The sequence below is a fragment of the Pygocentrus nattereri genome, chromosome 14, assembly GCF_015220715.1.
Source record: "Pygocentrus nattereri isolate fPygNat1 chromosome 14, fPygNat1.pri, whole genome shotgun sequence".
Taxonomy (NCBI): Eukaryota; Metazoa; Chordata; class Actinopteri; order Characiformes; family Serrasalmidae; genus Pygocentrus; species Pygocentrus nattereri.
Window position 1 is genome coordinate 17,232,097 of NC_051224.1, and position 72,089 is coordinate 17,304,185.

A 72,089-nucleotide genomic window follows, 5' to 3' on the forward strand; every position below is an offset into this window, starting at 1 on the left:
AATAAATGCAAGTTCTCCACCTAAAAGCTGCTCAGGAAGTCATAATTACAAGTGGCTGCTTAAGAAACAATTTTGATACCTGAGTCTCTGACTAACACTGCATTCATGTGGTCTCAGAGTGGAGTTTCCCCTCTTGGAAGCACAGCACGAAAACCCCTGGGAGACAGATGACGAAGTAAAATATAAAAATAATCACTCCATTGTTGGTTTTAACTAGTTTTCTCTCATTGATGTTACTTAAAGGAAATATTTATCAAATTTACACAATTTCCACTTAGACTAGATGCAGTCCATATCTCATGTCTGAATTTAGCTACTTTAGATTAGCACTGGTGCTATGATGCTAATGGTGCTAACAAACACCAGAGGTCAATAGTCACACCCAAACCTTCTCTCAATCTGCTCAAACCACATCTAGACATTTATTAGTTTTACTGATTTGTCAAGGTGGTGCAGGACACTAAATTAGGACATTAATAAACTATAAATGAACAAACTATACAATAAAACTAGAGGAAAAATATTAATATGGTGCAAGTTTAACTATACTTAAAAAATTGTAACACTATAAAAATTAAAGCATCAAAGCTGAACATATAAATAAAAACATCTTATTGAGATAATTAAAAAAAATACAAAGTCAAAGGAGATATTCTGCTTAAACTGTATTCGTCCAACATCGAGAGTGTTCTCATATTATCTATTACAGTGCGGTATGGACCCATAGCAAGAAATTCAAGGCATTGTGAGTAAAGCTTCAAAGATAATTGACGATCAGTTCCTTCACTTGGTTCTGTTTACATTCAGCACACCCTGCAGCAATCGAAGAGAATAATTACAGATTCCTCTCATCCACTGAACTGTCTTTTCCAAACTCTTCCTTCTGGGAGACATAACAGATCCACAGAAACCAAGACAACTTGCTTTAAGAACAGATTTTTTTCTTATCGCTGTAAGGCTATTAACCTCTCCTGAGTACTGTAAATATGGTCTGACTAAGATTCCCAGCCTTGCTGGACAGATGCACAGATGAAATAACTGCAAATTTCCACAATTCGTCTGTGTTCAATCTTGTGTATTATGCACTTCATTGTATGTTGTTCACTGTATATATACTATTGTGCATGTTTGTGTGTATTGGGTTACAATAGAGTTGAATTACATCTTATTGCACAAGATACAAGTACCACCAACATTTCATGCAGCAATAAAAAGAATCCAATCAATCAATGTGACAAATTCCTCCTAAGAAAGCGACATAACCTTTCGCCTTTGATCATAATATAGAAAATGTTTCAGTGGACAGATGAATATATGAACAGAACCAGTACTGTGGAAAATGAACATCGGTATCATTTCAACTTTTCATAATTTATTTATAAAGATATTTTTGACAACACTACAGTACACACTACATGTCCAAAAGATTGTAGACACCTGCTCCTCCAAAGTTTCTTCTAAAATGGGTATTAATAAGGAGAACCCTGCCCCAGCCCCTTTTTGCTGCAGTAACAGCCTCACCTCTTCTGAAGCTTTAGACTAGATAGATTGGAACATTGCTGTGAGGATTTGATTGCTTTCAGCAATTTCAGCATTTACATTTATGGCATTTTGCTGACGCTCTTATCCAGAGCGACTTACAATTTGATCATTTTACACAGGTAGGCCAAGGTGGTGTTAGGAGTCTTGCCCAAGGACCCTTATTGGTATAGTGTAGGGGGCTTGCCCTGGTCAGGGATTGAACCCCAGTCTACAGCATAGAAGGCAGAGGTGTTAACCACTACACTATCCCAACCACCAGCAGCATTAGGGAGGTCAGGTATTGATGTTTGGTGATTAGTTCCTCAGGGCTGCACCTTACAGCAGCTACATTCTCTCATTAGAAGGAGACACATGGGGGAGAGTGAGAGACAAAGATGAAAAGTGTGAGATTGATAGAGAGAGATACTACTACTTACACAAGTATCTATCTCTCTTTCCCTCTTAAGTTTAAGTAGTAGTATCTATCTCTCTCTCTCTCACACAATTTGTACCTCTCAGCCTCTATATTCTTTGAGCAACTACTTCGATCATGCCCAGGCTGCCAGCAAAACAAATGCTTCGGACACACTGCTTTTTCTCTCTTTTCCTCTCTTTTTCTCAGCAGAGAGACCGACACATGAAATCTATAACCAAGAGCGCTCTGCAGATGGGCCAAAAGCAGCACTATTGATTCAGACCCCTCCTCTCTCCCTCCATCTTTCACTTTCTTCTTCCTCTACTTTCTTTGCTGTTCTATCAGTAGTAATAATAGACTTCTGCAAAGAAAAAACAAATCACAGTTGTGGTTCCTTCATATTTCGTGAACTTATCCATGCTCTACCCACAAATACGATCAAGCTCTACAGAATGCTGACAAGAATCTCACTCAACCTAAATAGAAACTGTAGAGCACTGAGATTTTTACCAAAAAACAACAGCTATTTATAAAGAATGACCACAATGTTTGTTCAGAGCCTTATACACTCACTGGCCACTTTATTAGGTACACCTGACTGTTGCCTTTCTATCATCTCGAACCAGTCTGCCCATTCTCCTCTGACCTCTCACATCAGCAATGCATTTCTGTCCACACAACTGCCGCTCAATGGATATTTCCTCTTTTTCGGACCGTTCTCTGTAAACCCTAAAGATGGTTGTGCGTGAAAATCCCAGTAGATCAGCAGTTTCTGAAATACTCAGTCCAGCCCGTCTGGCACCAAAAACCACGCCACATTCAAAGTCTCTTAAATCACCTTTCTTCCCCATTCTGATGCTCGGTTTGCACTTCAGCAAATTGTCTTGACCACCTCTACACGCCTAAATGCACTGAGTTGCAGCCATGTGATTGGCTGATTAGCTATTTGTGTTAACAAGCAATTGAACAGGGGTATCTAATAAAGTGGCCGGTGAGTGTATACTTATATAAGAATAATTACAACAACAGTTATTATCATATTCACTCTCTCTCGCCCTGTGATTTTTCCTTGTTCACCTCTACCATCTAGTGGAGTGAGGTGGTAGCACTTCTGAAGAAGAGATGGAGTTCAACTTTGATAAACTACAATAAATGTGACCTTTCTTGCTTTTCTTCTCTTCCAGCTCTCTGCTCATCCTCCACTCTCGACAATCAATCTGTCTCTCTGTCTCTTCTCTAGATAGCTTTTTCTCTTCCTTCCATTTCACTTCGACTTTTTTCCAAAGCAGCATCACAAAACGGGGTGCACCCTATGAGAGTGAAGGGAGTAAGGAGCAGTGGGGCTTGTGTTATGGACACTCCTACATTCAGAAGATATTGCTTTTATTTATGAAGCTACTAGGGGCTTTTTGAGATTCAGGGACTTGCAGCACTGCTTTTTTTTTTCTTCTGCACATTACTGCCTTAAATTAAACCCAGAACCAGACCTTAAAAATGTGCATGGCTTCATATTTAGGCAAGAAAAGCACTGACTGAAGTCTGAAGTCTTTTCAACAACAAATGATGTTACCACAGCTATGTTGCTAGCCCAGTCTTTTTCACCATTTATCTGTCATCTAAAAAAACAGTGAGGGTGTGATGTTAGCTGCTTGACACCAAATGAGGTAAATTCAGAAATCATGCTAAAGGCTTTATTCCATGTAATTTATCCAAATAGAGTGTAAATCGACCATGAGTTTGATGCTTACTGGCACCCACTGCAGTGCGTTCTATGCAATATAGTTGTGCTTTGTACTGTATGTGTTACGGTTTGATATGCTTCACATGCTAAGTTCCTGGGTGCAGCATGTGCAATGCCTTTAGAGAGTGGCGTAGCAGTGCTATTTGAGCTAAAAATACAATTCTAAGTTTCAGACTGACTTTGCATAACTGTTTTTATTGTGTTTCAAGAAATTTACCACAAAATTGAATCTTGATCTCAGAGATAAAAATAAACCTGAAAAAGTGTATTGTTATGCCAAATACTAAATCCACACAGCAGCAAAAACGCAGGACCACGCAGCCACACAAACCCTGCGGAATGGAGAACTGTATTATTGACCTGTTGTGTCTATTTTTGGCTGTTCAAGTACATTTATGCACTCTGCAAGAGTGTTCATGCCATTTGTCACCTTGCTCATGATTCGTCAATTAGCTATAAGCTGCTTTTAATAAAACCCGTGTTTTGAGTGGAAGCAGTTGAGAGCTAGTTTAACATGCACCAGTATCATTAAGCTTAATGACGCAACGTAATGAGTGTTAATGTCCTGAAGAGGCTCTTTCCATCCACCAGTTTTAAGCAGTAAAAAACAAAAAATGGTGCTTAATCAGAAACTAAATTTGACCACCAGGTGGGGGTAAAGACTGACTGCGTTTAGAAAGAGATTTCAGAAAAAAACAGAACAGAGAAAGAGACTTCATAAATCACAGAACCAACAAAATGATCCTAACTTTGTAAAGTGTTTTTACAAAAAGTCAATGTTTCATTTTTAAAAACAAATTGCAAAAAACATTTCTTTTACTAGGGTTAAGATTAGGTTTAGGATTAGATTCAGGATACCCTTATTACATATAGGTACTTACAGGTACTTATATAATACAGCATGAGACATATTACATATTTATTTAGTCTTTTTTTTTTACAAATATATAATAACAAAGTATATAAAGTATTTAATACATACAATATACATATACATGTTTCATTAAGTCTCATTCAAAGTAGAAGGGTTTTTTCCCCCTTCTTCTGTCACGTGACAATGCTGGAGCTTCGTGCTTTTTTCTTTCGGATGTTGACAGTATACAATACATTTGGGATGCGTTATTATTATTTTTATCTATAGGTATTTATACATATGGGATATATTACTACACTTATATATGTATGTGCTCTTACATAGATGATAAATTTGGCATATAAGTACCTACATATAAGTACCTACATATATATAATACATTTGGGACATATATACAGATACTTATATGCACTATTCTAATGAACTAGTTCAAGATGCAGTCCCACAGTTAAAGTGAAGCTGAAAGATTTAGATTTATCATGAGTTTAATTTTTAAATTAAAAAAAAAAAAAAAAACTCCCATGTTTTCATGTCACTTGTGAAACAAAGTGATCAGTCCATAGGCGGAGCCTTATTTTGACCACACCCTTGCATTTTACAAAATGAGACTGCACCCTTGTCCCTCACGGCCATACAGTGAGCAATTAGGTCCCATAGTTTTGAAGTAAATGAGTTCCAAAGTCTGAAAATAAGTGTGCAACATTAAGAATCGTCACACCTTTTATTCAGTTAAGTAAATTTTGCATAATGAAAAATATTCGGATTTGTGTACAACTGTTCAAACTGTGTTTATGAGTAATACACTGGCTAGTGTTTGAGTTATACTCAAAATTAGCTAAAACTGCCACTAATGAAACAATTGGTGTTAGTAGTGTTAGTACTGTCAGTAGAGTTAGCGTTAAATTTTGTTTTAGTAAAATAAACAAAGCACAGGGTCACTCTGAGCAAAAGCAGTTTAGTCTGAAGTCCAAGTCAGTTAAAATTGACTAAACCAATTCAACTAATTTGGTATAATGATCCATATGCATATGTGAATATAGCTAATGAATGGGAACGTGAGCATATGAATGTGGGTCTTGTGTGTGGGTGTGTTGAAGTGTTTGACAAAGTGAGAAAGTGAAATAGAGTGCGAGAGAGAGAGAGAGAGAGAGAGAGAAAGAGAGAGAGAGAGAGAGAGAGAGAGATTAAGATGTTGTGTGGCTGTATAGTATATTGTAAAAGATAAAAGCGCTACAGGAGAGAGAAGAAAAGATATGAAAAAGAGACATGAAAAGAATTTCAAGACCAGAAAACAATACAGACAGAGATTAATTCTCTCTCCCTCTACAATGAAATGCTCTTTGGGAGATTGTCTGTCTATCTGCTGGATGCCAGTCCAAAACAACTCCTTGACATACAGTGTGACTCAGCGCACCAGCCAGGAGACGGCAAGAGGACATGTCTAGTGTCTGCATCCTCAGGCAGGTGTACACTCTACAGCTTTTCCCCCACCACAATGCCACAGCAGATAAAAACTGTTCAAGAGTAAAAGGAGGTAAAGTAACAGATGTTTTTCAATTCATTTTGAAGGGTTTTTTATGTATCGCATTTGTTAATGAAAAGCAGATGCTTGTCATCATGGCAGTTAAGTGACCTGTAGATGTAACTGATTGACCGCATGATGTCATGTGTGTGATTACAAAATCCAGGGTCAGGATATTAAACCATTTAATGTGTTAAATGTGATGTATTCACAGTGTGACATACGGGAACTTTCTAAGTAGGAGTTAGAAGTTGGGTGACTGAGCATATTTGTCTTATTTGGAAGCACCAAGTTTCTATACAGAATTTAGGACATGGGGGCAGCTCAAGTGCATTTTTCCTATTCGGAAGCACCAACTTTTAAAAGATGAAATGATGAGTTGGGGGGCCATCCAATTGACTTGTAGTTTAATTCTAGTAAATTTTAGTCAGAAACCTCAGAAGGTCAGCCCTATTACACCACAGAGCTAAAATTCCACCTACAAGAGAACAGCATGTGGTGTCAAGCAGGTAACGATGACAGATGACACAAGCAGAGCTTTTTTTTTTTTTCTCTTGCAGGCCAATCGTCAGAAAATTATCATCACAATCTAGGATAAAGCACACAAGTTATAGCATCTGCTACAGAATTTGGCAGAATTTACAGACGTTTCTCCATCTCATACAGTATGTCATGCTGCACATAACGCGTTTGCACAGTTTGCAGCTGGCCTCAGGCTGAGTAAACCCCACATCTAGTGACTATATTCATGACTAAGTCGGAAGCCCTCAAAGCTGTAAATTCCTACTTGGAAGGCTGCCGTTTCTCAAGAGCTGCAATTCTTCAGTATGGCAGCATCACAGAGCTCAGTGCATGTTTTAAGGACTCCTTAGGACTTTCGAGTTTCTATTTGCGTATAATATGCTTTACAATTGCTAAACACATAGCAATACAATGTAAAAACACAGTGAGAGCTTTTTTTTTCTCCATACACTGCAAATGAAAAAAATCCTATTGCTATAGCAATGAGCAAACGAGTATTTCCGCTGTGGCTACTAATATCAGTCAGGTCAGAAAGAATTACATAAAATGTCATGCCGACACATTTCTAAAATTAGCACTTACTACATTTTGAAACTTCAGTGCTGCTATGTGAAGGACTGCCCCTTCAGAAGTCAATGCTGCCAAAAAGACTGGCTGTTTGCAAATGATTGACACCCCTCCCAGTGAGTTACAGCAATCTCTAAGCACTGCTTCATGACAGGGGGGTTATAAATGATTTAAAAAAAATAATAATAAAAAAACACACATAGATAACGGTATACGTAAAATCACTTATTAGGGTACTATGCACATTATTATTAGATTATTTACTCTCTCAGTCTCTTTGTCTGCTCACTCTGCAGATCTGAAAACTTGTGTGTTTCTTTCTCTTGTCCTTGTTTCAACCCTGTCTGGCTGTTTCAGACCATTACAGTCCCCCACTGTCTGACTGCCTCTTTTTTTCAATCTGTCTGGCTCGATTCTGCTTTAATCTGTCTTGCTCCGTTTTCTATGTTTTATATTACTGTCTAATTCAGCCTCTGTTTATTTCGATTTGCTGACCAGACTGTTCCCACATCAGAATGAGTACAAGGACTAAGCAGGCCCAGTCACTGCTTATCCTCATTCTCCTATAGACTGGGGGAACCAGCCATGACTTGAGCTGCAGAGAACTTGCCTCAACAGCTGTGGTGAAGGGGGTTGGGTGTATCTGGTGCTCAAAAGTTGAGGTGGTTTGTCATGATTTTTATAAGTTCGTTGAAAACATTACATCAGCAGTTTATTACTGATGCCATGTTGGTTTAAATGCCTCACATTGACCGTCATTTGAAAAGTTTGAACACCCCTGGCCAAACTGCATATGTTGTTCACTTTTAAAACTGACAAATTTAAACTGAAAATAACACACTCTCTACAGAAAATAAACTTTAAAGTGGCAATATTCTGCAAATTTTAGTCCACAATTTCTATTCCTTGGCTGCGCCAAATATAGAACATATGTATATATAGAATATAGAAAATCTGCCATAACTTTTGCACAGAGCACATTGTTTTATTTTTCCCAGTATATTACATCCAGCAAATAATCAGTAACTGTGCATTATGTACAGAAATGTGTTCTCTGTAGAGGATGTGTTAACCTTTTTTTCTCAACAAAAAATGTCATTTTAGCATGGGAGCTCAAACTTTTACATATGACTCTGTTTTACATTGTTTAATATTAGGTATTTTTAATACATTTTGGTGGGCATGTTTGTCAACTATAGAAGCAACCCTAGCTCTCAGCATTACAAGACAGGAAGACACCTTCAGGAAGCAAAAGGTACTATTAGTCTCGTTCCCCTTTTCTTAAATAAATGCTGCATTTTTTTTTGGGGGGGGGGGGCTTTAGTGTTAGGCAGTTAGCATAGATTAAGGTATTCTTCTCCCATAAAATACCAGCAGCAACACAGAAAACAGGAGACTTACCTGCACAGGTTGAAGAGGACAGGAGGGAGATGTGCCCGGGGACATGCAAAGAGGGTGAGGGTCAGTACAAAGACAGTCACATCCACACATCAGCACACATGCCAGCAGCCAGTACATGGAAAAGAACACATGTAAAAAGGCATGAGAGCTTTAATAATTGGCTGGCAGAAAAAGGACATTTAAACAATGTACAGAGCTCATTTAGACTCTTCCTGAAATGAAATGAAATACTTTCATCAAAGTTCGCTGAAGCAATTCCACTGAAGAGTGTGGCTTTTACCAAAAGGTAGGTCTATGGTATAACTCCAAAGAACCCTGTTTGGTACCTTCATTGTATAAACCTTACACCTGAAAAGTGGACTTTAAAAAAGGATAAATATCTAAAACATACAAGTAAATTCACCAAGGAATGGTTTAAAAAAGAAAAGGAGGGCTAAGGCCTGGTCACAGCCCAGATCAGAAACCACTGAAAGGCTCTGAGGGCTTGACACTGGCTGTACATGCAAGACACTTAAACACTGCAGAGATGAAATAATTCTGTATGAAGAAGTGGGTAAAAACCTCTTCCAGTAGATGCTAGAAACTGGTAGACAGTTATAGCAAATGCTTACATAAGGTTGTATTTGCGCCTTTGAGAGTTGTTTGCTAGTAATGGAACAAACTTCTCCACCTCTGCTCTCACACGTTCACCCGCCTTCAACACACTCATTGTGAGCATGTGCCCAAAAGCGATCAGTGAAAAAACTCAACACTCTGCACACACTTTCTCTTTGCCCCATCCAACGCTCACATTTACAAACGTGTCACCCAACCACCCCATCCCACTGCATGTTGAAACCACGCCAAACATTACAAAATGCTCAGAACAACTCTGTGGGTTAACTACTGTCTTCTTCTTCTTCTTTCGGCTGCTCCCTTTAGGGGTCGCCACAGCGGATCATCTGCCTCCATCTTGCCCTATCCACTGCCTCCTCTACTTTCACACCAACCATCTCCATGTCCACCTTCACTACATCCATAAACCTTCTCTGAGGTCTACCTCTTCTCCTTCTACCCGGCAGCTCCATCACCAACATTCTTTGACCAATATATCCACTATTCCTCCTCAACACATGTCCAAACCATCTCAACCTGGCCTCTCTGGCTTTGTCTCCAAACTACTCCACCTTCACTGTCCCTCTGATCTGCTCATTTCTAATCTTGTCCATCCTTGTCACTCTCAACGGAAATCTCAGCATCTTCATCTCCGCCACCTCCAGCTCAGCCTCCTGTCTTTTAGAAAGAGCCACAGTCTCCAAACCATACATCATAGCAGGACACACTACTGTCTGGTAAACCTTCCCTTTCACTCTTGCTGCTATCCTTCTGTCACACATCAGCCCTGACATCCATCTCCACCCACTCCATCCTGCCTGCACCCTCTTCTTCACCTCTATTATACACTGTCATCCACTTGCTCTGGATGGTTGACCCAAGATATTTCAAGTCATCCACCTTTACAACCTCTACTCCTTGCATCTTCACCTTTCCACCTGCCTCCCTCTCATTCACACACATGTATTCCATCTTTTCTCTACTGACCTTCATTCCTCTCCTCTCCAGTGCAAACCTCCACCTCTTCAGATTCTCTTCCACCTGCTCTCTACTCTCACCACAGATTACAATGTCATCTGCAAACATCATGGTCCATGGAGCCTCCTGCCTGACCTCATCTGTCAACCTTTGCAACCATCACTACTGCAAATAAGAAGGGGCTTAAAAGCTGATCCCTGATGTAACCCTACCTTCACCTTGAAACCATTTGTCACTCCAACTGCACACCTCACCACTGTCTCACTATCCTCATACATGTCCTGCACCACCCTAACATACTTTTCAGCTACACCTGACTCCCTCATACAGTACCACAGTTCCTCTCCTGGCACCCTATCATATGCCTTCTCTAGATCCACAAAGACACAATGCAGCTCCTTCTGACCTTCTCTGTACTTCTCTACCAACACTCTCAATGCAAAAAATTGCATCTGTGGTACTCTTTCTGGGCATGAAACCAAACTGCTCCTCACTGATCTGGACCTCTTGCCTTAGCCTTGCTTCAACAACTCTTTCCCATACCTTCATGGTGTGGCTCATCAACTTTATACCTCTGTAGTTACTGCAGCTCTGCACATCACCCTTGTTCTTAAAAATGGGGACCAGTACACTGCTTCTCCACTCATCAGGCATCCTCTCACTCTCCAGAATTTTGTTTAACAACCTGGTTAAAAAGTCCACTGCCTTCTCTCCTAAACATCTCCATACCTCCACAGGTATGTCATCTGGACCAACTGCCTTTCCATTCTTAATCCTTTTTAAAGCTGCCCTCACTTCCACCTTACTAATTCTCTGCACTTCCTGATTCACTATCTCTCCCCCCGTTGTCCTCCTCTCTCTCTTGTTTTCCTCATTCATTAGTTCTTCAAAGTACTCCTTCCATCTACTCAACACTCTCTGTCCTTTATCAGCCTAACCTGCTGTGCATCCTTTCCAGCTCTATCTCTCTGTTTAGCCAAACGATACAAGTCCTTTACTCCTTCTTTACTGTCCAGCCTCTCATACAGTTCATCATAGGCCTGAGCCTTTGCCTTTGCCACCATTCTTTTCGCTATGCGACTAGCCTCACAGTACTCCTGCCTACTTCCTTCATCTATCTGGTTATCCCACTTTTTCTTAGCTGCCTTCTTCTTCTGAATACTCTCCTGGACCTCCTCATTCCACTACCAACTTTCCTTGTCTTCTTTCCTCTGACCAGACGAAACACCCAACACATTTTTGCCAGTTTCTCTCACCGCCTTAGCTGTAGTTTCCCAGTCCTCAGGTAGCTCCTCACTGCCCCCAAGGGCCTGTTGCAATTTTTCCCTGAACTGCCTGCAACCATCCTCCTCCTTCAGCTTCCACCATCTAATCTTTGGCTCTGTCTTCACTCTCTTCCTCTTCTTTGTTTCTAATCTCATTCTACAGACAACCACCATTTGCTGCCTTGCTACACTTTCCCCTGGCACCACTTTACAATCTCCAATCTCCTTTAGGTGGCATCTCCTGCTAAGGATATAATCCACCTGTGTTCACCTCCCTCCACTCTTGTATGTCACCCTGTGTTCTTCCCTCTTCTGAAAATATGCGTTCACCACAGCCATTTCCATTCTCTTTGCAAAATCTACAATCCGCATTTCTGTCTTTCACACCATACATACCCAGCACCTCTTCATCCCCTCTGTTTCCTTCACCAACATGTCCATTGAAGTCTGCACCAATCGGACTAGGGACACCATCTACCACTTCATTCATCTTATTCAAAAATTCCTCTTTCTCTTCTAACTGACAACCAACCTGTGGTGCATATGAACTGACCACATTCAAAATTACACCATCAACCTCCAACTTCAGGCTCATGATCCTGACTGACACTTTCTTTACATCCAGAACACTTTTCACAAGCTGTTCCTTTAGGATTATCCCTACTCCATTTCTCTTCCTCTCTACACCATGATGTAACAGTTTGAATCCACCTCCAATGTTCCTGGCCTTGCTTCCTTTCCATCTCCTGGACACAGAGAATATCTCTCCATACCTTCTCTCCATCATGTCTGCAAGCTCTCTGCCTTTACCAGTCGTTGTCCCTATGTTCAGAGTCCCTACCCTAACCTCCACACTCCTGCCTTTCCTTCTCTCTCGCTGCCTTCTAACCCACCTTCGTCCTCTCCTCTTTGATGGTCTTCGACCTACAGTAGTCCAATTTCCACCGGCACCCTGCTGGTCAACAGCACCAGAGGTGATCGTTGTTAACCCGGGCCTCAACCGTTCTGGTATGGCAATTGTATTTGTGATCCACATGATAGTTTTGGCACAAGTTTTACGCCGGATGCCCTTCCTGACGCAACCCTCACCATTTATCCGGGCTTGGGACCGGCACCAGAAGTACACAAAATACACCCCTAATGGCTGGTTTGTGGGTTAACTACTGTATGCTTGAGATATAGTGAATATTAAGGCCGTCATTAATGAGGTTACAATGCACAAATGCATATTATACACTCATTGATACACAACTAAGAAACTCTTTGAAGATGACTTTAAATGGAGATTGTAATGTCAAGGTTTTGTGTTCATTATCCTGAAATGTCAGGACAGCACTACACACATGCACACACACAGACACATACACGCACACACAGAGTGAAGGGGACATGCTCCCATAGACTCTATATAATTGTCTCTCACCTATAATAGGTCTCATCGATCACCCCACTCACACACAAAATAATCCATGCAGAGACTAGAGACAGCTGCACCCTTTAAATCTATACGCCCTCTCTGATCCCTCATTTATCTCTGATTTCTCCTCTCGTCCTCCTCTCAGTCTCTGCACGCCCTCTAACTCTCTCCACCTTCCTTTCCTTCCCCACCTGGCTAATTTACACTGTTTGTTGCCTTTTTCCCCCCTTTTCAAACCCAAACTCTCCACCCTCACTGTAGGCACCATAATAAGAAGCCACAACAAAACAAAACAAAAACCAGAGCACATAAAGGCTAATTAAACACAATTCCTTTTACAGATGTCAAGTGTTAATGGTTAAGTATGGGAGTTTTATTCTGTCATTTTATTCATCATATTAAGTTTTGTTTCTATACTACAATTAACCAGGTAAATTGTAGCCTACACTAGGAACTAGCAGAGCTCAATTTAGTTCCTACAAGCTGCAGTAACAGTTGAGCAAGATAATGCTGTTTACAGGCTGGAAACAAAAACAGCACTGTAAGGTGCTTTACTACAAATCAGTGTAAAATAGGAATATTAGCAAATGGCCCATAAGGCCGAAGTTTTGCCATGGTGGCAGTGGTTGCTAAAAAACTGGCGTTCCAGCTTCAGACAGCTCTCTTAATTGTTTACAGTAGAAATAAATGTATGAGGAGTTTTTAGCTCAGTGCCTTTGAGTTCAACGTTATGAGATGGCAAAATGAATTACATTTAGTTTCTTCATCTACTGATGCACAGTTTGTGCTAGTCATCCTCTAGACAAGTGGTTCTCAAACCTGTCCTCAGGGACCCCCAGACAGTCCAAATATTTGAAAAATTTTGATCCATCCTCATCTATTGTGATTTGGGCTAAAGCACAAATGTAGACTGCCTGGGGGTCTCTGAGGACAGGTTTGAGAACCACATGTCCATAGGATGGCGAGCACAAACCATGCATCAATAGGTGAGCTTTAGTCTTTAACTGTAGACTAGCAAAGTAAAGCTACAAGGTAGGGCTTTCTAATAAAGTGGCCAAAGAGTGTGCCTGATTATACCTTGTCATTGTCACTGCTGTGCTGAGAATAGTTAACCACCTATGTAATGTCTGTCCAGAGGTGAACCTACAGTGATCCTTTTCCATTAATGAATGGGTAGTGATAGAGTGGGATAGAGTGTACTATGGGATGTGAATGGGATGGAGTGTACAATAACTGTAAGCCTTACAAATGCATCCTATATAGTTGGTATTTCTGATCAAATGGCCAAGGCTATAGGTATAAAATATGTTTTCTAATACACTGTCTCTAGTAATATCAGAAATGCAGCCGCTTTGAGGTTGAGGTGGAATGAGTTTGTGCACACTTATGTATTTGTCCTCATTTACGACATTCTGTCTAAAATCACAAACATGGCCCATCACATTAGAGCCAGCAGAGTGTGTGCAGCTCAAATAAAAGCCAAGCTCTAACAGGACATGAGTGTTCATTAGACTATAAAGCTCTGGTCTTGTTCCAGAGTACAGCACATTAACAACAGCGGACAGAGAGAACGGATTTAATGAAAGTGTCTTATTAAACCCACTCAGAGAGAGAGTGAGAGAGAGTGAGAGAGAGCGCGCAAGAGAGCGAGAAAGAATCTTTCTCTTTGCTCTCTCTACCTGAATAACCTCTTTCCCCCAACATCTCATTAGTAAGGGTCAGTTTTGTATGGCTGGACGTTTTTTTTTTACTTCAGTAATCCAGACAGTAACTTTGTCCAAAGTACAGATATTGTTTCAAGTAGTTTTATACTGCATACTTTTTTATTGGCAATTTGTTAAGCACCTGACACAAGCTGTTGATAAAGATTGATGTCTCTAAATCGGCACAATTACATTCAACTAAGCCTGTGGAGTAGGGCAATGCAAACATAACATGGTGATGATTGACGAGTAAGCTTATGGCCAAACAGTAATCACCATGTTGGGAAAAATAATAATGATTTCATTTAAAAACAGATTGTGAAAAAAATATTAAATAATATCGACATGTTATGGTTTATTCCCCTTTTACTGTTAGAGAATTATTACAGGGCATTTATAAGACGTTAGGCTACAGTACAGTCATTTTTCTATCTATGTTTCTGCTTGGGAATTACCTGTGTGACATATTGTGTGAGGAAAGTTCTCAGCATTATTTAATGTTACTGGTTTGTAGACAGTAATGATAAGTATAGTACTGTATTTGCCCCTTTTGATGTCGTCTGTTTTTACATATTTGTCACATTTTATATATTCAAATAATGTAAGTATATACATATGATTTAATTTACTAAAGGAAAAGTTATTCAACACCAACTAGCCCCATGTCAAAAAGTTATTGCCCTCTAATTACTTAAATAACTAGTTAACCAAAATAAGCTCAAAATTAGAAACTAAAACTAGAGAAATCCAGGCCTGCTGAATCTAAACACAGGCCGTCATTTACATATAGCTAACCTTTCTACGACGTGAAACAGTGTCTCAACAAGTAGCACACTAGAAAGAAAGTTAATGAAATGTGTAAGGAAAGAGTTACAAAATCACTTCTAAGGCTCTTCACTTATTGACAAATCAGGAAAACTTGGAACAGTGATTAAGTTCTCCAGAAGCAGCAGGCCTAACATAACTCCCTACCATAAGAGCACAGTGACATCTCAGCCTGGAAGTCACAAAAGAACTCAGATGAAGACCTAAGAAACTGCAGAACTCGCTTGCCTCAGATGAGGTCACCATTCATGATTCATGATTAGGAGGAGACTGGGCAAAATAGTATCTAAGGCAGAGTTGCCAGGCAAAAACCAGTGCTAACCAAAAGGGAGTCCACTTATAAGTCCACTTATAAACTACACCATCTGCAAAACAGTCCGCTAACAAGCTCTTCTTCTTCTTTCGGCTGCTCCCTTTAGGGGTCGCCACAGCGGATCATCTGCCTCCATCTTGCCCTATCCACTGCCTCCTCTACTTTCACACCAACCATCTAGTCTAATAAAAGTGACCTGCAAGTGTATGCACTGACCATTAGCGTTAGGGCAATCCAGGGCCAAGTTTTGACCCTAGTCGACACCTACTGATAGGACAGCAGATGTATATCGCTGTTGTTGGAACAAAACCTCTTATCTCCATTTTTGACATTTTTCAGTTTTTGACATAATTTGAAATTACCTGTCACCCATTATACTGTGTGTAAATTTCATGATGACTGGAGCAAAAGAAATGACACAAAATTACTTTGAAAAAAGTCTGGTTACATTGACTTACATTAAAAGTAAAGTAGGTAAAGTAAAAAAGGTTTTTTCCTTCTCCTGTAAAGTTACCATTTTGGAGAGATATTGTTGCTAGCTTCAGTCTGAACATCATCAGTGGGTAATGCACTCTCTACCTTTCTAGTGCCTCTCCGTACCTTCCAAATGAGCTCACTTAAACATTTAGTCTTGGAGACAGCTCCCTGTAGATGCCGCAGGAGCTTAGAAACGCGTGCTTCTTTTCCTTTCTGAGGAAATCTGTAAAGGCTTGAGCAAAGAGACCTTCAAAAACACACATCAGGTTCTGACTCTTGAGTCCCTGCACCTAGAGTTCTGCCTGCGAATGTAAAACTCCAAGTACGTGGCATTCAAATGCTTTTCTTCTAAGGGGAACTTTTCTCTTTGTGTATTTTTATGCTCTATATTTTCACTGTAGGTTGGACATCTTTGAAAGACTTATCTCTGTGGTTCACAAAAGAGGCTTGAAGTCAAAATCTCTGTCTGTCTCTGGAGAGCTGCCTTCAAGGATGGAACAGTACCACATAGTCGCAGAGTCTGCCATGTCTTAACCCTTATAAACAGACTGAGTGTAGAGCTGTGACCAATCAATCAGTGGTGCTGCTTCTTGCACAAAGAAGAATTAGTAGGCCTAATGATTCTGTGAAATAAAAAAAACTTATTAAAGGCACACAATCCTGGAGAAATTTTTTTTATTTAAACTCAAGAGCAAAACACAAACACCCCTCCCTTCAGAAGCTACGATACCCCAAATTCATGGTCACGCATTTCTGAGGCAAATGACACTGGGCTAGCAAACTTTTTTTTTTCATGGCCATAAAACACTTCACAAACACTACAGACAAATACCATGATTACAGAGTGAACAACCATAGAGCAAGTAACGTAACTAATGTTAGCTAGGTTGTGATTAAGCAAACTGTCAGTACAAATACTACTGTCAAGCTAATCAGTTGCTGTCATATACATCAGCACACAGGACAAAACAATACTTGCCAATTGGTTCTGTGAAACAGCAAAAATAAAAGTTAATCTTACCTACTTGTCAAGAAGAAACAGAGCAACCGTTTCATGCCATTCAACTCTCTTAATAAATCTTATGCCAGTTTCTTGCTTTAATTTTCCCATTCCACCTTAAATGGTTACTTTTAGGTGCCTTAGGCACAGAGTGGCACTTCTGCACAATTTAAGGTGGAAAGAAAAAACGCAATTAGGAAACTAATTACATCCTCTTGAATTTCGAAGATGATTCAGTGAAAGAACATTTGAAAGCCTCATCAAGTTTGCGAAAAAATATTTGTACTGTCTCTTGGGGAGGTCAAAACAAAATATGGGGAGTGCTAGCGTTTTCACTGGGCAGGACTAACATGCAGTTGGGCCGAACCAGCAACGAAAATAAAAAAAAAGAGAATCTCAGATTACAAAACACCAAAAGTGCAAGGTTATTCTCTACACAGGATGCCTTTACACCACTATATCTTTACCTACAAAAGATTAGTTTGCTGCTATATTAATGTTTAAAATATTGTATGTAGAACTTGAAAACAAAAGGGTCAAACTCTTGAACTGCCCAACAGAAAACTTTCCAATCAAGCTTTTTCTCTGGAATCTAGGTTGTTACAGTTAAGTAAGCTTCCCCATTGGTTGGGACTTCAGGAGCTGATACACATGAAGGCATAACATACGTCAGATTAACTGATTAACCCCTTTTATAGCCAATAACTGACAGCGAGATCAACCAACAATGTTTTAATTTAGAACAAGAGAGAATTCTGAGGGGGAAAAGTTAACTCTAGGTCATATGTCTCTGGCTCCAGTCCTCACAGGCCAGAACACTACAGACCTTAGCACACTGCCTCATTCAACATGCCTGACTTCAGCTTATCAGATGATTAGGAATGCCTTCATGAACTGATGATCTTAAAAATCTTGCCATCATGTTGTTCTGAATATGATTACATTGTCTTTCTTGAAAAGGGTGTGCAATATGTTATAAATTATTTTAAGTTTAATTCATGTTTTTCTTTTAGCTCCTGTCCTCCTAAAATATCTATGCACAGGCCAGTTTAGAATGTGTTGTTTTTCCCACTCCCATCAAGTTCCCCCTTTAGAGAGAGGAGGACAGTGAGAATGTGTGTGCGTGTGTAACAGTTAGTGTGAGTTCTCACCCACCCCATTACTTATCAGAGTGTCTACTGGTCAGCATCATAACGAATGTCAGCTGGTATAAAATAGTCATGTGTACAGTAGTAATGGGGCCCACATGCAGCAGTCAGACCAAGAAACACATCTAAGTATCTCTCTGTGTCGATTTCAGCACAAGCACAAATCCCACACACACACCCACTCACACACAGGTGACTTAGCCCAGCTCTACAGAGAACTCTGCTTCAGGCACTCTACTGCTACAACAAGAGCTCTCTAGAGACCAGAAAGGTAGAAGAGACGGGAGAGAGAGAGAGAGAGAGAGAGAGAGAGAGAGAGAGAGAGAGAGAGAGAGAGAGAGAGAGAGAGAGAGAGAGAGAGAGAGAGAGAGAGAGAGACGGGAGAGAGAGATGGAGGAGGGGCAGATGGAAAGATTCAAGGAGATGGTAAGACAGAGAAAGAGGAAAAACACTAAAAATAAAATTGTGAGAAAGAAAGACAGACAAAAGAGTGAGAGATGGTAATAACAGAAAAAAAGACATTATGAAAGAGACAAAATATATAAAATATAAAAAATACAATGTAGTTAAATGTTGTTTCATGTTGGTCAGTGTAACTGGCAGCAACAGCAACCCGAATAAGATAAAATTGGGAGATAAATACAGGCCAATTTTCATCAAGTTTACAAGTTTTGCACTGGAGCTACGTGGCTATCATAATAGAAAATTGTGTTTCCCAAAACGATTTTGGAGGACAGACTTCCATTTAGTAAGCTACATAAAGGAGATTCCATCAGAACCCCTGATGGTACATATGTAAATGAGCATAAATGACGTGAACATGAGCAAAACAGACAGGTCCCATCTAGTCTCAGCATGAGACATTCTGCCATCATGGAAAGAGTGCATGTAATATCTTTTACACACAGAGCTGACCACAACTATTGGGATTTTATTAGTTGCTTTCTGATCGGTTATCTGTAGATCCACACACACACACACACACACACACACACACACACTTCTGTGTATCATTTTTATCATTCAAAAGGAAAATAAAGTTTTGCTTCACCAGCTAAATTCTAGTCAGCCAGAGCAAATAGTTTTGTGATGAAAAATGAGCTTTTCGGTGCAAGACCATGACCATGAGATTTTCTTAATCACCCCCCCCCACACACACACACACACTGTGCCAGAACAGCAGGCTAAGATTGAGGTTTTGCATGTTAGTCAAATCGCCTTGTCCTGACAAGGTAGGTGGTTCTTGAGGCTCTCTGGAGCTTTTGCTGTTGCTTTTGTTAGGTTGCCAGCTATTAATGTATCCATGGGTCTCGTGAGCACTGTCCAGTGTGGCCTGCTGAATGTGCTGAAGATTTCACTTCAAAAGCCTCTTAAAATCTGTATTTGACTGAGAAGGCTCCCACTGCAGACTCTATTACAGTAAAATACAGCACATGAGCAGCTGAGCTTCAAATGTGTTTTAGTAATGACAATTACTACGATTGTACACTATTTTTCAGACACAAATGGAAACAATGGGATCTAATGTTCACCATGTGGCCATGAGATGCAGGGATTAAATTAAATTCATGCTTCAAATTAAAATACAGGGGTGTCTGCCTATTTATTTTTTTAGTCCATATACACACATAGAAATGATCAATTCATCAAAAAAAAACTTTTTTTTTGAGAAATGTTATATATGGAAACATAAGGAGAGAGAGCAAACCAGTTAACAACTTTGTGAAATCACTGAATTACTGCTTGGATTTAATGTCTAAAGATCCAGTTAAAAAGATCCTCTTGCAGATGCACTCGATGTCCATATATACTACTGCTAATGATACAACTACAATAAGCCAAACAGAAATGAGATCATAGACTGCAGGAAAAAAAAATTCACAGTGATACGGAACCTAACAGACACAACTGCTTCTAAACTAGCTTCATTATTGCACCATCCAGCCCTGCTCGACCTGTTTTTTCTCCTTAAGAGCCACATCATTGATGTTCTCCATGCCTTCCAGTGGAGCCCACAATGTGTAATGGCAAACTAGTAAAGGCCCTTTCAAAGCGACAACATTTACTGATCCTTTTCTACTACAGGAGAGATTTGGGAGGCTTCCAAGTTCACTTTAATAGCAAGCAAGCTCTGAGAAAGGCCTGAAAGAAAAAAAAAAAAAAGAACTGTTGAAAATGTCAGGAGCACATAGAGTGGCAAAGTCTGTAACAGAAGGCAACAGTGTGGTGTAGTTTGAGTTGCTGGAGGAAAAGGGCAGTGTGAAGTACCACAATGAAGCTGAATGGGAAAATAATGAGAAAGCCCTCTTTCCATTCAGTTCTCCATTCAAAAGAGCCTCTTCTGCCCACAGTCCGCAGGCAGGCAGGAAATGGAAAAACTCTTTCATTTTTAGATTGGGCCGAGCGAAACGGCAGAGAACTGCCATCCAAAAAGCTGAAAAAGAGTGAGATACAGATGTAAAAGTGGAGGCTGGATGGAGAGGTGGGGGAGGGGAGGGGAGGGGAGAGGATGATTTCACTCTGCAAGTTAGGTCAGGGGGGGATCTAGACCAGGCAGATTGTTTTCTCGGTCATTTTCATACAATATTCACCTCCTGCTAAACAATTTAAAAACATTTGCAAGAAACTGATAAGCTCACTGGACAAAAAATTAGTTACCTGTAAGAAACATACCTGATAGTAGGGGTGGGAATCTAGGTACCTCACGATTCTATTCAATTCAGAGGGCTGCGACGCGATTATTGAGGCATCTTTTTTTCTATACAGGATTTCTCTCACTGTGTGACGAATTGGTACATTTAAAGCAAAGTATTTGTAACGATCCATAAGGAATTTACTTCCAAAATCTTTTATTAACAAAACAAATGGAAGTGATGTGGCAAGTGAACTAGAAGACTCTCATTCATTGCTTTTCTTTGGAGTACATGGGCAGTCGTGGGCTGGAGGTTAGGGATCCAGCCTTGTGACCGGAGGGTCGCCGGTCGCCGGTTCGATCCCCAGAGCCGACAGCGCATGGCTGAGGTGTCCTTGAGCGGGACACCTAACCCCCAACTGCTCCCCGGGCGCTGCGGATTGGGCTGCCCACTGCTCTGGGCAAGTGTGCTCACTGCCCCCTAGTGTGTGTGTGTGTGCTCACTAGAGTGTATGTGGTGTTTCACTTCACAGATGGGTTAAATGCGGAGGTGAAATTTCCCCGTTGTGGGACTAATAAGGGTCACTTAATCTTAATGAGACGCTGCTGCCACTCATCTGTGATAAAATGCCCTGTTACGGTGAAACAAGATCATGTGGCAGTGGATTTCCACGCAGCATATATTACAGCCATCCTGCCCGTTTTCTTCAGTGATTTTATAACTTTGGTGTTGGTCTCATTGTGCAGAGTGGGGCGGGGGTCGCTGAGTAAAATATCTTTTAGTGACTGAACATATACTATCATAGCCTTGGTTCTCAATGACTGAGAACTGGCGTGCAAGACTGCAGGTCACATTGCAATGCAGTCTCACCTAGCTAGCAGCTAACGAAAAGGCAAAGAGAGAGATTTAAGACGAACATTTGGAGATAAACTGACTTATTTGCATGTATAAGTACTGCAAATGGTTTCCTGTAGTTCAGCCAGATTTTGTGGACGCCTCTCCTGGTGTTTTACTTGTTGTTCCAGATAGTCCAAAAGAGGATTCAAAAACTGATTCAAAGTCCAGATGTGTGAATGCTGTTGAATGTTCGCATTTGCAGCCCCGTGAACACAAGAATCATCTTGGAATCCAGTGATAGGAATGTTATGTTCCTTGGTAAGATGACTAGCAAAAGCCAAAACCTGGTTGTCTAGCATTTTTTCATAACTAAAACACCCCAGAACATCAGAGTCTCCCAGATCACACATTGCACACAGGGCAACTTTGTTTCCAGAAGTGAGTAAAGGCCTCTTGTGTGCCACTCTGGTTTATATGTTCATAGTATGCAGTTCCCTGCAGTGTGTTCTTTCAGAAATTAGACCTGCATTGACTTCTAGAAGCAATTCCTGCCTGGAAGCAAAAGGATTTTTATTCATAAGCGTGAAACACACCTGCGGTCCTTGCCTGTCAGTTTAGTCTTTCAGCAACAATTCTGACAAAATCTCCTGTAGACTGGGATTTTTGGCACTGCTGGAAGACTTGAATGACCGTATGCTTTGATACACCTGCAAATTCAGCTACTTCCTTCAGACTATGACCTTTGCCACTACTTTGGCAATCACTCCTTTTTGCCAGTCATTAACATCTGCTTTGCGATCCTTTTTCTACACATTGAACAAGACGTTCACTGCACTGTACTATCTCTTCTCAATCTATGAAACCCATCACACACCCTGCAAGTATTTATAGCCTGATCGTCCCTGTGTAACACCATCTGCAGGAGCCTGAATATTTTTGTCCTGGGAGCATATATACATTTTTTTAACATGCAATCTCAACATCTCTGCTACCAACAAAAACATACCTACATAACACCTTAGCTGAAAGCGGCAACACCACTGAATTTTTACATTACATTTACCTGTCTGCTGTCAAAGTTCACAGAAGACGTTGCAAAGGACATAACAAAAGGAAAAACAAAAGGTGATCAACAGCACATTTAGCACACAAAGGGATCTTCAGCAATCTCCATTCTGACCATTTACTATTTAAATTTTGACATTTTTTAATGAAATAGCATTCGACAAGAAAACATTTGAAATAGTTCTAAATAAAACAAAACCAACAGAATAGCTTACCGCATACAGCTTAACACAATCTTGTACAGTCTTAACAATCTTAAATTATGTACAGTACAGAAAGTGTATCTACACAAAAACATTTGCGACATTGTTCAAAAGCATTGTTTGATGAACAAATTAGTTATTTTGAACAGCTTATTGTTCTATTACATCATACTGAGTTACATTATCTTTAGTAGTCTTTTAGTCTAGTGATCATGATCTAATGATGACTATTACTGTCACTGCATGGTAATCATGACTATATCATCAATCACTATATTTACCATGTTTATATTGTTAACTCCTCACCATTCCATGTGTAATATAAGAACAGTACCTCATATGCAAAACTCCATGTGAATTTCAGGCAAAGCATCCCTATAATGTAAATATCTTAGCTTTTTTTATTTATTTATAATTATTTTGTTATTCTTTCTGAAGGATAGGGTATATCTTTTATATTTATCTTATCTTTTATGTTTAGTTTTAATATATATTGTCTACATAGTAGCAAGTCATAAACTGTAAAAAACAAACAAAAAAACTTAAGTACTAAACAAAGTTAATTACTTGCTTGTTAATTCTCTTCTTGTTACTTCTCTTTTTTTCGTTGCTGTCCCTTTGCTGCTGTAACACTGAGAATTTCCCTGTTGTGGGACTAATAAAGGACACTTATGACTGTATCCTGGCAGGCTTCACTCGGCACTTTGGGGAATGATGGGCCATTTTGCGACAGTTTGAGACATAATTTTGTTGAACTCTGTCTCAAAAACTCAGCATGGACCAGGCTTGGACTCACGCAGCCGAATCTCCCCCTATTGATCTGTGCTGACTGGTGCAGGACAAAGAAAGAAATAGCATCACTGTTTCTCATTTCCATAGTCAATCAAATGATTTGTTAAGTGTTAGATTTTGACACTGCTGTTGTATTTAATCTTTTGTTTCTTGACCATTTTCAGCAGAAAAGTTTCAGTGCCTCCCTACTTAATACTGGCTCCATCCACTATGCTGACACATACACACACACACACACACACACACACACACACACACACACACACACGCACACAGCATCACAGACAGGGAGGGGTGTTTACACAGAGTGTGAGTGAGATGAGCAGACGCTCTTTTTAATCTTCTAGCCTTCCGACACTGTCTTTCCTCAGCCGAATGCCATGCACCAAAGAGGATTAGAAGAGCGAGTGAAGAATTTGTGTGTGTGTGACTCACTCAAGCTCAGTTCAGAGGTTTTGGTCCACTAATACACTCTGATTCAGTTCCACACTTTCAAACCGGCTTACTGGACCCTCATAAGTGTGATGTCTGCAGAGGAATCAGCAAAATGATCTGATCCACTGAGACTCACATACTTCTCATCAAAAGTTTCTTCTGAAATTTGCATTCTCTCACTGGCAAAGTTTTTGTTAACATAAAACAGCTGTTTGCTAAGGCTTTGGATATTTATATTTAGCTTCAACACTCCTCAGGGGAGTTTCCAACTAGAGCTCAACTTACTGGACAATAAGACTGCAGTAAAAACCAAACATCTGTTTCTCTAAGAAATTTGATAATTGCTTGATGATAGTCATAGTTCATCTGTTTATGTTTAACAAAATTTACTTAATTCTGTATATTGAGCATGTATGCTATGAAAATGTCTTAACTAGAATCCAGGAGAGGAGAATACAGAAGGGGAGAATACAGTACAATAGAAGGGTTGTAAAAATCCCTGCTGCTTACTTTTTAGTAGTACTGGTGTTTACACAAGCATGTAGACAATTGTTCTAAATAATGGTATTGAAGACACATACACGCCTCCTCTCAACCTTTTCTCCTTGCTTTCCTTCCTCTTTCCCTCTCTCTCCTTCCTAATCTGTCACCTGTATGCATGGCCCAATCTAAAAATGTAACAATATAAACACAATATGATGTTACGTCCAAATTGTTCAGCCCTAACATGTGTACACACCTCCATGGGTGCATGTGGTTTTTATAGAAATGAACAATACAAAATGCAAAAAAGTAAGGCTGCTGTGATCCAAAAAAAAAAAAAAAACCCTTTTCGCTCCTTTTCTTACCACTAGACGGCTTGCTGAAGGGAAGCTCTTCCTCCTCTGCTCTCTGTATTCTAAATGAATGAAGTGCTATTTGCAGTAATGTGATTGGTCACAGCCTCAGTGTGAGCATTTTAGCTGTTAAATGGGCTCTGTTTAAGTGTCATTACTCACACTGTCACCACATCAGTCATCCCACTGAGGACAAGTGTGGAAAATGTTTCTTAATTGGAATTTAGTATTTAAAAAGAAAGAAAATGAAAGAATTAGACTAGCTAATTGAGACAGGGCTAGCGGTGTGACAGAGCTAACAATGTGGCTAAGGACTTGGGGAGAAGCAGTAGAAGAACTTGGGGAGAAGAACTAGAACAAACTAAAGAACACAAAAGCACTGAAATAATGCTCCACTTGCACATGCATATGAGATCAACACAAAATGCATATTCAAAAGGCACAGTCACAGAGCTAATAGTAAATTATTTAACTGCCCCTATTTGTTACCATACTGAGAGAACAGAGTCTGCCACAAAATCATCCTTTGGTTCTCATGCATGAGTTAGTGCTGCATGATAGACACAACACAGTATTTTGATTGTAACTGCTGCATATGTGCATTTGTGATGCACACTGCATCCCATTAAATCCAGATTTGTGAATCAATGATGCAACATGATTGAAAAAAATGGCCTGCATTACTTTTATTAGGACTGCAACAACTGGGTGACCAAGTCAACTACATCAAGCGATATATAAACAAATGTTTATAAGCAAACCTCAGGAAAAAAATTAAAGCGTGCCTTTTAAGCAATATTATAACATTCTCACAACACTTGTCAACATTTCACCTCCATAGTTCTGCACAGTTGCACCACTCAGAAAGCCTGAACTTATTTAAAACCGTGTATCCAGGGGTCCCCCTTCTTGTCTTTTGCCTAGAACCCCAGAATCACTAGGTCCTCCCCCGTATGGAGATTGACAACATTTAAAAAATGTGCATCCACAGAAACATTTAATCTGAAATTTGTAAAGTCTCTTAAAGTGCATCAAACTAGTGACTGTCATGCAGAGCACACGCACACACACACTTACTCCCACTCACCCCAGGCACATCCCAACTCATACCACCACTCAGCATCTCTCACTAACTGCACACACTCACAAATAGACCCCCTCAGACACATCATAGATAAACAGCACCTTAAAAACACAACCAAAAGCTCACCCCCAGACACAGAACTTAAAATGATTCACAGGTTTTCTCCATTAGTAAATTAGAATAATAAATTACTTAACAGAATACACACTAGCAGATTACCTAATTTTTAAAAAAAACAAAAAAAAGGTTAGCTAAAAAGCTGACATAATACACACACACACACACACACACACACACACACACACACATATACACACACACACACACACACACACATATATATACAGCTGAAACCAGAAGTTTACATACACTATATAAGCATTTGCTTAACACATACGCATTTTTTCCTTACTGTCTGACATGAAATCAGAATAAACTTTTCCCGTTTTAGGTCAATTAGGATTACCAAAATTTTTCTATTTGCTAAATGTCTGAATAATGAGAGAGGCCATTTTTTAAGGCAATTTATATTACTTTCTTCAAAGTCAAAAGTTTAAATACACTAAGACTACTGTGCCTTTAAACAATTTGGAACAGCCCATATGATGATGTCATGTCTTTGGAAGCTTCTGATAGGTTTACTGGCAACATCTGAGTTAATTAGAGACACACCTGTGGATGTATTTTAAGGCACACCTGAAACACACTGCTTCTTTGTGTAACATCATGAGAAAGTCGAAAGAAATCAGCCACCATATCAGGAAGAGAAATGTGGACTTGTTCATCTTGTTCATCTGTACAAACAATTATACGCAAGTACAAACAAGATGGGAATGTCCAGCCATCATACCGCTCAGGAAGGAGACAGGTTCTGTGTCCCAGAGATGAACGCGCTTTGGTCCGAAATGTGCATATCAACCCAAGAACAAAAGCAAAAGACCACTCTGCCAGGAAGAAGACATTACTCCAAAAGAAACATAAAAAAGCCAGATTAATGCACACAGGGACAAAGACCTTAATTTTTGGAGACATGTCCTGTGGTCTGATGAAACTAAAATTGAATTGTTTGGTCATAATGACCACTTTTACTTTTGGAGGAAAAAGGGGGAAGCCTGCAAGCCTGAGAACACCACCCCAACTGTGAAACACAGGGGTGGCAGCATCATGTTGTGGGGTTGTTTTGCTGCAGGAGGGACTAGTGCACTTCACAAAATAGATGGCCTCATGAGGAAAGAACATTCTGTGGAAATACTGAAGCAACATCTCAAGATATCAGCCAGGAAGTTAAAGCTTGGGCGCAAATGGGTCTTCCAAATGGACAATGACCCGAAGCACACTGCCAAACTGGTTACAAAGTGGCTTAAGGATAACAAAGTCAATGTTTTGGAGTGGCCATCTCAAAGCCCTGATCTCAATCCTATTGAAAATTTATGGACAAAGCGGAAAAGGCATGTGCGAGCAAGGCGGCCTACAAACATGGCTCAGTTACTCCAGTTCTATCAGAAGGAATGGACCAAAATTCCTGCCAACTATTGTGAGAAGCTTGTGAAAGGATGTCCAAAAGGTTTGACCCAAGTCATACAGTTTAAGGGTAATGGTACCAAATACTCAAGAAATGTATTACAATTTTTGACTTCTCTCTCATTATTCGGGCATTTAGTAAATAGAAATAATTTTGGTAATCCTAATTGACCTAAAATGGGAAAGGTTTATTCTGATTTCATTTCAGACAGTGAGAAAAAAAACATGTCTTTTTATATAGTGTGGGTCACACACACACACACACACACACAGTATCAAGTTATCTATTCAGTGCTTTGGCAACAGTTCTTAATTGCAATGCATGTCAATGAACCTATGGAATTTGAGAGAGAGAGAGAGAGAGAGAGAGAGAGAGAGAGGCAGTAACAGCACAAACTAAATTGCAAATGTCAGACAGGAACACATGTTTAGTGATATAGTGTTTAGACACACACGGATAATCAGCAGTGTGACTGAAATCACCTGCCACCAGAACACAGAGCTGTTCGTGTACTAATGGATCACCCACATACACTCAATCAGAGAGAGAGAGAGAGAGAGAGAGAGAGAGAGAGAGAGAGAGAGAGAGAGAGAGAGAGAGAGAGAGAGAGAGAAGTTAGAGAGAAATAGAGAAAAGGGAAGAAAAACAGAGAGGGGGGGAGAGCGAGAGAAAGCAAGAGAGAGAAAAAGAGCAAGAGAAAGTGGAGGGGAAGAGAAAGAGGTGAAAGAGAAATGGATGGAGGTAGAGACAAAGACAAAAAAATGGACAGAGCGAAAGGAAGGAAGACAGAGTTAGAGAAATTGACTCTGTGATGGATCTATCTGAACAAACACTGGCATTCGCTTTCTCTCATTAAGGTGTTTGTTTTTGGGGCTCAGAGAGGAGGAGCTGCAGGTAAAGCTCACTGCTGAATGATGAACAGCTGTGAGCTGCTGGAGCTGCAGCAGGATGGTGTGGGTGTGACAAGTTTGCTCACTGCACTGTCACTAAGTAAGTGAAGGACTAGACTTAAAAATGACTGATTCCCATATGGATGATCTAATATAAATATACATACTCTCATTTTAAAGCTGATATCATTTAACCTCACAGTCAGAGAGCTGTGTTATTATGCCTTTTAACTCACATTCACATATGTATAATATCCACATTTTCCTATCTTTTAAATGTGAACTGATATTCAAGCACATATTTATGGACTCAGCGTTGTTTATGCCTGTGGAAAATGTTTTGCAAGCTCTAAATTTTATAGCTACTCAAATATATGTGGCTATGTATATGCAGTTTTGTTGCTGCTGCTTTAACTATCTAGGTAGTTTCTTTTAATCCATTTATCCATTATCCATTTCCATCCATTTATCTTTTGAGCCAAACCAACACTGGTTTGTGTAAAGTCCTATGGACACTCATGCACTTCAAGTTTTTAAGTTGTAAAAACAAACACATGCAATGTAATGCTGTCTTTCACATAGTCTGAAACTGCAACACAGTTTTTTTCTAATCAGAGGGAACTATAGATAGATAGATAGATTCAACTTTATTGTCATTACTCAGTACAAGTACATGGCAATGAAATGCAGTTAGCATCTACCAGAAGTGCAAATAGTAGCAATAGTGCAAAAAGAGACTGTGCAAGTGTGCAATAAATAGACATAGTGCAACAAATTACAGTATATAGAATAAATTACTATTATAGATATGCAAAAATAGATTCACTATAGGTGTGTAGATATATACATGAACATGTTGGAGATGTACACTGTATTGAATAACAGTTGCGATGTGTTATTTACATGGCAGTAGAATGTTAAATTTGTGCAATGGTAATAATAATGAATAAAACAACAGCTCTGATTGGTGAGTGTAGTATGAAAGGCAGTGTTCATAGTCCGCTGTGTGCAGTATGAGTGGTAGTGTTATCAGTGAGGTGTGGAGTTCAGCAGAGTGATTGTGGAGGGAAAGAAGCTGGACCTGAGCCGACTGGTTCTGGCCAGGATGCTCCTGTATCTCCTCCCGGATGGAAGTAGGTTGAACAGTTTGTGGTTGGGGTGGGAGTTTTTACACTGTATGGATGAGTTAAATATCACTCTGATCAGAGCTCTGCTGGTACAGACCAAACAAATGTGCATCACTATGTAAGGATGGGGCTAAAAATATTCTTAGATGCTTCACGATGCAGATGTGAATGATTCTGAATCGATTCACAAATGTCAAAAATCGATTTTCTAATTTTGAATTTGAATGTCTCTTTAATGTTCTACTTTTTACGAGGCTGAAGTCAGTTTCTCGCTCTCCAGATTCTCGTTCAAATTTTCCTGTTCCACGTTCAATGGTACCTGCGTTGCCAGAATGTAACTGCTCCACCATTTAAGGTAGAACGTGAGACCTTAATCTTTACCTTAAATCTTTCTCTTTGCCTTTTCATTTGCTACTAGCTAGGTGAACTAGTGGGTATAGGCTACAGTAACTCCAGCATTTAAGATCATCTTTTGTTAAAACTGTGTTAGAACAATCAGCAGAGCTTTATTTTACTGCATAGGAGGATTATTTTATTTTTGCCTCAAAATCTAACTCTGATGTGGAGCTGCAACTGGTCAGTAAAAGAGTCGCAGGTTGGCGACCCTTGAGTGTGCATGTTTCAACTGCACAGATGGATTGAATGCAGAGGTCAATTCCCCTGCTGTGTGTTACATAACTATTTGTAGATCAGAATCTTTTTTCTCTTGCCTTCTGTTCTAAACTGTTGTCACAGTTACTGAAACAGGAGGAGATAAACTGTGTGAGCTTCCTGCAGGGGGCACGCTACCGCACCTCTCCCACTCACTGCTTCCTAACTGTGAACAAAACACCACACACAGACCATAATCTGTCCAGCACATACACTACTGCTGACACTCTCTCTCATATGCACACAAACAGCCAGCCTCAGAGTCACACCAACAAAACTCCTCACTCTCACTCACACCCACAAACACACCTTTTTGCTTCATTTCACACAGATGAGCCATTAGGGACAGAAGGACAGTAATAAGAGCGAGAAAGAGCGAGAGACAGAGAGAGAAAGCGAGACAGAGAGGCATCAGGAAAATATGAGAACGCTGTTGGCAGTGATAACTTTTCACTTCTTTTGCAATAAGCATATGGACTCATGTCTGTTGTCTAAACAGAGTGAGCATAATTTTGTACATATCAACTCAGTAATGTGCTTATTCTCAAAAAAATAAAAATAAATGCAGTTCTTGCCAAACATAACAAATGCATGCTGTTATTTGATATGAATAATTTCTAACTCGTTGCTCACCAACACTAGCAGCGTGATTCTAACCTCTGAATCAATATAACTGTGTGTTTGCAACACAACACTGTGTTTGTAAGCAAGATCTGAATTTGATGAAAAGTTATTGCTCTACAGTCTTGTTTTCCAAAAAAATCCTTAAATCCTTTTACATTGTCGCTTATGTTTTTTGCGCATGTGTTTGTCACATGTGTTTAGGGTGATGGTGATGATTTTCTTTGACCAATCAGCAGTCTCCAGTATTTCAATGACACCTTTTGGTATCAGCTCAGTGCACATGGAACCTTGAGGGAGGTGATACAAAAAAATAGTACCAGGTTTGTTTAATGGAAAACCAAAAAAGGCAAAGTGAGCTAAGCCAAGCCAGCACCACACAGTGGGAAAGTGACTAAGATTTACATGAAGCAACTCTGGGATCTGTTTTTCTTCACTGTATACGTGTGTTATTTTATAGCTTTGGAGCTTTTATTCTAAAAGGTGGGGGAAAAGTCTTTAAGTAGGTGTGCACAAACCTTGGACTAAGATTTCATATTCACAGCTACCACTGGGCTGTGGAGCAGTGGAACTGTGTTCTCAGGAGTGATGGAGCTCCATCCAACCTTGAGATGAGCTGGAGCTATCCAGAACTAATCAACCAACACCAGTACTTAACCTTACTTTAATGCTTTTATGGCTGAATGCAATTGAATCCACAGCAATAATTCAACATCTATTGCAGGGGTCTTTAATTAAAATTCAATAAGGTCCAGTTAAAGAAAATTTCCTCAAGCAAAAGGTCCAAAAAGGTAGAAAAGCTAAGCTGATCAAAATAGGAGCAGCCTGTTGAAATGAAATAATTCTCCATAGTATATCGGTTGTAGGTCCAAGTCCGCATAGGACAGTGTCTGGGTCTGGACTCGGTCCACGGTCCTCCTATCAGTGACCTCTGATCTAGCATAAAGCCTTCCCTGAAGTGTAGAGGCTTATCTCAGCAAATTAAGGACAAACTACCTATTAATACTTTTAGAAGAAGAACTTGAGGAGCAGATGTCTACAAACTGTGCACTCTCTTTTAGAAATGGCAGTGTCCTAGAGGATTTGTTAGAACACTATGAAAGACATTAGCCAATCAGAAGACAGAAAAACAGAAAAATCCTGCAGCCAACTTCGTTCTTTTGCTTCTCTTCTCTTCCAGCACGCCCCTAGGCCCATCATACTTGTGATGTAGCACGCTATAAACGCAGATGTAAGCGGCATTCAGTCTGACATACTCCAAGGAGGAGCTGTCTGAGATCCTGCAGCTGCTTGATACCATATCAAAGGTAGAATCAGTCCAGCCTATGAGCCATGGCTTTTTATAGAGAACACTGATTGATCTTGTACGTCCATGGTGAAGTCCCTTCACTCTGCCGAGTGTGAAAGCAAATGGATATAGCAGCTAAATGGAGACAAATGACCTCTATCCTGCACGTCATCTGTACCACTACAGCACACTGTATTACTTTCTCATGCCTGCCAACCAAGAAATTAGACAAGTATTGGCAGAGCGGCCTATGAATCATCCTCCCATGTATAAAAATACCCCCACATATCTGTCTAATAGGGATGATTCCTTTCAGTAAGTGAAATCTGGTTTCTGTAGCTTGTGTTCATTGATAATGTGAATTCCACACAGGGGATTATTTGCTCTATAGAGTTATGTAATTAAGTGTGGGTAGGTAGTGCTCAGTAGAAAACATTTAACCAGGGGCACCCAAACCTTTGCATATGACTATTAAAACTGTGAACGATACTGATAGCAATTAATCAATACCACCAAATGAAACAATTTAATAGGTTAAAAATATATAGACTCCCCGTTTGTTCAGTTTAATGGCGATTTACTGACTGATTGCCAGTTGTCAAGAGTGGAAATAAAAGCAGAAACTCACCAAGTTTTAATTAATGTGAATACTAGAAAAGGGGGCTTCCAGAATTCACAGTGGATTCATTTGTTTCTGTTCATTAGCTCTGATTTTGTTTTTCAGTTCTTTTCACAGAAATTTGTTTTTTGTGTTATAAAGTTGTCGTCACCCTGAAAGCTAGGTCTGGACACATTTTACATCTCTACTGTAGCCCAATGGCACCGTTTTGCTGCTCCCGAAGTGGCTGCTGCAGTTATGCACCACCGGAACCGAACAGATCGTAAACCCACAGATCACAGCATGTTCAATATCTCTGCTCCTTATTCTCACTACCTCATGTCCAGAAATGAGTGCTGTGTCGGTGCTGCACTGTCCTGTCTGTTTACTGCGTCTACTGTCTGTTTAATTTATCCTATATGTGTCTAGCTTAATGTTTTGTTTGCACACTATGACTGCATGTTTGCAATTTGTACTTTTTATGTCTTTTTGCTCCATGCTGTTCCTGGAGGAACGTAATTTCACTCCACTGTGTACTTGTCTGATGATTTGCCACTTGACTAATAGCTTATTAATGCCTCATAATAATCCATTGTTCTAACAGACAAATAAAAAAATAAGTATATATTACATAATATTATTTAGCTAGCTGTTTAAAGGCAGTTTTCTCTAGTTCTCCACCAGTTCTCTTTCCCAAGACTGCAGCCACCATCGCTGAAGCATTGTTATAGTGTTTTGTTTTCTGATTATATTACTCTACCACACTGGCATAATGCTGATGTTCTTCATTGCTCAGACATTTTGTGTCTAATACGGATTCATTTGCTGCATGAAGAAACCAGTAATTCACAGTGCTGTCAACACAATACATATCTCCAAAAAGTAAGTAAAAGGAGAAGGAAAAATATTCTTAAATTGTAATGTAAGATAATGGAACAACATTATTTACATATATTGTGGACCATTTCTATCCATCCGTTCCTAAATATAATGTAAGTCACATTTGCCATTGTCAAACCATTTGAAACTTTTTTTTAAAAAAACAACAAAAATGGAGTTAGAAAGTTTTGTTCTGGCAGTGATGAAAAGTTGTATGGTCATGTGATTAAAGGAATAGAGTAGACTGAACAACAGAAATAAGCATATTTTGGTGCTTAAAGAGTTCAATCCTCTTGCACAGATGCCTGTTACAGCATAAAACAGGTCATTTTTAAACACAAAACTAGGGCAAATGATGCAGTCATTCACAAAGATTTGCCTCCAGGCTCTCAGTATTTACAGTATAGCACATGTGCACAGACACACAAACAGCAAAATCATCAGCAGTAACATGCAAAAGTGCTGAATATCTACAATCAGATGCACTTAACCATCAAAAGCAACTGAACACATGAAAGCATTCCAAAGCACGCACACACACACACACACACACACACACACACAATAACACCTCACAGTAATGGAGCCTGAAGCAACACGGATGCATCTGCTTGCAACACTCCCACCTATCAGCACCTCATCTCTCTCTCATGCATGCAGTTCAGTTCTTCCCTGAACGAGATTCTGAAGTGCCACAAAATCTCCTGCTGTCATTCAAAAGCCATTGTTCTCCACATAAGTGGTGATTTTGCATTGATGCACTGGTGTCTGGTGTTCAGACACTTATTCTTGTGTGTATGTGCGCACCCACACCATCTTTCTATAAAACTGGGCTCTGGCTGAATTGAAGAGGGCCACCGTGATCGTGGCTTTTTCCCTACTCTGTGCTCTTCACTGTATTTCTCTCTGAACAACTGTCCATTTCTGAGCTGCCAATCAGGTCCCGTCTCTAATATGACATATCAAGGAACAGTCTGGAAGATTTACAGATTTCCACCTCAATGTAGTCCATCAGCCAAATATGGAAGCCTTGAAGGCCTAAAAAAAACCCAAACTTTTAAATCTGAAACATCACAAGTCACAAATCGGGTCATCTGTCTGTCATCAAAACACCTTTCTTTCTTCAGGGGCAGTTGTTTTTTTTTTCTTACCCTTCAGGGTCTGTGTGAGAAATTTGGCTTACAACTAGCATGCTATACCAGAGAGCTAAGTGGCTAACAACTAGCATGTTATACCAGCTTTGCCCACAAGGACAAAACTCAATTCAATTTGAAACTGGTATGGCATGCAAATGTTCACAGTAAAAACACAGCAAAATGTCTTTCACGGAAACAGTTGTGCGATGAACAGTCTGTTGTGTTATGCAAGTGTTATGGCAGCTGAGAAGATCATTCTTGGTGTTCTTTTTGAAAAATGTTTCAGAGTCTGATAAAATGAGTAATACGTGTTCAATACTTCAACATACATCTTCTAACATCTTCAGTTGTGTACTTCAAGCTGCATTTGTAGAAGACTTTACTAGAATCCACTGCACGCACAGTTGTGCGATGAACAGTCTGTTGTGTTATGCGAGTGTTACGACAGCTGAGAAGATCATTCTTGGTGTTCTTTTTGAAAAATGTTTGAGTCTGATAAAATGAGTAATACGTGTTTAATACTTCAACGTATGTCTTCTAACATCTTCTTCAGTTGTGTACTTCAAGCTGCATTTGTAGAAGACTACTAGAATCCACTGCACGCACTGTTTTAGTACATCAAGGTTTATGTAGACATAACACCTCTGACAGCTAACAAAAAAAAAAAAAATCTATCTCGAGCCCCTGGTGTCACATACTAAGTGTTAACCGATTAATTTTTTCATACAGTAGTGGGATAAAAAAAACGAGGAAGAAAAAATATTCTGATGTTTTGATGGCTGGAATTGTACAGATGACGCTAGAAATATTTTAGGCTTCTTTTGGTACGTCACATAAGCAGACAAAAATTAAAAACAAATTCCCTTTATTAATTTTTTTTTTTGTTTTTTGCATTTTACCTTTGAGGGCCTCCACAGCTGGGACATATCTTGGATCTGAATTTTCCTCTTTAGTTTTACACTGGAGATATGAGGCAAATGTAGCTAACCACATCATATTAAGTAATCTTAAAGAGACTTGCTGATGTGGACAGTTATCTACAAACTTGCATAAAGACTGCACATAATGACATACTATGGAAGCCATTTTAACAGTTACACAGTGTCAGAAACCACTTATGCAAGATCATCTGGGATTACTCCACATGGTTTGAGAAGTGTGATGATTTCGTCATGCAGCTAACATAATGCTAAGTTGTTAACCATTACTTGTTAACTACATTGGCCTCATAGCTCTAGTGCAAAATTACAAAAGTAGACTTAATCCGCCATGTATGTCTTGGCTATTGACCACGTTTGAGTTAAGGTTGTTTCAGCAGTTGGCTACATTTGAGAAAAGTTGTGTTGATACACCTTCGCCATGCTACTACTGCAGGCTTTCTAATAAAGGCCACTGAGCTACACTGAAGGAAAGGACATGCAGCTTCCACCCGAGTTTCACCAATAGAACAGTGCTCTGAGCATAGACAGTAGATCATAAGTGGCAGAAAACAAACCATGATCTGACTGGATAAATAATGTGTGTCAAGAAGCAAGGAGAGAGAAAGGTGGAGATGAATAACACTGAACTGTCAAAACAGTGAGAGCAGGAGACACAGCACCTCTCTTGACATCACTCTCTTTTATGAGCACAAAGTTAGCTAAAGCTATAATCTGTGAGGCAAAATGAATGTCTGAGGGTTGAAGTGTGTGAGATTCTTTGATGTACTTGTAATTTTCCTGTCATTTGTGTAATTTCTGTCTGGAAACTGGATTTATTCTAAAGAGGATCCATTCAGTCATTCATTCCTTTCTTCCCAGCTTTTTTCCTTCCCCGCTTTTCACTCTTTATTGTGAAGGTACACAAATAGAGATCAGAAAAACAGGACGCAGCAATATAGAAAAAATATTTCTCTGTCTACCGCCATCTCAATCACTGCCACTATCATTAAATATTGTTTCCTGGGTTTCTGCACCGTCTAATTCCATCAATGCATTTAAATCACCCTAAGTGGGTTCTCTCTAAATAGTCTGCATACGATGTATCTCAGGAAACCATCCTGACTGTACTTTGACTGTGAGAACTCATGAAAATTACCAGATTGATTTTGCCATCAATGCTTCCCATAAAGCAATTAAAAATGAAGGGGTCCCTCTCTGGCTAGAATGAGGAAAGATATTAGCATACACATGAAAGCAAACTAAAAAGTTTTAAATTAATGTCATCTGGCTTTCATTTTAAATCAAATTTATTTATACAGCAACTTTTATTCTTTAAAAGTACCAAAAGGCAGCTTTCTTCTTCTTCTTCTTCTTTTGGCTGCTCCCTTTAGGGGTCACCACAGCGGATCATCTGCCTCCATCTTGCCCTATCCATTGCCTCCTCTAATTTCACACCAACCATCTCCATGTCCACCTTCACTACATCCATAAACCTTCTCTGAGGTCTACTCCTTCTACCCAGCAGCTCCATCTCCAACATTCTTTGCCCAATATATCCACTATTCCTCCTCAACACATGTCCCAACCATCTCAACCTGGCCTCTCTGGCTTTATCTCCAAACTGCTCCACCTTCACTGTCCCTCTGATCTGCTCATTTCTAATCTTGTCCATCCTTGTCACTCCCAACAAAAATGTCAGCATTTTCATCTCCGCCACCTCCAGCTCAGCCTCCTGTCTTTTAGACAAAGCCTCCATGTTGTCTCCAAACCAAACATCATAGCAGGACACACTACTGTCTTGTAAACCTTCCCTTTCACTCTTGCTGCTATCCTTTCTATCACACATCAGCCCTGACACCCGTCTCCACCCACTCCATCCTGCCTGCACCCTCTTCTTCACCTCTCTTCTACACTGTCCATTGCTCTGGATGGTTGACCCAAGATATTTGAAGTCATCCACCTTTACGACCTCTACTCCTTGCATCTTCACCTTTCCACCTGCCTCCCTCTCATTCACACACATGTATTCCGTCTGATCTCTACTGACCTTCATTCCTCTCCTCTCCAGTGCAAACCTCCACCTCTCCAGATTCTCTTCCACCTGCTCTCTACTCTCACCACAGATTACAATGTCATCTGCAAACATCATGGTCCATGGAGCCTCCTGCCTGACCTCATCTGTCAACCTGTCCATCACCATTGCAAACAAGAAGGGGCTCAAAGCTGATCCCTGATGTAACCCTACCTTCACCTTGAATCTAAAAGGCAGCTTTACACTGTACAAAACACTAAACATTATGAAACTGATAGATGAAGAATATGAATACAATATATAGAAAGTTATTATGTTGTTGCTCTTGTAAGAAAAGAGCGCACCAGTGGACAAAGCAAGGTCCATAAAGACATGGATGAGTAAGTTTGGTGTGGAAGAACTTGACTTAGAGCAGAGACTGTGAGCCAGGCCTTCTTGTCCAACTTCAGTGTATGACCTCACAAATACGCTTCTGGAAGAATGGTCAAAAATTCCCATAAACACACTAAACCTTGTGGAAAGCCTTACCAGAAGAGTTGAAGCTGTTATAGCTGCAAAGGGTGGACCGACATCATATTAAACCCTATGGATTAAGAATGGGATGTCACTCAAGTTCACAGGCAGACGAGCAAATACTTTTAGCAATATATTGCGGATGCTGCAGACTACGTTCAAAATGTCTGCTGTTTCTTCTCATACGTAACAGCTAATCTGCGAATCTTGAAAGTTAAGACATATATTTAAAAACAGAAACAAAAGAAAACGCTAACATCTAGCATCGTATACCTGAACATGAAAGGCAGTGAGAATTTGGCATGCTGTGTCCTACATCGCATCAATGGTTATGTATGGTTATGGTCAGACTGCAGGCAAACTGGATTGGTTTCTCATATCAGATCTTTTGAGAGACACTGTTAATCACAAGTGATCTGACTGGATGTGTGTGTCCGGATATCACCAACCTATCTGCATGGGTTGATGTGGTAACAACGTAGGCCTTCAGTAACAATGTAGCCACGCTGGTGACACAAACATGGATTTAGATGAAGATCCATCATCTTGCCCTCCAAACTCTTCAAAATCCTCAGCACTTCTGTCACTCTGGACTTGACTTTGCTGTTTGTTGGGTTTTGAGTGACATAAAAGACACCCTGAAATCTGATTTTATTGGCCAGAATATCCAGGCTGAGACTCATCTGTAAAAATCTAATTGGAATCACATTTCAAACCACCTCCAAATGTGCTTTGGACCCAACTTGCAAAAAATAAGATTGTGTTCTTTTTACTGTTCAAACTACCAAATGGCAAAAAATCTAGTTTTGGCTGGCAGTGTGAACAAGGCTTGTGGCATTAATGAAGAACTGTAATGTATAATATAGTATAATGTATTTAAAGAACACATTTGGGTGACTATTGACTGCTAGTGTTTTGAATTTTGAATATTAACTGGTAGAATTTTGTAAGTTTGGTTTTGATCCCGGCCACCACTCCTGGCCGAGAAGACACACAGAGTGTAAGGCTCTGGAGGCACGCCAAGCCAAAGACACTGCTCAGAGCCAGCCAATAAAATCAATACTCTCCTCTCCAAAAGCTCAGCAATTACTCAGCAACTACAGCTTACTCACTGTCATATGAGGTGATGGAGGACCCTCAGAGAGAGAGAGAGAGAGAGAGAGAGAGAGAGAGAGAGAGAGAGAGAGAGAGAGAGAGAGAGAGAGAGAGAGAGAGAGAGAGAGAGAGAATATTGAAGGAAAACTTTGTTTAAAAGTCAATGAAACTGGCCACATACAATTAAAACAGTCTAAGCCTGTTCTTTTATCCTTTATCTAGATGGGGTTGTTCATAATCTTGTGAAAAGAAAGCTCACTTAGTCTAAGAAAGATTATTTTATTCTTAAAAAGCATCGCCGTTTCCCTCAGACGCCGCTAATCCCTCACGTGATTCTTCTTTTTTGCCCAGTGAGGCTGTGGTTTCTGGACAGCGCTCAATAAGCAAGTTGTCTGCAAAAATAAAAACCCTGAATTTTTTCTGTGCTTTCTCAGCAAAGCAGTAGGTCCAAAGATAAGGCTTGCAGGCCCCATCTGACTTAGTCTTTAAACAGTCAGCCATAAAGAGATAAACAAGTTAACGAGACAAACAAATAACAACTGCTCTGAGTCTAGTGTCTTTATGCTGTGTGAAAGCACACAGCCTGCAGAGAAACATACATCAAGCCCTTCAGAATGAGTTAGTTTTTTATGTGACAAAAGAGAGAAGGTATAAATGCGTATATAAGCATATTCTACAACAGTTCGGGCCACGCAAGCTGATTGGTTGAGAAGCATTCTAACTGTGCTGTTATTTTGCCATAACATCGTAGCTTTTTCACAAACACTGTATCACTCTGCTAAAGCACCACTGCTAAGCTAACAAGTTTGACAGCTGTAGGAGACGCTCAAGCCATTTGAATGTTTTTATTTCTTTGCGCACAAACAGAAAACGGATACTTTTAAGATCACATTTGACCTACAGCTGATTTTGGTCAGACTCTGAAGATGTGACTACATTAACTTCCCAAGCTGTCATTGCCACTGAGCAGCTTTTCAGTCAGCAGCTGTGACAGAAGAACAGCTTAACAACCTGGACTCAGCCAGAAATGAAAGGCAGTGTTTTATTGCAAAATAACATCACGACTGTGATGATCTATGAGCCGAAGGAGAGTGCTGTAGATCCTCACAGCCGTGATATTATTTTGCGATAACGTACTTCCTCTCATGTTATATTGCTTAATAATGACACATAAATCCTTTGATGTTCTGACAGTATCCCTGCTTTCATTCTGGGTGAATTTTTCACAAAAGGCAACCAATCAGATTGCCATGTGGCGCAGTAACCATTTGCATCACACTCACACGCTGAGCTTTAACACTGGAAAACACACATTGTGGGAGGCACAATGGTTGATACAACGTTATTATTTTGTTAGACCATTTTTTAAAAGTTAAAAAACAGCACTGTAACTGTAACCTGCTTTGGGATTTGGAATTGACTTCTATCTCTGCACACACGTTCTCTCATTGCACCTCAACCTGTGTTTGTTTTAGTAATGTGCCCTCAAAGCAACCAGGTGCTGTCGAGTCAATTCAGATACAGCGTTAACCGTATAACCAAAGCAATATTTCAAATATATATAAACATTACATAGATTAAACAAAAAAAACTCTCCACTCTAAAATGATCTAAAATCAAAAGTTCAAAATCACTAAAGCTCCACTCTGAATTAAAACATTGCACTATAACCCCGCATTCCTGTCCGTGTGTGAAATGTTTTGACAATAATTAACACTTGTTTTAGAAATAAATGTTGGCTTGCTTGTTCACCTACAAAGAAAAATATCAAGTTCGCTTCTGGTTTTGTAAATCATAAACATTTTTCTCAAAAATATTCTAGCAACATTACTGAAGAAAGCCCCAGGAACCTCCAAAACAGAAGTACTATTTTATGATTACAGAGCAAATCCTTATGGGAAACAGCATGTTCATGTAATTCAACAGTGGAGGTGTGAATCCCTGAGCTGAATAATTCAGACTCATGAGTCACTGGTTTTCACTTTGATTCAAAAAGTGATTTTTGTAAATTGTTTAAATTTAAATGACTTCAGTAACATTTATTGTAGGTAATTCAGGCTAAATTGCCTGAAACAGGCTTTGCCTAGAATATAAACAAGGTTTGTTTGTGCAACATTTAGAAGTCTGTAGTCTAACGATGATGCCTGCATTCTGGTTATCCAGCGAAACGAGAAATATTGCTTTGCAATAATCCCCAGGATTTAAAAATAAGATACTAGACCTATTACATTAGGCCTAAAACATGAAGCCTAAAACATCTGATTCAAGACATCAGGCCTAAGAGTAGTCATAGCACCCTTTATTACAACCCAAATTCCAATGAAGTTGGGACGTTGTGTAAAACATAAATCAAAACAGAATACGATGATTTGCAAATCCTTTTCAACCTATATTCAATTGAATACACTACAAAGACAAAATATAAACTTTATTGTTTTTTGCAAATATTCACTCATTTTGAATTTGATGCCTGCGACATGTTCCAAAGTAGTTGGGACAGGGGCATGTTTACCACTGTGTTACATCACCTTTCCTTTTAACAACACTCAATAAGCATTTGAGAACTGAGGACACTAATTGTTGAAGCTTTGTAGGTGGAATTCTTTCACATTCTTGCTTGATGTACAACTTCAGTTGCTCAACAGTCCGGAGTCTCCGTTGTCGTATTTTGCGCTTCATAATGCGCCACACATTTTCAATGACAGGTCTGGACTGCAGGCAGGCCAGTATAGTACCCACATTCTTTTAGTACGAAGCCACGCTGTTGTAACACATGCAGAATGTAGCTTGGCATTGTCTTGCTCAAATAAGCAGGACGTCCCTGAAAAAGACGTTGCTTGGATGGCAGCATATGTTGCTCCAAAATCTGTATGTACCTTTCAGCATTAATGGTGCCTTCACATATGTGCAAGTTACCCATGCCATGGGCACTAACACACCCCCACACCATCAGAGATGCTGGCTTTTGATCTTGTGCTGATAACAATGCAGACAGTCCTTTCCTCTTTGGCCCGGAGGACATGACGTCTTTCCCAGTCTTTTATTGCCCCTGTCCCAAATTCTTTGGAACGTGTTGCAGGCATCAAATTCAAAATGAGTGAATATTTGCAAAAAACAATAAAGTTTATCTGTTTGAACATTAAATATCTTGTCTTTGTAGTGCATTCAATTGCATATAGGTTGAAAAGGATTTGCAAATAACCGTATTCTGTTTTTATTTATGTTTTACACAACGTTCAAACTTCATTGGAATTGGGGTTGTACTTTAAATTTGCTCTAAATCAGATGATTTGACTCGTTCAGAAAAGACAGCAGTGCTGGTGGACATGCTGAACCTTTTGTGCTTTTGAATTTCTGTAACTTCTCTTTTGGCTTCATAATTACAAGATATCACTCACATTAATCAACAGAAAACGGCAGATGATGGTAATCCTGTGTGGGACCAGCACACCAATTAAACCTGGAAAAAACATAAAACCTAAATGAGCATACAATAAAAACTGGAAAAGGAACATAACAGCTTATTTAGAGAGTCTCCTCAAGGGAATGTGTGCAAACCATGGAGATATAGGAAAAAATGTCAATGAGCAAATTGTCCAACAATAACAGGGAGATTTTCCATATAAAGACATGCTGTCAATTAAATAAATTACTGTTTTGTAGGCTGCCAACACCACTCATCTTCAGGTTAAAACACTTAAAGTATAGTCAGCAGTAATTTTATGCATGCAATGTGTTAGTTTATCAATTTCCAAATCTCTTCCCAAGGAAGCCAAGTATTACTTGTAATTATTATTACCTGGTTTAGCTAATCTGTGCTTCATTATGAAAATTAGGTGTGCTGATATAATTTATCAAATCTGTGTGTTGGCTGTGGGTGTCTAGGAGAAATCTGGAAAACTAGTTCACACAATATTAACTACTTTTTTTGGAGGGGAAAAAAGTGTTACTTTTTACTGTTTTTATATGTAGCTGCATTTAATACGACATCTGGTATTTTTTTTACAAGCAAAAAACACAGATAATGCTAAGGTAAATAGTTTTAATGTGCTTAGATGCCCATGACTTTTGCACAGTACAGTATATGACAACTAAGGTACACAAACCCTTAACACATTTGATACCCTCCCCTTTTTAGCTTTTAAATGTTTAAACATTGCATAGTTTCCCTTTATGCTAACATGCCACATGATCTTAACAATGAAGTACCAAAAGCCTGCTTATATATAATATATTTACATAAATAATGCCATGTGCATTTGTGGCCAGCAGAGAATCTAAAGGAACTGTTGTCTTCTCTCCATGCACAAAAAAAGCATTAAAATGACAACCTTCGACTTATATTTCATATTTGGTAGGTTCGCTTCACCTGAATCTAATCCTAGTGCATACCAAACTAGCACACCGAGATTCCCAAAGGAGCCTGATCCTAGTCAAATTTCAAGCAAACACTGGTGTAAGTAAATATGTAATAAGGATGACAGACATCTATACAGACTGATAATAGGGCATGATGTCAAAATGTTATTTTAAAGCTACATCAAGTAAGAACCGGATATTTTGTGACTTCTCTGGTAGAAATGTGTAATTGCTGAAAATGTGTGGACGAACATTTTGTAATACTGGTTGTTCTTTAGATTGTTCAAAGAGAAATCATTGAAATTTTTTCAATCTGCAACATCACTGGACAGCTCAACATGCTTGAAGGAGAACGCTAACTACAAATTCGGTTACGTCAGCTAACAGATGCCCACCCTGGCTGGGGAGGACAATCCCAACCACCCAGAGAGAACAAGAACTCTCAACCACAGATGGCTGTGGCATTACCTCATGATCTAATGAGAGCAGGAAAGTGCACTCTGCTCCCTTGCAACTGCTCCTCTTCTTGTCCAGAAGAACAGGGAGGAACTGGGGGAAGGAGAAGAGTGAGAGGAATGGACTGTAGTAGCAGTAACTGAGGAAATAGGACACCTGACCCATTTCAGTGTCATCAGATTATCAGTCAACCACTGGTAAATTAAACCAACTCTGGCTTAATGGCACACTCTGTGAACCTCTGGTAGCCAATCAGTTGCTACACAGGACCAGCCTTTAAAAATTTGGCACTTGTCTCGGGAAGCCTTTTGCAGCATATCCAGGACTTTGTCTCTTCCACTATATGGATGCTTTGTAAGTCACTTTGGATAAAACTGTCTGTTAAATGTCTGAATCTAAAAGCACCCAAACTGTTTCTGGCCAATCATGCCAGGCTGGGTGACCATATTTGAATGTGCACAGAGTTTCTAACCAATCATGTCATCCAGCAAGCCATCTGTGACCTGCTGATGTCCAATCACATAATGTGAAAAGCCATCTATGATTGTGCAGTCGTCCAATCGAATGAAGATCAATCCAGACTGTGCTGACAGGCCATCAGGGAGAGAGAAGCGTGATGTGGAAGTGTGAAGACCCACTCAGACGCGTTTCTTCTTTCTTGCTCAAATACACACAAAACTTCAGAAAGCTCACACTATCTGTCCAAATCACACACTAACAAAATAACACCCAAACAGCACTTGTCACCCACTGTCCCTGCTCCCCTGCAGCTTCGACCCAACACAATGTACTGTCACAGCAAGATATAGTCAGGCAAGCCGGTGAGAAGTGTCTATGCCATAAAAAACACACGCACATGCACACAAACTAGCCTGTCCCCAAGCTCTTAACAGCCTACCCGTCATAAACAATCTCTGTCAAAATGACAAGAATGGAGAAATCACCCTTGGCCTTTGAAGGAAACAGTCGTTGGCATGGCGTCTACATCATACTGTACTCCAAAAGTCAGCTCACCAACTGGCTCATCCTAGCGCTGCACAGTGTGGACAAAGTATTAGTATTGCTCCATATTGCTTTAGCCACATATATAGTCCTATAGTGCTAGGACGAAATCTCAATATGTCTAAAATAGTAACTTTATGGGAGAACCAAAAATGTATAAAAACAAAGATAACAGATTAGAATGACAGAATGATGACTCAGGCAATCAAGATCCTAAAAATGCAGATGACTTCATTGTCAAACAATTACAATTCATTATTTCATTATCTTTTTCTTGTTCATTGTATGCAACGTTTAAAATGTAAGCACAGTTTGGATGAATAGCAACCTCACTTTCTAGCTATGTTTACTTACAGTCAACACTTGTTGTACTGTTAAATCAGTACTGTACACACATGTGCACAAATGTCTACAGGTACACAGAATTATGTGCAAAACTACATTCTACAATAAAATAAAAACATAAGCAAAAACATTTTCCTGCTAGTACACATGCTAAAAACATTAGAACTAGTGACATGACTGAAAAAAACAATAATCACTTCCCTCTAAACATGTCAAAGCATGTGTTTCAATGAATGCATTTATTGTTTTATGCAGTATTTGCAACACCACACTCAAATGCAACATAATATTGATAATGATTGTGGAAAAATCACTCACTCAAGTACCCAGAATGCATGATACAATCATTGAGAATCAAACAGCCCAACCTTATATATCCACCCCAAAGCACATGAAGTTAAAAAAAAAAAAAAAAAAAAAAAAAACACCCTTCAAGCTACATCATCTGAAAGGAATTTTCCTAGGCTTTAAATTGGAAAATCTCATTCGAGAAAACTGAAGCACTGCTGTGGAAGGTTAGTAGGCATCGTAAGAACAGATGAAGTGATGAAGACTGGTGAATCTACACTGATGAGAAAAGGTATTTGTCCCAAATGTTTCATATCAAACCACTTTAAATATTAGACAAATAACACCCGTAAACACAAAATGCTGCTTTTAAATTATTTCATTTACTGGAAAAATTATGTTCAGGCCTACCTGGCCCTGTGTTAAAAAGTAATTACCCCTTAGTTATCAACCAGTTATCCAAATTCAATTGACCATTGGGTTCAATTTCACCAGCTACACCCAGGCATTTCTGCCAGACCTGCTGAATCAAAACGTCACTTAAATGCAATCTGTCTGGCCACGTGAAGCAGGCTAGAAGGTCTCTAAAAGCAGCACATAATGCCACATTTTTTGAAAGATTCAAATACAGGCGCAAAACGAAGTCAGTGAAATCTACCAGTCTGGAAAGGGTTGCAAAGCCATTGAAGAGGCTGTGGAACTCCAGTAAATCATAGTGAAAAACCATTATCCACAAACGCAAACCAACTTGGAACAGCGTTGACCCTTCCCAGGAGTGGCTGGCTTACCAAAATTTAACCAAGAGCACACTGACAATTCCAGGAGGTCACAAAAGAATCCAGACAAATATTTAAAGAACTGTAGGCCTTACTTACTTGCCTCAGTTAAGGTCAATGTACATGATTCTACAATTAAAAAAAAAAAAAAACCACTGGCCAAACTTTCAAAGTGCAAATCACTGCTGACCAAACAGAATACAAAGGCTTGTCTAGCATTTACTTTTTGGAAGAAAAGGGTCCCATTACATCTGGCATAAGGCTCCTTCAACACCTTATTCCATGATAAAAACATCGCACCATTTTGGCCGAAAAAGTTCTTTAAGAATCTGGATCAGCTTATTACCTCCTTTATATGGGATGGGAAGGTTCCTAGAGTGAGAAAATCACTATTAGAGAGATTTAAATTTGATGGGGGGCTGCCCCTTCCTAATTTTTTGTTCTATTACTGGTCAGCACACAATCAAAAGGCCCATTGTTGGCTTCAATCTCCGGAGTTACTGAGGTGTAGATTAGAGACTTCTTGTTCTTGTTCGTTCTTGTTCCCCATCCTCTCCGCTTGCACTTCTCACTTGTTCCTTACTACTGAAACTGACAAATTCTACGTACAATCCATTAGCGCTGTCCACTCTGAAAATCTGGTCTCAATTTAGACGTCATTTTAAGCTCACGTCTCCTTTATCGATGTCTATATTGGAAAATCATCCATTCCCCCTGCTTTGAATGACACAGCTTATATGGCAAGAGAGAGGTATCAGATCTTTTCATGACCTTTATAAGGATGTTACTTTTTACAGTTTTGCTCAATTAGCTGCAGATTTTAATTTACCCCCATCTCATTTGTTTAGATATTTACAACTCAGACACTGTGTCTCTTCCCTTTTTCCAAATTATACATGTCTTCCCACCACACAATCATGGGATGACCTTTTGACTTGGAACCCCTTTCAGAAATCTATTATATCTAAGATTTACTCGCATATCATGGCTTTAGATCAACACTCTCTTACTAAAATGAAGTGCTCGGAAACATGAGCTAGGTACTACTTTCACAGAGCAATTGTTGGACAAAACCATAAACAAAGTATGTTCAAGTTCGTTTTGTGTAAGACTTCAGTTTATTCAGTTCAAGGTATTACACAGAATCCATCTGTCTAAGTGTCAGCTATCCAGATGTTATCTGAATGCTGTCCATGGTCAATGTGATAAATGTGATGCTACTGTAACTTAGGTCACATGTTCTTTTTTTTGTCCTTCTTTACATAAATTTTGGTCTGAATATTTTAAGATTATGACAAAGGTTTTAGGAACCAACATTAATAAGAACCCTTACGTTGCAATTTTTAGATTTTCCACTGATTTACCTTTGCTCAACAGAGCTCAGTCGGATATTCTAGCATTTACATCTCTATTGGCAAGACGCTGCATATTGCTACTATGGAAGTCTTCAAATCCCCCTTCCATTTCAATGTGGATCCGGGATGTCATGCATTTTCTTACTATGGAAAAGATAAGGTCCATCTTGAAAGGCAATACTGCAACATTTTATTCCAAATGGAATGCTTTTTTCTTTGTTTTAATTCACCTCAGGTTGTGCCAGCTGACTGAGGGGATTTATTTCTTTATTTATCTATCTATTTATTATTTTCTTTTAAATCTAATTGTAATATATATTTTTCTGTCACCATGATTATGCAATTTCTTTTTTTGTGTATATAGGTGTGTATGTGTGTGTGTCTTTTTGTGAAAAAAAAATAATTGAGGAGGTTTTTGAATGTGTGGAACTACTGGATATGTCTGTCTTGCTTTTATTCCTCAAAGAGAAGGGAAAAAAACAACGCACCAACAGTCAAACATGGTGGAGGTAGTGTAATAGTCTGGGGCTGCTTTGCTTCTGCAGGAGATGGACGACCTTTCATAATTGATAAAACCATGATTTATGCTTTCTATCAAAGTCCTTGATGAAAATTTCTGCGCGTCAGTTCATAAATGAAAGTTCAAATTCAGCTGGGTTATGCAGCAGGACAATGATTTGAAGCATACAAGCAATCCACCTCTGGTTGGCTCAAAATAAATAAAATTATGTTTTTTGTGGTGGCAGAGTCAAAATACTTGAATCTTATTGAGATACTGTAGCAAGACCTTTAATGGTCAGCTCATGCTTGAAAACCCTCAGATGTAGCTGAATTAGAATAATTCCGCAAACAAGAGTTGGCCAAAAAAATTCTTCCACAGCGATGTATAAGACTATAAGACAATCACAAGTTATTTCAAATGACTGCGGATGCTACTGCCAACTGCAAACCAGTTCTTAGGTTTAGGGAGCAACTGATTTTTCACACAGGTGATATAAGTTTCGGAAAAATCTTTAACTTCAAAAACAGAATGGTCTAAAAGCTGCCTTGAGTTTGTGTTTGTATCTTATATTGGAATTAGCTGGATGATCTGAAACATTCCCAGCACTGTAACATAGTTGTAACAATTTAAAATTGGTCTTTATTATTTCAACCACAGTAATTAGCTCTATTTGGATTACATGAATACCTTGATTCTACAAAACGCCCAAAGAAACACTCGCCTGGAACAGTGTTCAGGATGCTTATGGCACAAAGTACACAACACTGTGACCGGTTAGAAAGCTCGCATTCATGTCTTTGGTGGTATCAGTATCATAAAGACTTATGTTGCATTAACAATTAACAATATATATTACATAGCCAAAAATGGGTCACACTTTATTTGGATGGTCCCCTATAGATGCTCTTAATCATTAACAAGCTTTCTGGTGACGTTCAGTTGATTATCAACAACAGCATGGTTATGGTTAGGGTTAGGAGGAGGTGTAAGTTTTGCCTTGAGGTTAAGGTTAGGTTTAGGGTCAGGAATAGATTTAACAAAATCTTTCATACTGAAGTTGAAGACACACTGAGCATTTACAAAGCATCTACAGTGGACCACCCAAATAAAGTGTTACCCAAAAATGATCTAAACCTGCTTACACTGACCCAAACTATGCTACTTACAGTGCAGGCAGTGTGCAAATGAAACCAAAGGCAGCTGCTTAAATGTATTTTTGCATGTGGAACAACTAATTTCCCTGTTTTTAAGAATAGCATAAATAGAAAGGAAACCCGCTGAGCTCAATAATAATAAAGAATATTGTTGCGTATTTGTTTTGTAACTTAGGTCCTTGAGAAGCTGCATCAAGAGCAGCAGGCTAGCTCATTATCTTATCTCTGCTTCCATTAGTGAATTCTTATCTCTACGAAATGAAGTCTGTCGGGAGTGTGGGGGGAGAATTCTCTCGGTTTCTGCCTCTGGCCATACGTAGTGAACTAGCATTTTACATATCTCTACTGGCTGACTGTGCTAATCAGGCCTTACTCAAATGTTGTGGCATAAGAATGGGTAAATTTTACACTTTAATGGGTGCGTTTTTGTAATGCTGTTTTTGATTCAATGCTGTTGTTACAGTACTAAATAAAGTGCCTTGCAGTTTGAAATACTCCAGACTGGGGCTGTATGAGCTACTGTATTCATTTCATCACTCAATAATGATTTAAATCCATTCTCAGCAGTCAATGAGGCCAAGCGACCCAGACTGATCTAAGCTAATGAGAGCGCTGATTATAGCAATGGGAATCAAACCTGTGCAATTATGAAACTGTGATACAGTGAAGGCTAATTTGCATTCAATGTACATGACTCAGCATGTAAGGCTATAAAGTAATTAGTAGCTAATTCAGTTGCGTGTGTGCATTAGCAGAGGATAAAATGCATTAAAGAAACAGCCCCCACCCCCCCCACCGCCCCCACCCCCCAAAAAAAATGGTCTTTTCACTCCAAGTGCACTCAGTAAGCCAAGATGGGTTTGGTGCAAGGTTAAACCATCTCCCTTGCCTCAAACACCAATCTTGAATAGACATATGTCCATTTCTTGTACATAATCTTTCATTAGTGACTTTAGTCATGGCTGCCAAAACAACAATGGCATGTGAACATTCGACCCACCACTCATCTTTGGGCACATCCAAACTAAGAGGCAGAACCAATTAAAAATCTCAATTTTAGCTGGGGGGACAATCATTTCCCAAACAGTGAAAGCTGCATGTTCAGTGAGAGGACTTGAAACTCACTAATACAGTAAGTGTTTTAACAGTAATTCACAAACTAATGCACACAGTGTATGTTACCACTATGTTATGTGAAATTTACTGAATCACAGTCACAGCTTACCTATTCCTACAGTACTGTGCAGAAGTTCAGAAGTCAGTCAGATTATTAGATTAGATAAGGTAAAAGATAATTAGCATAAGGGAGGAAAAATGCACCAACTGCATTGCAGACACATTTTGGATCACAGCGGAGGGACGTCTTTACCTACCACACCGCCTACTACAAGAGCTGCATCTGCACATCAGCATAGTGGACAACTCCTCTCAATGACTCTCCACCTTGCTGCCATCTGGTAGATCGTGCCAGAGCATCCGTTCCACCACCACAACTCAGCAACAGCTTCTTCCCTGAGGCGGTCCGATTACCGAATGCACTGATGCACCCCAACATCCACCTTTACTAATCTAGACCCTTTCCAATATCCACTAAAGACTGACCACACACCTTTTACCATCACTGCACATCTCCAGTTTAAATGCTTTAAATCTTTAATCTCCATGGGATCCCAACTCATGTATAGCGTGGCGTCCTGTCTAGTTACATCATTTGCATTTGTCATGTATATTTACAGCTCTGAGCATTTGTTGATGTATTTACTGCTCTGTATATTTGTCTTGCAATCATTTCACACTGTTGTGCATCTGCACTGTACGTAGTCCTGTGTAATGCACAGCTGCACCACGGGGCATGAAGAATAACATATATTAATGTTATAAATATTTCACTTGACTCCTGTAAACTGCACAAGACCTGGTAGAACACCAAAACAGCATCAGATAAACAGCATTTGAAGCTTTCATCTTTGAGCAAGAGGAGAAAATCAAGCTTCATTCTTGCTGCAGATCTGAAAACAATTTACAGGTCCCTGCAAAATTTTTATGTAAACTGACAGCAAGTTTCTTCAGAAGAATGGAAGCTGTAATAAATGCACAGGATACAGATATTAAATACTGAAGAACTTGATATTGTATTATTATCATTGAGATTTTCATATAATTTTCTGTTATACCTTGTGTTACTTTTTTTATACGGACACTGAAGTATGAATAACCTGTATTCAATAGAGATGATGACAAAAAATGGTAAGGATGGTAGATTAATTAAAAAGGATGGTCCCTGACTTTTGCTCAGTACTGTACCTTGATATGCAAGAATGTGATATTCTTCAATGATGTGAGCTACCAAAGTTAGCAATCAGAATGATGCACACAGGGTCAAAAAACATTGAAACACATTCACTGGGAGAAGGTATTATATCATAGCTATGTCAGTCAGTCAGTCAGTCAATGACCCTTTGTCTCTCGTCAACGAAAAAAAAGTCAATTAATCAGACACTGTCCCACTTCTGGAGATGTGGTGACACCCTTGATATTAGCCTTGTAGCTGCAGTGTAAAACTAAAGAAGAAAACTTCAGACACCAAATGTGTCCTAACTGACCGATTGTTCACTGATCTATTTCTTCAAGGTTCATTTAACGGTTCATTAAACTAAAGCTAAAACCAACCTGACCAGTGCTGAAGCAGAGTGGAGGGAAATATGAGACAAGTGTAAATAAATACAATGAAGCTTCAAAGGTATTGGAAAACTGGGCACCAAATAAAAGAGAAAATACATTTTTCTACCTTTCTGGAAAGTTGCTGTTGATGTGGAGAGTTTTTAGGGTTGACTGCGCCACTGCAGCTCCCAACATGGGAGCAGTTTGTCAGTGGGCAACATTCAATTATGCCTCGAAATGGCTTTTCCCATGTGATGTGTGACTGTTATATTTCTCCTCAAGCATTTTGTCAAAGCACAAAATAATAAGAAGAGGCGAGGGGGTAAGGGAGAGAGAAGGAGAGAGAGGGGGGAAGGAAGTGAAGATTTCAGCTGTAATAAACACACATTACTGCCCGAAGCATTACTGCCAGAAACACAGAGAGGTAATAACACTACATAATGACTGCATGGCTGTAAGAGTAAAAACAAAGCAACTGGACTAGAGAGAAAGAGAGGGGGGGAAGGGGGGGGGGGCTAAGAGAGAGAAAGAGAAAGGGGGGGTTAGAGAAAAAGAGGCAGAGAAAGGAAGACGGGGTGGAGGGGGGAGAGAGACAGAGAGAGGAAATAGTGAGCATGAAAAAACAAAGGGAAATAAATAAAATAAAGACAGACAAAAGACCAGATGATCTCAGGATTACTGAGGAAAAAACATCTGTAATTCTGTTTTACAGATGAACTGAAGGCTTTTACATAGTTGATTAACTGCTAACATGATTAGGAACTGACGGTGGAAGCCAATCAGGTTTCATGTGGGGTGAGATTTTTGAGAGCTCTGTGCTTTCTTGAAGTCTTAGATACTTCACTGAATACAAGCCATAGTACAACCAAGATCTAGCAGTTCTTTAATAAAGGATTTTTGTACAATTACTACATACAAGATCAAATGCATACTAAAATGTAACAAGTTTTAAATAAAGCATATCCAAATTTTTCTCAATGTTTATGTTGCCCAAAATGTTCATGTGCATGTCATATAATTCCTGTTTTTCAAAGTTGTTTTGTGGGAGCGTAGTTTTTTTGTTTGTTTTAGATGAGAGCAGGGCTAGTCAGTGGGCTCAAGATGCGCAGTTAGAAGCTTCACGTGCTTCAGAGAGAGAGAGAGATAGCACGTCGACAGACTCCAGCAGTACAGCCCTCACTGCAGGGCGAATGGGTGGCATCTCATAGTGGCAAAGGTAAAGCTTTCCCATGTGAGTGCCACTCCTCTCATATGCATGTGTTCGACAAGTTTGCCCCACTCAGCTAGACACCCTTTGAGATGCCCTGGTTATAGGTGATTTCTCCTTTCCGGGTACCAGTAGCAGTGTATACCGGGAGCCAGGGTACCAGACGTTAGAGGTAACCTGAAGCTGCTAGCTAACCGTAGGCATGCTATGATATTCAATTAATTAACGTAGGTACTAACAATGTTCATCTGTGGTAGGCAGAAATAACTAAAGACAGCATTACAGAGATGTGTAAATAATCCCAGACGATGTCCGATGCCATAATATGCTCTGGCCCTATCCCAGTTCGACGTAGCACCGGAATCTACAGCTGGCTATGGTAATTAAACTATTGGTTGTTCAAGTGATGCTCAGAAGAAAACAAAGAGGGTTTTTTTGATAATTGGTCTACTTTTGAGGGCAAGTCTGATCTCGTGAGTCTGGTCAGTATCCACCCCTTACAGGAGGGTGCTGCTTTCCTTTCTTGTAGCATAGCAGATTAGAGTAGAACAGTCAGCTGCTGACAGACAAGGGCTGAGGCCAGGTAGCAGACAGACAGGCTAAACTTGACCATCTGCAAGCTGCCCTGGAATGCCAATATCAGACCACTTCAACCCATTTTGAATGACAGCACTTTTGGTCTAAAACTAGGACTGCTTGACATAAGATCTCTTACATCTAAGGCTGTTGTAAATTAACGTATTACTGATCACGACTTTGGATGTGGCCTAGACCCGAAGAGCACTTGGCTCTAAATAAACCCCCACAGGTGACAATTATGTACATAGTCCTTGTTTAAATGGCTGAAATGGATACCAATTATCTATGCTTTAGGCACTAATCAGAAAGGCTACAAAAAGTTATTTTTTAAATAAGAATTAATTCTCACTAATTACAAACGACATGCCACCAGAGCGACCTGAGTTGTTACAGCAATTTGCTAACTTTCTATCAAGTTTAATAACACTGTCAAATAAAGTAATAATTGTCAGATTTTAATATTGACTGTGACAACCCACAGGATCCTCTAAGTAATGCCTTTATCTCTCTCTTAGACTTTACTGGTACTATCTTGAGGTTGGATTACTGTAATGCTCTGCTGTCTGGATGTTCCAGCAAGCTGGACAACAAGTTTCAGTTACTTTAGAATGTAGTAGCCAGAATCCTTACAAGATCTAGACTACTACATAACGTTTGACCACACCTCAGTTGCCAGTTAAATTCCACATTGAGCACAAAATTCTTCTGTTCACATATGGTTAGTGTAGTGGTTAACACCTTTACCTTCTATGCTGTAGACTGGGGTTCAATCCCCACCAGGGCAAGCACCCTACACTATACCAATAAGAGTCCTTGGCCAAGACTCCTCACACCACCTTGGCCTCCCTGTGTAAAATGATCATATTGTAAGTCGCTCTGGATAAGAGCGTCAGCAAAATGCCATAAATGTAAATGTAAAGCTCTAGATGGCCTCATCCCTCAGTACCTGAGGAAACTCATCTCTTTTTTGTGAACCATCACGCCTATTTAGATCACAAGGTGCTGGTAAACTATTAGTGCCTACACATAATAAAGTTGTATCAAGGTGTAGAGCCTTCTCATACAAAGCCATGCCAGCTTTGGAACAATTTTCCAGCCAATGTTCACAACTCAGACACAGTTTTTAAATCCAGGCTAAAAACTCACTTGTTTAGTCAAGCTTTTGGTAATCAGTTTATCCCATTAGATAAATGGTCCAGATCTGGGGGTTCATGGACAGATAATCATGGTAAACTGGGAGTTTGTTGATAGTAGAGCAAAGCGACACCGACACTTTGGGGAGTCCTCATGTCTTTGTTGTCCTCTGGCTCTCCCTTTTAAGCTGTAATAGGTAGACCTCCAGAAGTCTCTGCTGCACTTTGTTAACAATATGTACTGTTCTCAGTCACTCGAAGTCGACGTGCTTCTTTGCCGAGTTGAATAAATGCCCATCCTGTGCGGTCTGATGCTGTTGCGGCATCTGCCTTGACCGAATGCCCACTGCTCGTCTGCCCTCTTGACCAGTCTGACCACCATGGAGCACCTTGCTGTCCCAATGCTGTGCCTCACCTGCATGCCACTGACCCCTGCTGCTGCTGCACAGACTCAAACTATTTAATCATGAACAATGCTTCACCTGCCTCACATACTATTTAATCGTAGATACTGCTTCCCCTGCCTCACAGTACTCTGAGCTTTTCTCATCTGCATGCCAACAGACCATCATTGTAGGCTTCTAATAGTCATTGCTGCTCATGTTTTTTCCACTGCGGTACATACCTAAAAGTAGTCACTGGTTTTCAACTGGTAATTGTGATTATCTTTGACCTGTTTCTCACTGTTACTCTGATAGGCCTCTAAACAGTTCTGTCCAATGACAGGCTGGTTCATTTTTCCTTTTGTCTGTATGCAATGATTTAATTATTAGAGTTAGTCATTTATTAGCTGTAAAATCGTATCCTCTGTTAATTTGTTTTTTTTTTGTTTGCTATCCAGTGTTAACCAGAGGAGGATGAGCTCTCCCTTTGAGTCTTGTTTCCTCTCTTGCTCTTAGTGACTGTTCCTGGTCACTGACATCTTTGCATTGCTCATTTTCTATAATAAATCAATTCCTGTAACATGCTTTGTGACAACACTTGGTTTAAAAAGTGCTATACAAATAAATTTGATTTTGACATTGTTAGCTTAGCACTAACATACTATAAGAAATTTCATGGGGCCACTAGCAGAAGTTGGCATTTCTGCAGTTTTGACTTTTATGGCCAGCACTAATGGCCAATTGCTCTAACTGCCACTGTGAGAGAGAGTGAGAGTGAGAGTGAGAGAGAGAGAGAGAGAGAGAGAGAGAGAGAGTACTGAAAGACAGAGAGAGAGAGAGAGAGAGAGAGAGAGAGAGAGAGAGAGAGAGAGAGAGAGAGAGAGAGAGTACTGAAAGAGAGTAAAGAAGAAAGATAAAAAACAAAAACAGTGAGAAAAAATGGACTGAAGCAAAGATAGTAAAGCAGGAAGAAGAGGAAAATGAAAAAGGGTGAGAATCAATCAGTCAACCTTTATTTAAACTCTGAATACATTGTGGGAGAACCTCATTTACAATGTACCAGAGTAATATAGGAATGAGGGATTGGGACATTGTACAGTAAAAAAAACAATGTATATAATCAAATGCTATGATTACATAATAAAAATTATAAAGTGAAATGTTATAATAAGAAGGTACCAATAAAGTTAAAATAATAAACAATTAAAATTACAATACTGTAACTTAAGACAAGAATGACAATGTCAAGATGATGTAAAATATTTAAAAAGAGAAATATTGAGAATGAAAAAGATGAAAGCAGGGTGATGAGATACAACAAAATACATAGAAGGAGAGAGAGGAAGATGGAACTGGTTTAAAGAGAGAAGCAGTGATAAAAGAAGAGCAACAGAGTGAAAATGTGTGACTACAAAGGATATGAAGAATGAGTGTAAAAGAAAGAAAGACAATGGATTCAAAGAGAACAGTAAAAATGAAAGAAAAGGAAGAAGAAAGATGGAAGAGAAAGTGGAGAGAGATAAAAGCACATGTTGAAGGACAGAGGTCTTCACTGAGCTTTCAGCACCACAAGCAGGTGTGTGTGTAATCAGTGGTATTATGAGAGCGCTGGAGGGAGAACGAGAGTGATGACACTGACAGCAGCAAAGCGAAGGAGAAGAAGAAAGAGTTTACGTGTGTTTTCCTCCCTTCAGCACTAACACTCCTGCATCGGAGAACGCTAATTACTTCCCTTCAGACTAGGAGAGAGAGGTGGAGAGAGAGAGAGAGAGAGAGAGAGAGAGAGAGAGAGAGAGAGAGAGACAGACAGAGAGAGAGAGAGAGAGAGGGACACAGAGGGAGAGAGACAGAGGAGATGAGAGAGAAGCGATAAAGGGAAAACAGCATGTGTTAATATTTCATCCTCCATTTAGGGTGAAATTGTCAGAGCAGGTTTGAGCTGCACAGTTTACTTTCTTCTGCCTCACCATGATTTTCCCTCAGAGATGCTCAGTGGGAGTGATTCTGACCTGTCTTGGGCTGGAGGAGCATCATATGTATAAGAACAAACAGTATGAGATAGGATCAAAGGAGGACACTAAATAAAGAAAAATATTCAGTTTAAACAGTAATATGCAAAAGTCTTATGCATTAAATGTAAATTATTTAAACAGCCCATATCCTACATTTTTCTTATATTTTATTTATCCTTGAGGTTCATTTAAAATGTTCATGTGGATTTCTGCTCTAAAATCCATCATATTTCATTTTTAAATGCCCATTTCCTGACCTTTCTCAGTCCCTTAGAATTAACAGGCTGCTTTTCTTACTATATCTTTAAGACCGATATACGTAAGTGGGCTCTGTTCTGACTTATGGCCTATATTATACCTCATTTAAAAAGCCACCCGGCCTGAAACACTCCTTATAATTCAGTATAAATGGGTGAAGCTAAACTGCTGTATGCCGAAAAGGCAAAAGTAAATTGACTGTTTTCTGTGACATCACAAAAAACAATGAATTTAAAATTGACCGTTTTTGCAGCTTAATTTTCATACATGGACAGTATGGACTCAGAAGTGAGCGGCATGTTCTGCAGTTTGAACAGTGCTTATATACCACATCAAGTTTTCCCTGTCTTTACATTTACATTTATTTATTGATGGCATTTGGCTGACGCTCTTATCCAGAGCAACTTACAATTTGACCATTAGTGATCAAATCATAGGCAGGCCAAGGCAGTGTTAGGAGTCGTGCCCAAGGACTCTTATTGGTATAGTGTAGGGTGTTTGCCCTGTGTAGTGTAGTGTAGAAGGCAGAGGTGTTAATCACTACACTATCCCAACCTTTAAAATGGCAATTGTGAGCCAGACAAAAGAACAGATGTTTGGATGCCCCCAGACATCTGCAAATTCAAATTCACCACCAGCACATTGAATCTAGTTTAGTACTGACTAGGCAAACCAGCTAATGAATAATAATTACAATTAATATCAGGCTGCCACAAGGAAAGGTTTGGAGAGTCGAGAGAATGTTTGTCATTCCATCTATGTGCAAGTAAACAGTGAGTGAAATTACATTCCTCCAGGAACAACACGGTGCAAGAAGGAACAAAATAGTACAGATGTTGTATATCTTAAAGACAATAGTTAAGGACATCAACCTACATAAAATCAAGACTGTATTAATGCTATTTTTGTTTATTCTAAACAAACATGAAGCAGAAAAAAAATAATATGAAGATTATAATAAGCAGAAATATGGTTATCAGTGATAGCAAGGCACAGTTAAAATGTGCTGAAAATGTGAAAATGTTTATGTATATAAAAATTAAAATAATATAGCCAATACCTTGTGTAAACATACATATCAGATGTGCAATAACATTAAAGGCAGCATCTGAGGGGTTCAAACAATTCAAACGAGTGCTCTCAAGCATTTTATTGTGTTTTTAATGTTAACAAAATACAGACTCAGCTTAACATTTCTACCCCTCACCATCCCCATCCCATCCCCCACCACCTTGATAAGCTGATTTACGCAACCAAAATTCTTTTAATGCTGGTAACATTCTCTGCTACAGATATTTACACTACCAAACTATCCTACCTGCAGTTTTAATATGAGGCTGAAGTAAAAAAGAGGGACAATTCGAACAAGAAGCTGGCAAATAAGAAGCTTTGACTTCAGCTCTGTAGTTTTAATCCTGGTAGGGTTTTTTTTTTTTTTTTTTTAAAGGTGATTTAAGTTCTTGGAGTTTTATGCATAGCGCTACGTACAAACGTGCTAGGGCAGGACATTTCAACAAGGCAGCACAATTCGTCGGAACACATTCAATATAAGTAGAGGGTGGAGGTCATCAAGATGAACCAGAATATTTGAAGTGTTGCCTCCTTTGATTTTCTTTGTGCATGTTCTGCCGACAGGGTGACCATTTTCAATCAAATTTCCACTCTTATAAAAATCAAAACACAACTACACTTCAGACTGAGTCCTCTTAGAAGGCTGAAAATCTTCAGAGCACAGTCACTGGCTTCTGCCATGTCTCCTCTGACAAAAAAACATGTTACCTGCTTCATCTGCGCCTGCAACTGGTTGCTAACTTTGGTTCATGCTGGACTGTACATGGCATGGTAATTGACCACAGTTTTAATGATGATAATATTTAAAATGGTAACACCTACCATTGGGAATCAGTTTCATCAGTACTTCTGAAAGCAGCCTTTATCTGAGCAAATAAACACTTATTGACTGGGTCACTTTCAGGAGCTCAGAATGGGTTGCTCTCAGGAGCTCAACATGGTACTGTGATGGGATGCCACCTGTGCAAGAAGTCCAGTCATGAAATTTCCCAGCTATGAAATATTCCACAGACAACTGTCAGTGATATTCACAAGGTGGAAGCAATTGGGAACGACAGCAACTCAGCCATGAAGTGGTCGGCCACGTATAATGACAGAGCAAGGGCAGCGGATGCTGAGGCGCATAGTGCAACAGAGGTCACCAACTTTCTGCAGAGTCGATCACTACAGACCTTCAAACTTCATGTGTCCTTCAGATTAGCTTCAAGAACAGCATAGAGACCTTCATGGATTGGGTTTCCATGGAAAAGCAGCTGCATCCAAGCCTTACATCACCAAGTGCAATGAAAATGCGAATGCAGTGGTGTAAAGCGCCACCACTGGACTGTAGGGCAGTGGACACATGTTCTCTGGAGTGACTAATCATGCTTCTCCATCTGGCAATCCGATGGGCGAGTATGGGTTTGGCAGTCGCCAGGAGAACAGTACTTGTCTACATTGTGCCAAGTGTAAAGTTTGGTGGAGGGGGGATTATGGTGTGGGGTTGTTTTTCAGGAGTTACTTCCAGTGAAAGGAACTCAATGCTTCAGCAGACCAAATGATGTTGGACAATTTCATGCTCAAATTCAAAGCCTTCCCAGAAGAGTTGAAGCTGTTATAGCTGCAAAGGTCCAACATCATATTCAACGCTATGGATTAAGAATGGGATGTCACTCAAGTTCATATGCGTGTGAAGGCAGATGAGCAAATACTTTTGGCAATATAGTGTATGTAGTAAGTGGGGCTGAAAATTGGACAATAAGCACAGAAACAAGGAGGTGGTCATAATGTTATGACAAAAACAGTCATTAAAAGAACTTATTCCACTCAGAAACATGCCCAATACAGTCTAAAATGGCATGTTTATAGAAAGCCACTTCAAATGATCCTGACATTTCTTGACAAGTTAATGTAATTGATCCACTGGAAAAATGAATAGTAATATCTGAACATCTGACATTTAGATTCATAAAATCTGTATTATCACGCTGGAATAAGGTGATGGATTTAATACAAAATCTGCTCGAGTGCTGGAAAAGGCAATTACATGAATCTTTCCTTAGTATCCATGTTTCAAACATAAACGACTATTTCTCTAAAGAGGCTAACAGTCATCCTACGTAATCATATTCAGGTACGCAGAGGAAACACAGAAGCCAATTTCTCTGCTTGACCTTGCAAGAAAGGTTCTTTTTCTGACATTTTCATTTAGGTATTACACAGCTACCAGACTGCGGACTCCACTGCTCATTAGATCTCACGCCAACGCTTTGTATTCCTACAGTGGAGAAGGTCAGGGACACAATGAACCGGCACAGTCAATTAATGCAGATACGTTAGCTATTGAATTAATGTGAACACTATTCACTGTGTAAGGTCGAGGCCTCTGAAGGAGTCCAGCTATGAGAAGTCAGCAGAGATTTGTGTGAGAGATGAATGAGAAATTAAACTGTTTTTTTTTTTTTCCTGCTCCTGAAGCACAAATAGGATTCTGGATTCAGTCAAGTAGAATATTCTTCCTTCCTGGGAGTTAAAATCCCCATCAACAACTACCTCATTGGATTAACAAATGGGATATTTGAAAGAACTATGAGTTCTTTCATACTTCATTATCTTTTCTTCGCTCTTCAACCACTAACCCTGGAATAGGTTTCATGTCAAAGAATGTTGAAGGCAAGCTGTCATGTCAATCAACAAGACATGTTTGTCTGAAGTTTACTTCTCATGTTTTGCTTTGGAGCTACAGGATTAATCACTGCCACGGTGCACTGGACAGGCATTAGGGGGTGGGGTTACAGTTGTGCTATCCTGGTCCCGTCGTTGCAGTACAGCAGAAATGCAAGAAAACGACCCTTGCAATTTCAGCATGTAATAAACACCTCAGCTCTCTTCTAATAACGCTGTACAAAACAATATGCTGCGCAAGTTCCACAGAAACCAAACACGTGTCAGGTTTATTGGCTGTTCAGGGTTTGGCCAACAAAGAGGGAATTCATTCACTCAGTTTCATTTGCTTTTCTCTGTTCATGACTTAAAAGCATAATATTAAAGCATTAACGGCAGCACAGAGAAGATGAAACCTTATTAAGTTCCGCTTATCACGCGGGAAAAAGTGGAAGAACAAAGAAACGTTGCTGCAGAGGAATGACTGCTGCCCAAGCCAAACCACAGACAAGTAATGAGTTCTCTGCTAGGTATTTTGGGTTTGGCTTTTTAGCAGTAGATTGATAGCTTGAAGGCAGGTCATAATAATGCACAGCAAAACTAAAGAATTATTTTCCTGCAACAGCTCATGTGATTCACTTTCCTTACATGAGTTCACTCTAAAGCTTGTAAAAGGTACTTGGCTTGAATGTACAGTTCAAAATAAAATACATTAAATGATATAGACAGATTATGTGGAGGATCTTTATACTCATTCACTCAAACTTGGTTCGCTCACTGAGTGATCAACATTAATTCTTCTATGACATCACTCCAAAGAACTTTGTTTGGAATGTACAATCGGAATCATATCTGCATCAGGACATCATTTTGCATAACAAAAATGATACCACAGTCTGGGCACACAAGCTGATTGGTCGAGAAGTGTTGCAACCGTGCTGTTATTTCATCATAACATCACGTAATTTGAAAACTTTTACTACTTACATGGCACAGAAAACGGATGCTTTTAAGCTTACATTTGACCGACAGCTGATTTGGTCAGACTCTGAAGATGAGACTACACTAAATTCCCAAACCATCATCACCACTGTGCAGCTTTTCAGTCGGCAGCTATGAATTAGCCAGAAATGAACAAAATACAATACGACAAACAAAAAGGAGTTGTAATATGCTTTACAGACTGAACGAAACAAAACAACATTAATACTTATCTAGCAAAAATGGACAAAACTGAACTAAATTTGATAATGTCATTTTAATGGTTCAGTCCTTACTTCAAAAGGCGAGACTTACAGCAGACTGCGCATCGCCTGACTTTAATTACTTAACTGTTGTACAAAAGCAATAGAACACTCAAGGTCATGTGTTATCACAAATGACATCATGGCTTTGATGATCTGCGACTAAATCACAGCTGGGATGTTATTTCACAACAACACACTCCCTCTCCTCTTCTACTGCTTAATAATAACATGGGAAATTTGACATATTACAAACCAATGTTGAACTATGTTTACATAGTACTCTGAAAAAAGTGACGTTGGGTGACTGCGCTTAAAAATATGCATCATTAATATATATCTTATTTTTTCCGCACTTGTCCCTAAAACAAATCAATGTTATATTGCTTCATAATGCTACTCCAGGTAGATATCATTAATATTTCTGCATTAGCCTGGGCAGTACTGTGAAAAAGACAGAGACCATGCTTCACTTATTTTATTTTCATTAAAATCAGCCATTAAATAAAAGTTACTCATTTTTCGAGAAATGTTTCTGAGGAGGTTAAATGTAAGATGATCCACTTTATGTGTATGTATTTAGTGAGCTAGAAGATCTACTAAATATTTGACTAGAAGTATCCATGCAAGACCTAGTAGACCACCAAGCTCTCCTTGTCAGAGTACCATCGCTTAAAGAAAAGAAAAAAAGAAAAAAGAAAAAAATCAAGCTCCAATTTTGGTTCAGATCTGAAAACCACAGGTGTTTCTGTCCATCCTTTAACTGTGAGAAGACAACAATTAGTATAAAATGACATGTCGCTGTGAAAGTTCTTACTGAGAAAAGAACATAATTTGCAGAAAAAGAAGCTGCTGGTGTTCTCAGAACAATGGAGTGACCACCCCAGATCCTAGATCTCAATATAAACAAATGCGCCTGGAATCACTTTGATTGTGAGAAAAGCAGAAAATCAATGCACTTCTAGTACTGAACTTTGGAGATGCTGAAAAATACCCCTGCATATTTCTTTGATAAACTCAAAGCAAGTCTTCTGAAAAGAATGGACGCTGAAATAAAGTCAATGAGTTGATAAACTAAATACTAGGAAACCTGATTAAATATTTTGTGGCCGAGGCTTCTGTCAAATATGTTTTCTGCTTTTCTTCACACATTGAAAAATCAACTTGTATTTAATGGCCATTTTGAATTGAGAGTAAAGAAAATATTATGGATGGTTTCTGACTTTTGCACAGTACTGGATGTACATTAGTGGATACTGTCATCAATACCCATTTCAGTGTATCACTACATTTTGGTACCTTTAAGAATGTAAGCTTGTTTTTGACCTCAACAAAGACAACCTGAGAAAGAAAATCAAGAACATCTTGTAAGAATGTAAATATCGCTAGCGTATGTATTCCAGCTTGTAGCATTTTAACCTCCCCACAGACAGGAAGCGTTCATTCTGTGGCAGGAGTGATGTGAAAGTGTCAGTACTGACAGCTCTCCTGTCTAATTCCATCATTCAGTCAGATGTTTGTGTGTGAACAGAACGTCACCCGTGTTCAACAGACTCCCAAGGAGTTAAATTCATCTCAGCGTGGCTGATTTTAGACTTTAAATCAGTCCTAGTTGCATGAACTCTGCTGATTTGGCTGGTGTGCAGTGCCGTTCCGCTTTGGGGGGAAATTCGCAGAGCTGTGACTTCCAGACTTCTCGCTTGGATTTTGGCGAAATGAACGTGTGCAGCAGTCTGACGTCACAAACTGCACCCACAAATCATGACACACAATTTTTCAATCGTCTGCCGTGATGGAGTGACCACTACCACAACATACAGACTCACCCAGACATGTATGTATGGCTGCATGATACAGCCAAATAATTAGAAGTTTAAAAGCTTTAGATTCTCTAGTGATGCATTCCAGGTCTCTGGTGCACTGCAAATGTTCCCAACACAGTAAAATCTCCAAACCTGAACAGTGAGCCAGTCACGAGAGTGATACTAATACCATAATCAACAGAGGGTATATATATACATAGTTGTTGCAAAACAGCTGTCAGATATTAGTTATTTTGCAGTGGTCATCCACAGTTGACACCTCTAACTAAAACCACAAATAGATTGTTGTTCTATTTATTTATAGCCTGCAACAAAAATAAATAAAAACAAAAACACTAGTCTATGCTCATTTGTTGACTTATTCCATAACAGATAATAACAATTAATTTTCTTCTTATCATATTTATCATTAAGGAAGTATTTTGCTAAAACATTTATATCAACATGCAAATTAGGACTAAGAATGTTAGTGGCACTACAGAAAGGAAGAAAATGTTTCTGTAGTCTGAATATGTATGATATTCAAGTTTTATATTTTGTTTTTTTTTTCTTTTTAATATTCTTGATGGTTGTGGGGCCATAGCACTGTAAAATATGGACCTTGAGGAAAACAACAAATTTCTCTGCAGAGAAATTGTGCCTTTGAGAATTTCTCCATGATTTAAACACTTAAAGCTATCCTTGCTTACTGTCTTGTATGTTTCCTGCTATAGAAAATGAATGGCTAGACTTCCTCTCCCACAATTTAGCAAGTAAAAAGTTCACATCAGCACCTAGTGTACTGAAGTGGCAATGGTTCAAAAGTCAAGCATTTGCTGCTAATATTGGACTGAGAAAGAACACAAGAAAAATTTAAAACAAAGCACATCATCCATGTTAGAGCTATAGCTAGGTACCTATGGGCCTCAGCGCAAAGAAAATTAAAGCTACACTATGCAGGTTTTGGGAATTCAGAGACCTTCCATGTGCAAGTGTAACTGTGCGCAACTTGTAGAAGAACATTCTGTAACGCCGGCTGTGCTTTGGAAACCTTGCCTTAGAGGATGAATCTGAATTGTGAGTGCTGAAAGAATTAATTACTGTGAAATGTGCTGTCTCATACATTGTGTGCATGTGCTGAAGTTGTATTTTGGGCTGCCTATTTTGTGTTTATCCCTTTATGGTTGTCTTCATCACACCTGTTACTGGTCCTGTATAAGCTGGGTCTAATCTTGGCATCAGTCCAGCTATATAACTGTGTTAGTCCATGTCTTACAGGCTAGCTGGATGTCTGAGACTGGCGTGCACGGCAAATAAACTGGACCAAGAGGGTTTGAAATTCTTCAGTGTGTGGAAAGAATATTCAGAGTATTCACAAGAAAACTCAGTCTAAGCTTGGTGAAGGATCTGTATTGTGAAGATGTAAGTGAATGATTTATTGTCATCAAGTCTTCATTGGTATAATGTTGATTTTGCATTTGAGACTAAACATTGAGCTTTATCTTTTTTGAGCCTGTGTGTGCGCAATTCATATGTAAAGATGTATTACATGCTCTGAAAAACTCCCAAAAAATCTGGCCCAAAGCTTCTGACTTTCAAATTATTTCAGGCTTTACAAGCTACAACCTTGTTTCCAAATAAGTTGGGACACTTGCAAGACAAAACGCAAATGTGCAAATAATTTAAACCCAATTAAACCCTATCACATTTTCAATTAAAAATAATATAAAGACAACTTATCGATTTTTTTGTTAACTGAAAAATATATACCCACTTCAAGACCTCATTTCAAAAAAGTTGGGACAGGGCAACAAAAGTGGTGAAATAGAGCCATTCTAAAAAACAACACATTACGTTAACTGGCATCAGGTCAATAGATGTAATATCACTGGGTATAAAGACGTCCTAGAGAAGCTGAGTCATTCTGAAATAAAAATGGGGAGGGGTTCAGCACTCTGTTTAAGACTGCAAGGGCAAACAGTGCACCAATGCAAAAATACAGTTTCTCAATGAAAAATAGTAAAGAACTTGGGGATTATCATCACCTCTGGTATATAACATCACTAAAAGATTTAAACAGTGCAGAGAAAACTCTGTATGCAAGAGAGGAGGTCAAAAATCAATTTTGGCTGACCATGATCTTTGGGCCCTCATGTGGCACTGCATTAAAAACACTCGATTCTGTAGTGTAAAGCACTGTGAACACAGTTTGAAGGTGCATCCACAAATGCAAGTTATAGCTGTACCACATTAAGAGGAAACCATTATTAAACAGGATCCAGAAAATAAGACTGCCCATTTAACATGAACTGAGGTGAAGCAGAAGAGGGTCCCTGTGATCCAAATAAACAAAATTTGAAATTCTTTTAAGAAATTAGGGACACAAAGGAGAAGGAATATCTGGTTTGTTTTTAGCAAGCAGTTCAGAATCCAGCAGGGATTCTGCACACATTACAACAGCATGGATCCATAGTAAGAGAGACTGGATCCTAACGCGGCCAGCTCCGTCGCCAATCAAAAAGCATTTGGTACATTATGAAATGAAAATACAACAAAGGAAAACCCAAACTGCTGAGCAGCTGAAACCTTATCAAGCAAGAATGGGAAAACATTTTATTTTCAAAATTACAGTAATTAGTCTCTTCAGTTCATAAACACTTGCACGTGTTTAAAAAAAAAAAAAAAAAAAAGAATGCAACACAGCGGTAAACATGCCCCTGTCCCTACTTTTTTGAGATGTATTTCTGGCTACAAGTTCAAAATGGCCACAAATTTGTACTATTTTCAATGAACTACAGAGTTTAAATGACTTGCACATAATTGCATTCTGTTTTTATTTATACTATGCCTGCATATATTCTTGGGGTTGTAATTTGCAGCATCACACAGAGAGAATACTGTGCTGACTCAGTAATGCTACTTCTTTCACTGTAAATAAAAAAACTTACATAGTGCCGCTTTAATTGGCTCCTTACCCTTACTGGGAAGAAAAATGTATTCATTATTTCTTTGCATCGACCAAGCTGGCAGTATAATGCGGGCTAATGGGTGAAGTAAAGGCTATTGTAGCTATTCACAAGCCATGAGTATAAATAAAGACCCCAGTGTGACGGCCCTATCTTCACTGCGGGTGGTTAGGCCAGTGACATTTTAAAAATGTTAAAATTTCGATAATTACTGTTCTCATTTTATTTCCTGCACTTGAAAGAACCCTGTTTGCCATCTTTGTGAGGCTGTAAACATGTAAACATGCTCTGCGGCAATGATGAGGCAGGTATGAGGCTGCTAATGGCAGTGTGCTGCACTAATTAAGCCACCATGAGCCCCTCGTTAATATGACTCCAGTGCAGTGTTTGCACACTCATGCATGACTGGGAGTGCTAATGAGAGGAGACATTCCCCCGAGGGCCGATCACTGCTGTGGGCTAACACACACACACACAGGACAAGTGTGATTGTGTGTGGTAGTGTGCACATGTGTGTATGATGTATGTGTTTTAACAGATCTACCAGGTAATTTAAAGGCTGACAGCAGTGCTGCTTGTACTGTAAGACAATTTTTTTTTCTGCTGCAGTTTACATGGCCGCATTTTTTGATGTCAAATTTTTCCCCAAACAAGGTCATGTCAAATTTTTATTTAGGGGTGGAGAGTGGACATGCTTTAAATTACATTTTAAACTATCCTACCCTTGGGAAAACAGGGTAGCTGTACAACAGGAATTTCCTTACAATCTTTCAATAAAAAACTTCATTAATCGTTCATTTCATTTTGCTTAAAGAGGCATTCTGTCAGCAGTATTATAACAATTAAAAAATTTTATATTGTTTTCATCTCTGTTTTCAACCAACCATACCCAACATGCGCTACACAAACATATTACACAAAGACTAGAAATCCCTGTGGTGTCAACTAATCTTGACTGCTAGACTAGCCAATGAGATAATAACAATCAAGTTAGCACTAGAAATGTTTTTCTCTCAGTTCTCATGTCTCTGAATAAGCTACTTAATACAACCCCAATTCCAATGAAGTTGGGACGTTGCGTAAAACATAAATAAAAACAGAATACGATGATTTGCAAATCCTTTTCAACCTATATTCAATTGAATACACTACAAAGACAAGATATTTAATGTTCAAACAGATAAACTTTATTGTTTTTTGCAAATATTCACTCATTTTGAATTTGATGCCTGCAACATGTTCCAAAGAAGTTGGGGCATGTTTACCACTGTGTTACTTCACCTTTCCTTTTAACAACGCTCAATAAGCGTTTGGGAACTGAGGACACTAATTGTTGAAGCTTTGTAGGTGGAATTCTTTCCCATTTTTGCTTGATGTACAACTTCAGTTGCTCAACAGTCTCTATTGTCATATTTTCCACCCATCCATCCATTTTCTAAGCCGCTTCTCCGTCAGGGTCACGGGGGGGAGCTGGAGCCTATCCCAGCAGTCTTCGGGCGGAAGGCAGGATACACCCTGGACAGGTCGCCAGTCCATCGCAGGGCAGACACACAGACACAGACAGTCACTCACACACTCACACCTAGGGACAATTTAGCACACCCAATTGGCCTGACTGCATGTCTTTGGACTGTGGGAGGAAACCGGAGATATTGTCATATTTTGCATTTCATAATGCGCCACACATTTTCAATGGGAGACAGGTCTGGACTGCAGGCAGGTCAGTCTAGTACCCGCACTCTTTTACTACGAAGCCACGCTGTTGTAACACGTGCAGAATGTGGCTTGGCATTGTCTTGCTCAAATAAGCAGGACGTTCCTGAAAAAGACGTTGCTTGGATGGCAGCATATGTTGCTCCAAAACCTGTATGTACCTTTCAGCATTAAATGGTGCCTTCACAGATGTGCAAGTTACCCATGCCATGGTCACTAACACACCCCCACACTATCAGAGATGCTGGCTTTTGAACTTTACGCTGATAACAATCCGGACAGTCCTTTTCCTCTTTGGCCCAGAGGACACGACGTCCATGATATCCAAAAACAATTTGAAATGTGGACTCGTGTATTCAATTGAATATAGGTTGCAGAGGATTTTCTGCATCGTATTCGGTTTTTATTTGTTTTACACCATGTCCCAACTTCATTGGAATTGGGGTTGTACACAAGGGTGTTATTTTTCACAGTTTCACAGGTTTCAAAGCTACTGGCTCATCAGAGACCAGACTTTAACCCTTTCAATGTAAAGGTAAAGTTTCTAGATAGGCAGCTATCTTAGATAGATAGCTTGCTAACTGTAGCTTTTAGCTCATTCTTCTCAATGGTAGTCATTTCTGGTGCTGAAGTACTGTGTGCTCTGGCACTCTCTCCATTGTACTGATGATTTTGGTATAGTGTCGTGTATAATACTGCGGCCTTCCATGCAGTAGGCTGGAGCTCGATTTCCCACCTAAGCATGCACACCAGTTGATATGTAGTTTTTTTTTTAATATTTGATTTATATATTGTATTCCTATTTTTGTTCAGAAAGTCTTTCATTTGCAGCAATTTGAAGTTGTCACTAAGAGCACAATACTTAGTGTGGGCAATACAAATCATCCTATCAATATGCCATCTGCTGCTGTCTAAGGCCAAGTTCTTAAGACACGGATTGGGTGATGTATACTAGAGATAGCATATTTGGTAATTAGTTTGGACAGTCCCTACTGCTGACCTCAGACATACCTATATCTGCAAAGAAGTATCTGATCTATGAAAATCTCCCCCTTTCCAGTAACACATATATCATAAGTAAATCCCAAGTGATGATGTAGCCATTTGTAGCCAGGAGTCCAAGCAGCTCTCTCACTGGAAGTTTAGGATGACCCTCCTCATGTTCACCTCCAAGCATGTTGAACTGTCCAATGATGTTTTGTTAGCAACCTTTCTGGTATTTTGGTAATGTTAGCAATCCTTCTGCGCTCCGCATCCAAATATCCAAATAATAAACCAGCTGTAGTTTTTCTTTAAGATACATTATTAGAGGAGTGGCAATGGTGTCTCATCAGCTCTCCTTGGTCCCTTGTGTCATATACACCTTAAAACACCTAATTTTTACATTTTATTTAAGATTTTTCACTCACTGAAACAAACAGATTTGCTTCCCTATGTAGATTCTAATCAGAATTAGATGAAAAGCTACTGTGGTGTGTAGTCCTGTTTTCCAGAAAGAACACTTTTCAAATTTTGAAACTGCATCCCTCTAAAACAAAGTAATGTAACCGGCTTTGTAAATGAATTGTAAATCAAAAAATAAACATAGTAAACTATGTTGGAGATTAAAAATCTCCTGGAGCTGAACATTAGTTCTAACGACGCTGAAATTTCATATAACCATCTCCCTTTCATTTCACATCCCTTTCATTATCTCAATAGCTGCTGTTTCGGTGTAAAGGTTCAAACTGCAACAGCCACTTCCAACACTGTAAGGAAGGAGGAAGAAAGGCTCCAAAGGCCTCTCGAGTTTGAAAGCCAGTTGAATGGCCATTCTCCTGTGGCAAGGGATAGTATTCACACACAATGGCTTAAGAACCAGCTGCTACTGAAGGTTAATCCACACACATTGAGGCGCTCTTTTAACGAGCTGAGAGGCCTGCAGTGCCCCAGGCTCTCACACACCACACCCTTAATTATAGCAGGGGTCAGCACACCTAGAGACTGCTCTCACTCATTCTCCCACCTCAACTACACACTGCTGCTTTGATCTAAACCTCACACCTTAAAGCCACATGTCAGCAAAAACCTAATTTACACAGTCTTCCTCCTTACCATAGAAGCAGTCATCTCCAAAACATGTTCGGTTTGTTTCTTTAATTTTGCACTAGATCTACAAGGCAGATAACAAATCGTGTAAACTTGGATAATGAAATTCCTGGTTTGTAAATTGTACTCTACTAAGGTAGGCTAACCAAAACAGTTTCTTCAGTTCATAGTTAAAATTTGAAGGAATATTATGTTGTAGGTTGTGTTAAATAAAACTACTGAAAGATTTCCGGTTATCGTGCATTTTATAGCATGAAATCTAACTATATTTGATTAACAAATCTTGCAATCCTTCTATTGAAAAAAAGAGCATCGTTGTGAAATGTAAGGCGACAATAATTGTTTTCAATTATCCTGTTCCACAGGAAGCTAAAGTAGTCATTAAAAATAAAATTGAATTGCCTAGCCCTAATTACAGACTTTCTTTATCTTAATTTTCAAGTTAGAGATTTTTGTAAGTGGGCATTACATACAGATTAAATATCAAGTCTGTATTATGATGAAGACCACCTTTGTTGGAGAACTAAAATGTGTTTTTTGTCAGCTGCCATTCCAAAAATTATATTAAAAATTTTGGAATGAACTCATATTTTAGTGGAAATGTGTATGATGCATAGAACTTAAAGTGAACTAGATTTTCATTTTCACAAGT

General features: G+C 39.3%; 1 long non-coding RNA gene across 1 annotated transcript; it reads right to left on the reverse strand.

The window, feature by feature from the left end:
• Nucleotides 1-8,491: 8,491 nt before the first annotated feature.
• On the reverse strand, nt 8,492-44,341 carry LOC108432042. The gene is made up of 3 exons (XR_001858196.1): nt 44,268-44,341; nt 42,839-42,900; nt 8,492-8,563 (listed from the first exon to the last, which is right to left on the reverse strand). It is a non-coding gene; the product is annotated as an uncharacterized LOC108432042 (long non-coding RNA).
• Between the last annotated feature and the right edge of the window lie 27,748 nt (nt 44,342-72,089).